Source organism: Osmerus mordax, chromosome 2 (assembly GCF_038355195.1).
Source record: "Osmerus mordax isolate fOsmMor3 chromosome 2, fOsmMor3.pri, whole genome shotgun sequence".
NCBI lineage: Eukaryota > Metazoa > Chordata > Actinopteri > Osmeriformes > Osmeridae > Osmerus > Osmerus mordax.
This window is the reverse complement of record NC_090051.1, coordinates 4,425,285-4,497,373: the sequence shown is the minus strand read 5'-3', so window position 1 is coordinate 4,497,373 and position 72,089 is coordinate 4,425,285. Positions and strand designations below refer to the sequence as shown.

Sequence of the window (72,089 nt, the reverse complement as noted above, 5' to 3'; positions counted from 1 at the left end):
ACCTATAACAGCATCAAAACTCTTCCACCTCACCCCACTTCCACTGAGCAGGGAGGCAACAGCTGAGGCAGCAGATATTCTGAACCAGAGGGGTCTGTATAATGTACATATATAACTAGTGAAGAATAACATGTCAATGACTGGATACTAAATACCTGATGTTCATTATCAATGATATCAGTTATATTATTAATACTCATTACCTTGTCAGTTTAACTATTTTCATGATTATTTAAATGATCCCATTAACATGTTCTTCATCTAAAGATTTACACATAAACCTGGATATACTTCATTCGTACTTCATATATTTTACAATAATTGCTGCAAATTCACCACTGTGTGACTGCTACTGTACTGATCTTTGTTTTGTTTTCAGTTACTGTAGCTCCAACACCACCAATAGGTCACATGGAAAATGACACTTCTCCATTCTATTTCACCCTCACCCTCTTTAAGGACCTAGGATTGTACAGATATCTTTATTTTATTATATGTTTCCTTCTGTATGCTTTAATGTTGTCTCTAAACATCATGATCATAGTAATCGTATTGTTGGAGAGAACACTGCACGAACCCATGTATGTTTTTATTTCATGTTTATCCATCAATTCTCTTTATGGCTCTACTGGTTTATTTCCTAGACTCATGGTGGATCTCCTCTCTGACATGCATCTAATCTCCCGTCCTGCTTGTTTTACACAGATTTATGTCGTTTATACGTATGCATCCTATGAACTCATCATTCTGGGCATCATGGCTTATGACAGATATGTTGCAATATGTAAACCGTTACATTACAACAGCATCATGAATTCAAAGACAGTTGTTCTCTTAGTGGGTCTTGGCTGGGCCTATCCAATTTGTTCCATTGGATCTTTACTGTACCTATCTGTTAGGTTGCCGTTATGTGGTAATGAAATAGCAAGGGTTTTTTGTGTCAACTGGCCTGTAGTCCAGCTTTCATGTGTGGACACCACACAAAACAATGCTGCAGGACTGCTTGTTACTATTACAACAGTATTTTTACCACTGGGCTTTGTTTTGTATACTTACTTTAGAATTATAGTTGTTTGTCAGAAAAGCTCCACTGAATACCGTGGGAAAGCCTTAAAAACCTGTTTACCTCATATTGTTACATGTGTTATCTATTCCATAGCTTTGTTTTGTGAAGTATCTCTAAGTCGATATAAACATAATGAACTGAATCCAGTTGTGACTGTGATTCTGTCACTTGAGTTTTTAATAATTCCACCTATACTAAATCCACTTGTTTATGGTTTAAACCTGCCACAAATTCGAGGCATGATATTGAGATTGTTACAGACACCTAGAATAGTTGCCTGCATGTTACGATAATTACCAATTTCAAGGCAAAAACAGAGCCTTCCTGCACATGGAAGGCAGTAAGAATGTACATGTTTTCTTTTGTCTTTTTCAATGTGATACTTGGTTGGTAAGGAGGAAGAGTTACTTAGCAGCAGAGCAGGGTTTGGCAGACTAAGTTCTAACTCTTATTTTAATACTTTTTTCAAAACACTTTCAAAGATTTATATTCTTATTTTTCATGTAATGCTTTGATTGTACACCATTTGTTTATGGCTTTCATCCAGGACAATGAAAGTAATAAATAAAACGAATTCTCTAGATCTCTGATTTGTACAGTATCTGGATACAACAGGTTTACTCTATGACCTCGTTCAGTAACCCTCCACCCCCCTCATATCCACATCAGTATCAAAGGACCTGACCCATATGTTCATCCACTAGGAATATGATCATAACGTTACCTTTGGACAATAAATAACGATGACATGTTGTGTGAACTGTAAGAAGCTCTCATCTAAAGTTCCTTCCAACCTGAGGAACAGTATCTGCTGACAGTATCTCTCTGTGTCCAACTGCTACGTGGAAGGAGCACAGTGGTAGAATTTAGAATGAAATGTTTTTGCTTCATTGACATGATGAATAATGCATCAGTAGTTAAATTGTTTACTATTTCTGGGTTTTATGAGATAATGGAAAACAGAGTAACACTCATCTCTTACATTACTGTTACTGTGTGTTATACAATTAAATTTGCTCTTATTTTAGTATTTGATTAAAAAAAAACTAAAGAAGCCCATGTATATACTCATGTGTAGCTTGTGCATGAACATGGACTTTTTATGGTTTTAAACTGAAACAGATTAGAAACAGAATTTTGAGTTTCTGTATAACAAGTGAAAGAAAAAAAGAACTCAAATGCCTGCATTTCTGATAAATGGTGAAATCTACCGGTATGTTTGTTCCAATGGAACATTTCAAAGCATACACTGTCTCAAATGTAAGAATGATGTTTCTTTCAAAAGATAATCAACTAATGTAACAAGGCCACATGATGTAAATTAAACATATTGTTGCTGTTAATGTTTAATCATTATTCCTTACATTTTAGCCTTCATTCAACCAAAATCTCACGTAATAAAATACATCAACACTACAGTACCTTGAATAACGAAATCACGCAGTTTAGCTGAATCTACAGTACTGTGCAAATGCCTTAAGCAAAAAAATAATAATAATTAAGTAAATCAAAATTGCTTGAAAACATAATCTAATGAAAAGACTGAAGAAAAAGAATCGCAACATTGCACTTTTATACTACAGAACAAATACCCAAAATATTGGGTGGCTTAGACTTTTGCAAAGTACTGTAATCAATAACAAAGCAGTTCCTGTGCAATCAAAGTTCGTTTTATGACTTAAGCCAATGATGGGCTATACTTTTTCACAATGTATGCTTCATGTTTTGGCTACCCGCAATGTTTTTGGGGCTAGGGCGTTGTTTATGATCATTGACCTTTGCACTTTTGGTAAAGCTCTCTCTTGTAAGTCGCTTTGGATAAAAGCGTCTGCTAAATGACTAAGTGTAAATGATGTAACATACAGAATAGTCACAATATGGTTTTTGGTTTAAGGAGTTTAGCCATAGACTGTCTATTGAAATAGCATATTTTAAACCGACCCATCTTTAGGTGCTGCTCTTTCTCTGATCTCACTAAATAGATAATAACAGATTTAATATGCATAATAAGCCAAATCCTGTAGTCCCCCTATGATTATAGAAATGTGAAGCAATCAAACCAAAACATGTATAAATTACGCAATCAAACAGGATGAAAGACAATAAAATGGAAAAAGAACATAAAAAAACATAAGAAGTCATGTGGTAATGTAGTGTGTATATATTGTAATCATGATAATGACAGTAATAGTATTAAACAATCCCTATGTGGAATAGCGAGATGATTATACTGAAACATCTGGAATTGGACATGATTATGCTAGTGAGCGGGGTCTGTGTAGGGTGAACAGCACCACCTGCTGTTTTCATCAGAATCAGAATCAGAATCAGAAAGGGATTTATTCGCCATGAAAGTTTGCACAGACAAGGAATTTGCTTTGGCAGGAAGGTGCATACAATAAACATATACCTAAAATTTAAATATGTGGACTAACTATACTAAGGGTACATAAACTATCAGTACTAAGTGGGATTAGAATAGAATTAAATATACAATGAAATATAAGTTGCCGTAAATTACAATATAAAAATACAAAAATACAAATATTACAAAAAATACAAATGTACAAGATACCATGTTGTAATGCAGTGCAAAAGGCAGAGTGTTTTAAGCAAGAAGTCATTTGAGTCAGTGTGGTCCCTTGGCCTTGTTGAAGAGGCCAACAGCGGAAGGGAAGAAACTGTTTTTGTGGCGTGAGGTATTGGTCCTGATAGACCGCAGCCTTCTGCCGGAGGGGAGTGACTGAAACAGGGAGTGTCCAGGGTGGGAGGAGTCGGCCACAATCTTCCTCGCTCGCCTCAGGGTCCTCGAGGTGTGCAGGTCCTCGATGGTAGGCAGATTGCAGCCAATCACCTTCTCAGCAGTACGGATGATACGCTGCAGTCTGCTCTTGTCTTTGGCAGTGGCAGCAGCGTACCAGACGGTGATGGAGGAGGTGAGGATGGACTCAATGATGGCTGAGTAGAAGTGCACCATCATTGTCTTTGGCAGGTTGAACTTCTTCAGCTGCCGAAGGAAGTACATCCTCTGTTGTGCTTTCTTGATGAGGGAGCTGATGTTCAGTTCCCACTTGAGGTCCTGGGAGAGGATAGTGCCCAGGAAGCGGAAGGACTCCACAGTGTCGACTGGGGAGTCACACAGGGTGATGGGGGTGAGTGGGGCTGTGTTCCTCCTAAAGTCCACAACCATCTCCACTGTCTTAAGAGCATTGAGCTCTAAGTTGTTCTGGCTGCACCAGGTCACCAGGCTGGCCGCTTCCCACCTATAATCAGACTCGTCTCCACCAGAGATGAGCCCAATAAGGGTGGTGTCGTCCGCAAACTTCAGGAGTTTGACGGACGGATGACTGGAGGTGCAACTGTTGGTGTACAGGGAGAAGAGCAGAGGAGAAAGGACGCAGCCCTGAGGTGATCCGGTGCTGATGGACCGGGAGTCAGAGACTTGTGTTCCCAGCTTAACGCACTGCTTCCTGTCAGACAGGAAGTCTGTGATCCACCTGCAGGTGGAATCAGGCACGTTCAGCTGGGAGAGCTTGTCCTGAAGCAGGGCGGGGATGATGGTATTGAAGGCAGAGCTGAAGTCCACAAACAGGATCCTGGCATAGGATGCTGGGGAGTCCAGGTGCTGTAGGGTGAAGTGGAGGGCCATGTTAACTGCATCGTCCTGTTGGATCTGTAGGCAAACTGCAGGGGTCCAGTAGAGGGTCAGTGATGGATTTAAGGTGTGCCAGCACCAGGCGCTCGAAAGACTTCATTACCACAGAGGTCAGGGCAACGGGTCTGTAGTCATTATGTCCTGTTGGCCTTGGCATTTTGGGCACAGGGATGATGGTGGAGGACTTGAGACAGGCTGGCACATGGCATGTCTCAAGGGAGGTGTTAAAGATGTAGGTAAACACCGGAGACAGCTGGTCAGCGCAGTGCTTGAGGGTGGCTGGAGAGACAGAGTCCGGCCCAGCTGCTTTGCGGGGATTCTGCCTCTTGAAAAGTCTGTTAACTTCACCCTCCTGAATGGAGAGAGTCGTCACTGTAGAGGGGGGAGGTGGGAGGCCTCCTGGGTGGGAAGGGGTAGTTCAAGACTGTCCAATTGTCTTTCAAATCTGCAGTAGAACTCATTCAGGTCGTTGGCCAGGCGGGAGTCGTTAGTGGAGTGGGGGGCTCTGGGCTTGTAGTTGGTAATTTGCCTGAGCCCTCTCCAGACAGAAGCAGAGTCGTTTGCAGAGAATTGGTGTTTTAGCCTCTCTGAGTACAGTCGTTTAGCCTCCCTCACCGCCTTGCTAAACCTATTCTTCGACTCCTTGAAACTGTCTTTGTCCCCACTCCTAAACGCGGCCTCTTTCTCTGACCTCAACCTTCTGAGTTTAGCTGTAAACCAGGGTTTGTCGTTGTTGTAGCTTACCCTGGTGCGTGTTGGTATACAGCAGTCCTCACAGAAGCTGATGTATGATGTCACAGCCTCTGTGAGCTCATCCAGACTATTGGTAGCAGTCGTGAACATATCCCAGTCAGTGCAGTCCAAGCACGCCCGCAGATCCTCCATAGCTTCACTGGTCCACTGTTTTGTCAGGCTTACAGCGCTTTAGCTTCTGCCTGTATGCAGGAATCAGGTGGACCATGGCGTGGTCAGAGTGACCCAGTGCTGCTCGGGGGACCGCATGGTATGCTTTGCTGATTGTAGAGTAGCAGTGATCCAAGGTGTTTCCTTCTCTGGTAGGGCATTTGGTGAATTGTCTATATTTTGGGAGTTCTTGAGTGAGATTGCCTTTGTTAATGTCGCCTAGCACAATAACCAAGGAATCCGGATTTTTATGCTCCACACTCAGTATCTGGCTGGCGAGCACACGTTGTGCCTCGTTGACGCTAGCCTGCGGAGGCATGTAGACGCCAACCAGAATGAATGATGCAAACTCTCGTGGCGAGTAAAAAGATCTACAGTTAATAAAAAATGATTCCAGATCAGGAGAACAGTGCTGCAGAATCACTGTCACATCTTCACACCAGCCACTGTTAATGTAAAAACAAATACCACCACCTTTCGTTTTGCCAGAGAGCACAGGGTCACGATCCGCTCTCAGCAGTTTGAAACCTGCTAGCTGTAGCGCAGAGTCTGGGATCAGTTCACTCAGCCATGTCTCCGTAAAGCACAAAACGGAAGATGAATGAAAGTCTCTGTTTTTCCACACCAGTAGCTGAAGTTCATCCAGTTTGTTGCTCAGTGAACGCACGTTGGAGAGAAATATCCCCGGTAACGCTGTGCGTGCCCCACGCCGACGGAGTCGCACCGGAGCACCGGCTCGTTTGCCTCTCCTACGGCGCTTCGCTGCTAGGACAAAGCCGAGGGTGGCTTTGACTATAATTCCCACTAATTCCGCCGCTGGAAGCAGAAAAGTGGGAAATAAATCCACAGGAGTTGTAGTCCTGATGATATACCTGACTACTCCCAATCTCTAGAAGAACAACTTGGTAACATACAGGAGTTCTGTTCACGTACTGCCATCATCCTCATCATCATGATGTAGGATCCCTTCTCATGGGCATCACTGATGCTGCAGTCAACAATATAGCAGATTAACCTGACTTGTTGCTGCTCCAGTACATCCTATTCAGTCTTCTCAAGTGCTCCACACAACTCTTCAGATTAGCAACACACAGAAAAAGAGAACAGAACTTTCTTCACAGAAATCAAATGACCTTTAGTGACAATGCATCAACAGTGACATGGTTTACTCTTTCTGGCTTTGATGAGATGATGGAACACAGAGCCACGTTCTTCTCTCTTACTTTACTGTGTTACTGTGCGATTAAACTATCTTGCTCTTCAATTACAGCAAACAATATATTAGGGTATATTAACATATTTTTCTATGTTATACATATACAATTAATTATATGTTCATATGCATATCTTATCAGGACATGTTTGACGTCTATTGAGGACAGGGGAAAGTTTATGCAGACCTGCATGCCACATTTACTCTCCTTGATGAATGTAGCAGTTGCTCTGTTGTTTGGTGTTCTGTACAGTAGATATGGTTCTGCAGACACATCACAAAACTTTCAGAATTTCATGGCAGTACAATTTTTAGTTATTGCTCCAATTCTAAACCCGCTTGTTTATGGTCTGAAACTGAAGCAGATTAGAAACCGAATTTTGAGTTTCTGTATGATAAATACAAAAAAGAAAAAGTCTTTAATGTAAAGAGTACGCAATTAGGTTTTGGGGAGAATAGTAATTTTAGTACCACTGTACAAAGTTGATAAAACCTGGTAGAGAAGCAATACCTGACCAATGATAAAATCTTATTCAGCCTTACTATACCCTATGGCAGCATTCGATATATCCCTCCTTCACACTTTTCAAATCTAAACAAGTATCAAAGGACCTAATTTCCCTGCTCATCTTGCCTACATGGCGCAAGATTATTATGCTGTTCATAACAATTTCATCTCATGTTGAATTTATCATTCTTTTAAGTAAATCTCATCTAAATGCAAACATTCAACAGCAGGTCAAGTCTGTGTACACTGGGAACATGGATATGTAACACGCTGTGCAACCTTACTGCACCATTTAGCATAAGCAGCTATACTGTGTTCTTACAGTAACTTTTAGGGAGGTGATTGTTAGTATTTTCTATACTTTTATTTGTTTTACAGACACCACCATGATTGTAATGTTTTTTAAGGATGTTACTTAGAATCTTTCATTGTCTTTCTTTAATAAAGAGTTGAGGATTACATGTTATGGAGAAAGGACTTTATTGATGCAGTTGCCAGCAATGTCAATGATGTTACAAGTCTCAGACTTGTAACATCTCTCTTTCTCTCTCCCTCTCTCTCTCTTTCTCTCTGTCTCTATTCTTTACTCATAACAGACTTATAACTGTGTGAAAACGGTGTTTGGTAAAGAAACAGGGCCCTGTATAAATGGTGCCTTGTGGAAATACGTATCCAAACTGTAATGAATTACTGGCCCTGTGCTTATCAGAAGGCCAGGTGTTCTGTCGATTTATCCTACCATGTCGGATTTTCCTACCGAAGCGTTAAACTAACTGTAACCCTGACCTTGGTGTGCGCATGAGCCATAAATCCTGGTAGGACAATCTGACATGTGGGTTCAAATGTCAGTACACCTGCTCCCTGCTACAGACTCACACACTCTACCTTCTGCAAGCCTCCATGCTGACACATCTGAACGGCTCTTTCTATGAGTTCACTAATCAGATCCTACCAGATTTCAATGACAAAACAAGAACAATTCCACAGTCCCCCCCTATGATTATTGATGTTGAAATATGAAGCAAGTAATCTGAAGCATATATGTAGACAATAAGTATAAAACTGTATACAGAGAGAATGGAATTGAATGTGAGAATGTTAAGGAAAACACAAGAAGTAATGTGGTGATGTAATGTGTATAGATCGTAATCATGAAAGTGACAGTAGTAGTGTAAAACAATCCCTTGGGAGAATAGAGAGATGGTTACTGTTGCAATGATTTCAATCGGTGGCCATGGAAATGCAGACACAACTGAAAAAGGGTAGACTGAGTTTATTGATGCAAGTTTGGATCATTACCGTAAACCATGCAAGGCTCGCACTTGGTGGTCAAAGGAATGACATGGGTTGGTTACAGGGTGATTTAAATACCCTGAAATTAACAAGAACAAGAAAAGTGGCTATATATGAATATATCTATAGATAGATAGAGTACAACAAGTAACCTATTGACTCCAAGAGAGGAGTCTTAATACACACAAAAGCTCATCATTTCTGTTATACAGAAACATCTGGGATTGGCAATGATCTATGCTCATGAGGGGGGTATGTGTAAGGTGAACAGCACCACCTGCTGTTTTCATATACCTGACTACTCCCAATCTCTAGAAGAACAACTTGGTAACATACAGAGGCTTACACATTACACACAGGCCTATACATTTCTTTGAACTTCTCATGAGGGTTCTAAAGGTTTACAGTATGACCACATCTAGCAACACCCCTCCTCCTTTCACTTCTTTCAAATCCAAACTGTGTCAAGGGTCTGAATTCCCTGTCCTTCCACATGGTATGAGGTCATCATGCTAGAGGACATAAAATACTGCTACATGTAGGGTGCATGGGTGAGTCCTAAAATATCCCATTGATGGTGTATCCCAACACAAGGTAATGTACATGTATGTGCTGAATGTATTTCTCATGTACCATTGTTGTCATTGCACTGTTACACTGTATTTTTCTCTACTTTTATTTTACATATTGTGTAACCTTCTTACTTACTTCTACTAGCAGGTATACTATGGTCAGTCTAATGTTTAAGGAGCGCAATGATTGAATTTGAAAATAAATGGCTTTTGTAACCCTTTTATTTTCTCAACAGATATGACCTATAGCGACAATGCATCAACAGTGACATGGTTTACTCTTTCTGGGTTTGATGAGATGATGGGACACAGAGCCACGTTCTTCTCTCTTACTTTACTGTGTTACTGTGCGATTATACTAGTAAATGTTGCTCTCATTTTGACGATAGTCCTGGATGAAAACCTTCATGAGCCCATGTACATCTTCCTGTGTAACTTGTGCATCAGTGGCCTGTTTGGCACAACAGGATTCTACCCCAAATTCCTTTTTGATCTACTGTCTCATCTGCAGGTTATCTCTTATGCAGGATGTTTAATCCAAACTTTTGTCATTTATTCGTCTTCCTGTGCAGATGTTGTTATTCTAGCAGTGATGGCTTATGACAGGTATGTGGCAATCTGTACACCACTGGAGTATCACTCTGTTATGACTAAACAGAGGGTCACTGTGTTAGTCTATTATCCCTGGCTTTCTATATTCTGTTTATTCAGTGTTGGTATAGTAATAACTAGTAGACTCAGGTTGTGTGGATCACATATAGAGAAGCTCTACTGTACTAACTGGTCTTTTGTTAAACTTTCCTGCTCTTCAATTACAGCAAACAATATAATACTGTATATTGGTATTCTGTTCTATGTTGCACATATCATATTAATTGTTTGTTCATATGCATATCTTTCCAGGTCATGTTTGAATTCTATTGAGGACAAGGGAAAGTTTATGCAGACCTGCATGCCACATTTACTGTCCTTAATTAATGTAGCAGTTGCTCTGTTGTTTGATGTTCTGTACAGTAGATATGGTTCTGCAGACACATCACAAAACTTTCAGAATTTTATGGCAGTACAATTTTTTGTTATTCCTCCAATTCTAAACCCGCTTATTTATGGTCTGAAACTGAAGCAGATCAGAAAACGAATTTTGAGTTTCTGTATCAGTAGTACAAGAAAGAAAAAGTCTTTAATGTAAAGAGAACCCAATTAGGTTTTGGGGAGAATAGTAATTTTAGTACCACTGTACAAAGTTGGTAAAAGCCTGGTAGAGAAGCAATACCTGACCAATGATAAAATCGTATTCAGCCTTACTGTACTCTATGGCAGCATTCGATATATCCCTCCTTCACACTTTCCAAATCTAAACAAGTGTCAAAGGACCTAACTTCCCTGCTCATCTTGCCTACATGGCGCAAGATTATTATGCTGTTCATAACTATTTCATCTCATTTTGAATTTATCATTCCTATAAGTAAATCTCATCTAAATGCAAACATTCAACACCAGGTCAAGTCTGTGTTAACTGGGTACATGGATATGTTACACGCTGTGCAAACTTACTGCACCATTTAGCATAAGCAGCTATACTGTGCTCTAACAGTAACTTTTGGGGAGGTGATTGTTAGTATTTTCTATACTTTTATTTGTTTTACAGATACCACCATTACATTTTGTGTGTGAGTGATGTTGGATTGTGATGTTTTTTAATGATGTTACTTAGAATCCTCCATTGTCTTTCCTGAATAAAGAGTTGAGGATGGCATTTAATGGAGAGGACTTTATTGATGTAGTTGCCAGCAATGTCAATGATGTTACAAACCTCTCTCTCTCTCTCTCTCTCTCTCTCTCTCTCTCTCTCTCTCTCTCTCTCTCTCTCTCTCTCTCTCTCTCTCTCTCTCTCTCTCTGTCTCTGTCTCTGTCTCTCTTTCTGTCTCTGTCTCTCTCTGTCTCTATTCTTTCCTCATAACAGACTTATAACTGTATGAAAACGGTGTTTGGTGAAGAAACAGGGCCCTGTATAAACAGTTCCTCGTGGATATACGTATCCAAACTGTAATGAATTACTTGCCTTGTGCTTATCAGAAGGCCAGGTGTTCTGTCGATGTATCCTACCTTGTCAGAATTTCCTACCGTAACACTAAACTTAACGTAACCCTGACCTTGGTGTGCGCATGTGCCATAAGCCCTGGTAGTACAATCTGACAGGTGGGTTCAAATGTCAGGACACCTGCACCCTGCTACAGACTCACACACTCTACCTTCTGCAAGCCTCCATGCTGACACATCTGAACGGTGTCGGGGACACACACAGATTTCTGGAATTATAGATAAATAGTACAGTACACATACTGTCGTTTTTCTCAGTAGCTTTGGTACCTACATTTCTCAGATCATAATTGACATTCTCAAAAGTACTTGTTCAAACTCCACATCATCCAGTCACTAATGCACATCTTTTAATTTTAATAACATTGTCAATTTTCTTGAACATTGATGCAAATTATCAGGTATAAACCTGATCTTGACAAACAGGTTTACATATTGAGACATTTTGAGTATTTCCAAATAAATAATTGATCATATCTAGTTTAGCAGTTCATAATCGTCTATATAAATACATTGTAACTTTTATCTTCCTGTTTCAGTCTCTACATATCTAACAGTTTAGAAATATATATAAAATATATACAGTAGTATATGCAGAAGTCTTTCCCAATCAAGATTTTTTCACATGAATGTTGTCTTTTTTAATTGTGGCTAAGACTTCTGCACAGTACTGTATAGACCTTTTTTGGAAGATCAGTTTCGAACGTAAGGCCCTGAACTACATCCGGCTATCCGAAGTGTAAGGCCTGAATATACTCTTTGTATTGGACAAAAACTCATAGAACTGGTAACTCTTGGAGCTAACAACAATCTCCGTTTATTTCCTTTCTCCACACTTTTCTCTCCGTCGCTCTCTGCATGTCATCAACATGCCACACCGGCCTTAACAACAACATTATAACCATAGATATATATAAAGGCTAGATGTCTCGTCTGCGTTGCCGGACAACGGAGTCGAATGTCCGCACATGGCGGCCATCTTGCTACAGTCAACTCGCTCACCCATGTGCGGACGTTCTAGACTCCGCCATAAGACATCTAGTCTTATGACTGACTAGGGAGTCAGGTGGCTGAGCGGTTAGGGAATCGGGCTAGTAATCTGAAGGTTGCCAGTTCGATTCCCAGCCGTGCAAAATGACGTTGTGTCCTTGGGCAAGGCACTTCACCCTACTTGCCTCGGGGGGAATGTCCCTGTACTTACTGTAAGTCGCTCTGGATAAGAGCGTCTGCTAAATGACTAAATGTAAATGTACCCATAAATATTAGGGAAGCAAACACGCTAGACATTTTAAAACCTATCTTTTTACCAAAGCATTTAACTAATTTGATATCAGAAGGGTTTTATTACTTTTATTAGTTGTATTATTGTTTTTATTGATTTTTGGGATTCCTGCAAAGACTGTGGCTTGTGTTTCGACTTGTATTATGTTTTTATTGATTGTGTTTTGGATTCCCGCAAAGATTGCGACCTGTGTTTTGTTACATTTTATTTATATTCGGAAACCACAATGACTATGGCTCAAGATACCGCAAAGACTGTGGCTCGAGATACCGCAAAGACTGTGGCTCGAGATACCGCAAAGACTGTGGCTCGAGATACCGCAAAGACTTTGGCTCGAGATATCGCAAAGACTGTGGCTCTAGATACCGCAAAGACTGTGGCTCGAGATACCGCAAAGACTGTGGCTCGAGATACCGCAAAGACTGTGGCTCGAGATATCGCAAAGACTGCGGCTTGTAATCAAAAGGCTTGAGCAACATGGCCTTTTGGACTGCTATGCAAAAGGCCTGAGATTGTTCTGGATTACTGTAAAGACTGCGGCCTGTGTTCAGAGGGATTTTATTACTTTCATTACTCATAATATTGTTTTTATTGATTTGATGTAAAGCACTTTGAGCTGCAATTCCTGTATGATATGTGCTATAAAAAAATTAAGTCTTATTGTTATTATTATTATTATTACCCGTACTGTAATTCTTCTCAGTAGCTTTGGTACCTACATTTCTCAGACCACATGACATTCTCAAAAGTACTTGTTCAAACTCCACATCATTAAGTCACTAATGCACATATTATTATTTTAATAATATTGCTAATGTTCTGGAACATTCATACAAATAATTAGGCATAAATATGATCTTGACAATCAGGTTTGCATATTGAGGCATTTTGAGGATTTCCAAATAAGTAATTGATCATATCTAGGTAGTTTAGCAGTTCCAAATCGTCTACAAAAATACATTGTAACTTTTATCTTCCTGCTTCAGTCTCTACATATCTAATAGTTTATAAATATATATAAAACAGTAATATATGCAGAAGTCTTTCCCACCCAAGATTTTTTCACATGAATGTTGTCTTTTTAAATTGTGGCTAAGACTTCTGTACTGTATATAAAAAAATACATATATACCACCTTTATTTGTATGTTGTATAAAAACATAAGCCTAATTATTTTATGATAATTATAAAGGTATATTTATCTGTGACTTACCCCTGTGCTCTATTGTTATAGCTCCCTCTGTTGACCGAGACTGGCCCTTGGTTTGTACACTGCTTTCACCATAATGCTTATCTCTTTCCTTGTGGAATGACACTACAGTATATTGTAGGTTCTAGCAAATCGTTTTCATCTCTTTTTTTAGCATTTTGATTGAAATATGAACACAAGTCGAGGTACCTAATGAAACATGATGAGATTGTGTTTGTTATCATAGTCATCAACTCAGATTTTATCATCTCGTTTTTTTACTTGCACTGCAATGTATAAATAAAAGTAGAAAACTGCAGGTAATCTTCCAGTCATTTCTGTGGTGCATTCCCCACCCTTATGTCTGTGGACTGTGGAGGTGATTTGAAGTCTATTTCTATTTAGTCAGATGAAAAGGTCATCAAGATGGCTGGTTTGACATTAAACCAGTAGGCAACGCCTACTTCATGTCATGTAGCACCTTGGGACAGACCCCTCAATTCCCTGTCAAGAGTCTTTCTGCAACAACACAATGCTAACCTATAACAGCATCAAAACTCTTCCACCTCACCCCACTTCCACTGAGCAGGGAGGCAACAGCTGAGGCAGCAGATATTCTGAACCAGAGGGGTCTGTATAATGTACATATATAACTAGTGAAGAATAACATGTCAATGACTGGATACTAAATACCTGATGTTCATTATCAATGATATCAGTTATATTATTAATACTCATTACCTTGTCAGTTTAACTATTTTCATGATTATTTAAATGATCCCATTAACATGTTCTTCATCTAAAGATTTACACATAAACCTGGATATACTTCATTCGTACTTCATATATTTTACAATAATTGCTGCAAATTCACCACTGTGTGACTGCTACTGTACTGATCTTTGTTTTGTTTTCAGTTACTGTAGCTCCAACACCACCAATAGGTCACATGGAAAATGACACTTCTCCATTCTATTTCACCCTCACCCTCTTTAAGGACCTAGGATTGTACAGATATCTTTATTTTATTATATGTTTCCTTCTGTATGCTTTAATGTTGTCTCTAAACATCATGATCATAGTAATCGTATTGTTGGAGAGAACACTGCACGAACCCATGTATGTTTTTATTTCATGTCTATCCATCAATTCTCTTTATGGCTCTACTGGTTTATTTCCTAGACTCATGGTGGATCTCCTCTCTGACATGCATCTAATCTCCCGTCCTGCTTGTTTTACACAGATTTATGTCGTTTATACGTATGCATCCTATGAACTCATCATTCTGGGCATCATGGCTTATGACAGATATGTTGCAATATGTAAACCGTTACATTACAACAGCATCATGAATTCAAAGACAGTTGTTCTCTTAGTGGGTCTTGGCTGGGCCTATCCAATTTGTTCCATTGGATCTTTACTGTACCTATCTGTTAGGTTGCCGTTATGTGGTAATGAAATAGCAAGGGTTTTTTGTGTCAACTGGCCTGTAGTCCAGCTTTCATGTGTGGACACCACACAAAACAATGCTGCAGGACTGCTTGTTACTATTACAACAGTATTTTTACCACTGGGCTTTGTTTCGTATACTTACTTTAGAATTATAGTTGTTTGTCAGAAAAGCTCCACTGAATACCGTGGGAAAGCCTTAAAAACCTGTTTACCTCATATTGTTACATTTGTTATCTATTCCATAGCTTTGTTTTGTGAAGTATCTCTAAGTCGATATAAACATGATGAACTGAATCCAGTTGTGACTGTGATTCTGTCACTTGAGTTTTTAATAATTCCACCGATACTAAATCCACTTGTTTATGGTTTAAACCTGCCACAAATTCGAGGCATGATATTGAGATTGTTACAGACACCTAGAATAGTTGCCTGCATGTTACGATAATTACCAATTTCAAGGCAAAAACAGAGCCTTCCTGCACATGGAAGGCAGTATGAATGTACATGTTTTCTTTTGTCTTTTTCAATGTGATACTTGGTTGGTAAGGAGGAAGAGTTACTTAGCAGCAGAGCAGGGTTTGGCAGACTAAGTTCTAACTCTTATTTCAATACTTTTTTCAAAACACTTTCAAAGATTTATATTCTTATTTTTCATGTAATGCTTTGATTGTACACCATTTGTTTATGGCTTTCATCCAGGACAATGAAAGTAATAAATAAAACGAATTCTCTAGATCTCTGATTTGTACAGTATCTGGATACAACAGGTTTACTCTATGACCTCGTTCAGTAACCCTCCACCCCCCTCATATCCACATCAGTATCAAAGGACCTGACCCATATGTTCATCCACAAGGAATATGATCATAACGTTACCTTTGGACAATAAATAACGATGACATGTTGTGTGAACTGTAAGAATCTAATCTAAAGTTCCTTCCAACCTGAAGAACAGTATCTGCTGACAGTATCTCTCTGTGTCCAACTGCTACGTGGAAGGAGCACAGTGGTAGAATTTAGAATGAAATGTTTTTGCTTCATTGACATGATGAATAATGCATCAGTAGTTAAATTGTTTACTATTTCTGGGTTTTATGAGATAATGGAAAACAGAGTAACACTCATCTCTTACATTACTGTTACTGTGTGTTATACAATTAAATTTGCTCTTATTTTAGTATTTGATTAAAAAAAAACTAAAGAAGCCCATGTATATACTCATGTGTAGCTTGTGCATGAACATGGACTTTTTATGGTTTTAAACTGAAACAGATTAGAAACAGAATTTTGAGTTTCTGTATAACAAGTGAAAGAAAAAAAGAACTCAAATGCCTGCATTTCTGATAAATGGTGAAATCTACCGGTATGTTTGTTCCAATGGAACATTTCAAAGCATACACTGTCTCAAATGTAAGAATGATGTTTCTTTCAAAAGATAATCAACTAATGTAACAAGGCCACATGATGTAAATTAAACATATTGTTGCTGTTAATGTTTAATCATTATTCCTTACATTTTAGCCTTCATTCAACCAAAATCTCACGTAATAAAATACATCAACACTACAGTACCTTGAATAACGAAATCACGCAGTTTAGCTGAATCTACAGTACTGTGCAAATGCCTTAAGCAAAAAAATAATAATAATTAAGTAAATCAAAATTGCTTGAAAACATAATCTAATGAAAAGACTGAAGAAAAAGAATCGCAACATTGCACTTTTATACTACAGAACAAATACCCAAAATATTGGGTGGCTTAGACTTTTGCAAAGTACTGTAATCAATAACAAAGCAGTTCCTGTGCAATCAAAGTTCGTTTTATGACTTAAGCCAATGATGGGCTATACTTTTTCACAATGTATGCTTCATGTTTTGGCTACCCGCAATGTTTTTGGGGCTAGGGCGTTGTTTATGATCATTGACCTTTGCACTTTTGGTAAAGCTCTCTCTTGTAAGTCGCTTTGGATAAAAGCGTCTGCTAAATGACTAAGTGTAAATGATGTAACATACAGAATAGTCACAATATGGTTTTTGGTTTAAGGAGTTTAGCCATAGACTGTCTATTGAAATAGCATATTTTAAACCGACCCATCTTTAGGTGCTGCTCTTTCTCTGATCTCACTAAATAGATAATAACAGATTTAATATGCATAATAAGCCAAATCCTGTAGTCCCCCTATGATTATAGAAATGTGAAGCAATCAAACCAAAACATGTATAAATTACGCAATCAAACAGGATGAAAGACAATAAAATGGAAAAAGAACATAAAAAAACATAAGAAGTCATGTGGTAATGTAGTGTGTATATATTGTAATCATGATAATGACAGTAATAGTATTAAACAATCCCTATGTGGAATAGCGAGATGATTATACTGAAACATCTGGAATTGGACATGATTATGCTAGTGAGCGGGGTCTGTGTAGGGTGAACAGCACCACCTGCTGTTTTCATCAGAATCAGAATCAGAATCAGAAAGGGATTTATTCGCCATGAAAGTTTGCACAGACAAGGAATTTGCTTTGGCAGGAAGGTGCATACAATAAACATATACCTAAAATTTAAATATGTGGACTAACTATACTAAGGGTACATAAACTATCAGTACTAAGTGGGATTAGAATAGAATTAAATATACAATGAAATATAAGTTGCCGTAAATTACAATATAAAAATACAAAAATACAAATATTACAAAAAATACAAATGTACAAGATACCATGTTGTAATGCAGTGCAAAAGGCAGAGTGTTTTAAGCAAGAAGTCATTTGAGTCAGTGTGGTCCCTTGGCCTTGTTGAAGAGGCCAACAGCGGAAGGGAAGAAACTGTTTTTGTGGCGTGAGGTATTGGTCCTGATAGACCGCAGCCTTCTGCCGGAGGGGAGTGACTGAAACAGGGAGTGTCCAGGGTGGGAGGAGTCGGCCACAATCTTCCTCGCTCGCCTCAGGGTCCTCGAGGTGTGCAGGTCCTCGATGGTAGGCAGATTGCAGCCAATCACCTTCTCAGCAGTACGGATGATACGCTGCAGTCTGCTCTTGTCTTTGGCAGTGGCAGCAGCGTACCAGACGGTGATGGAGGAGGTGAGGATGGACTCAATGATGGCTGAGTAGAAGTGCACCATCATTGTCTTTGGCAGGTTGAACTTCTTCAGCTGCCGAAGGAAGTACATCCTCTGTTGTGCTTTCTTGATGAGGGAGCTGATGTTCAGTTCCCACTTGAGGTCCTGGGAGAGGATAGTGCCCAGGAAGCGGAAGGACTCCACAGTGTCGACTGGGGAGTCACACAGGGTGATGGGGGTGAGTGGGGCTGTGTTCCTCCTAAAGTCCACAACCATCTCCACTGTCTTAAGAGCATTGAGCTCTAAGTTGTTCTGGCTGCACCAGGTCACCAGGCTGGCCGCTTCCCACCTATAATCAGACTCGTCTCCACCAGAGATGAGCCCAATAAGGGTGGTGTCGTCCGCAAACTTCAGGAGTTTGACGGACGGATGACTGGAGGTGCAACTGTTGGTGTACAGGGAGAAGAGCAGAGGAGAAAGGACGCAGCCCTGAGGTGATCCGGTGCTGATGGACCGGGAGTCAGAGACTTGTGTTCCCAGCTTAACGCACTGCTTCCTGTCAGACAGGAAGTCTGTGATCCACCTGCAGGTGGAATCAGGCACGTTCAGCTGGGAGAGCTTGTCCTGAAGCAGGGCGGGGATGATGGTATTGAAGGCAGAGCTGAAGTCCACAAACAGGATCCTGGCATAGGATGCTGGGGAGTCCAGGTGCTGTAGGGTGAAGTGGAGGGCCATGTTAACTGCATCGTCCTGTTGGATCTGTAGGCAAACTGCAGGGGTCCAGTAGAGGGTCAGTGATGGATTTAAGGTGTGCCAGCACCAGGCGCTCGAAAGACTTCATTACCACAGAGGTCAGGGCAACGGGTCTGTAGTCATTATGTCCTGTTGGCCTTGGCATTTTGGGCACAGGGATGATGGTGGAGGACTTGAGACAGGCTGGCACATGGCATGTCTCAAGGGAGGTGTTAAAGATGTAGGTAAACACCGGAGACAGCTGGTCAGCGCAGTGCTTGAGGGTGGCTGGAGAGACAGAGTCCGGCCCAGCTGCTTTGCGGGGATTCTGCCTCTTGAAAAGTCTGTTAACTTCACCCTCCTGAATGGAGAGAGTCGTCACTGTAGAGGGGGGAGGTGGGAGGCCTCCTGGGTGGGAAGGGGTAGTTCAAGACTGTCCAATTGTCTTTCAAATCTGCAGTAGAACTCATTCAGGTCGTTGGCCAGGCGGGAGTCGTTAGTGGAGTGGGGGGCTCTGGGCTTGTAGTTGGTAATTTGCCTGAGCCCTCTCCAGACAGAAGCAGAGTCGTTTGCAGAGAATTGGTGTTTTAGCCTCTCTGAGTACAGTCGTTTAGCCTCCCTCACCGCCTTGCTAAACCTATTCTTCGACTCCTTGAAACTGTCTTTGTCCCCACTCCTAAACGCGGCCTCTTTCTCTGACCTCAACCTTCTGAGTTTAGCTGTAAACCAGGGTTTGTCGTTGTTGTAGCTTACCCTGGTGCGTGTTGGTATACAGCAGTCCTCACAGAAGCTGATGTATGATGTCACAGCCTCTGTGAGCTCATCCAGACTATTGGTAGCAGTCGTGAACATATCCCAGTCAGTGCAGTCCAAGCACGCCCGCAGATCCTCCATAGCTTCACTGGTCCACTGTTTTGATGTCCTCACAGCAGGCTTACAGCGCTTTAGCTTCTGCCTGTATGCAGGAATCAGGTGGACCATGGCGTGGTCAGAGTGACCCAGTACTGCTCGGGGGACCGCATGGTATGCTTTGCTGATTGTAGAGTAGCAGTGATCCAAGGTGTTTCCTTCTCTGGTAGGGCATTTGGTGAATTGTCTATATTTTGGGAGTTCTTGAGTGAGATTGCCTTTGTTAATGTCGCCTAGCACAATAACCAAGGAATCCGGATTTTCATGCTCCACACTCAGTATCTGGCTGGCGAGCACACGTTGAGCCTCGTTGACGCTAGCCTGCGGAGGCATGTAGACGCCAACCAGAATGAATGATGCAAACTCTCGTGGCGAGTAAAAAGATCTACAGTTAATAAAAAATGATTCCAGATCAGGAGAACAGTGCTGCAGAATCACTGTCACATCTTCACACCAGCCACTGTTAATGTAAAAACAAATACCACCACCTTTCGTTTTGCCAGAGAGCACAGGGTCACGATCCGCTCTCAGCAGTTTGAAACCTGCTAGCTGTAGCGCAGAGTCTGGGATCAGTTCACTCAGCCATGTCTCCGTAAAGCACAAAACGGAAGATGAATGAAAGTCTCTGTTTTTCCACACCAGTAGCTGAAGTTCATCCAGTTTGTTGCTCAGTGAACGCACGTTGGAGAGAAATATCCCCGGTAACGCTGTGCGTGCCCCACGCCGACGGAGTCGCACCGGAGCACCGGCTCGTTTGCCTCTCCTACGGCGCTTCGCTGCTAGGACAAAGCCGAGGGTGGCTTTGACTATAATTCCCACTAATTCCGCCGCTGGAAGCAGAAAAGTGGGAAATAAATCCACAGGAGTTGTAGTCCTGATGATATACCTGACTACTCCCAATCTCTAGAAGAACAACTTGGTAACATACAGGAGTTCTGTTCACGTACTGCCATCATCCTCATCATCATGATGTAGGATCCCTTCTCATGGGCATCACTGATGCTGCAGTCAACAATATAGCAGATTAACCTGACTTGTTGCTGCTCCAGTACATCCTATTCAGTCTTCTCAAGTGCTCCACACAACTCTTCAGATTAGCAACACACAGAAAAAGAGAACAGAACTTTCTTCACAGAAATCAAATGACCTTTAGTGACAATGCATCAACAGTGACATGGTTTACTCTTTCTGGCTTTGATGAGATGATGGAACACAGAGCCACGTTCTTCTCTCTTACTTTACTGTGTTACTGTGCGATTAAACTATCTTGCTCTTCAATTACAGCAAACAATATATTAGGGTATATTAACATATTTTTCTATGTTATACATATACAATTAATTATATGTTCATATGCATATCTTATCAGGACATGTTTGACGTCTATTGAGGACAGGGGAAAGTTTATGCAGACCTGCATGCCACATTTACTCTCCTTGATGAATGTAGCAGTTGCTCTGTTGTTTGGTGTTCTGTACAGTAGATATGGTTCTGCAGACACATCACAAAACTTTCAGAATTTCATGGCAGTACAATTTTTAGTTATTGCTCCAATTCTAAACCCGCTTGTTTATGGTCTGAAACTGAAGCAGATTAGAAACCGAATTTTGAGTTTCTGTATGATAAATACAAAAAAGAAAAAGTCTTTAATGTAAAGAGTACGCAATTAGGTTTTGGGGAGAATAGTAATTTTAGTACCACTGTACAAAGTTGATAAAACCTGGTAGAGAAGCAATACCTGACCAATGATAAAATCTTATTCAGCCTTACTATACCCTATGGCAGCATTCGATATATCCCTCCTTCACACTTTTCAAATCTAAACAAGTATCAAAGGACCTAATTTCCCTGCTCATCTTGCCTACATGGCGCAAGATTATTATGCTGTTCATAACAATTTCATCTCATGTTGAATTTATCATTCTTTTAAGTAAATCTCATCTAAATGCAAACATTCAACAGCAGGTCAAGTCTGTGTACACTGGGAACATGGATATGTAACACGCTGTGCAACCTTACTGCACCATTTAGCATAAGCAGCTATACTGTGTTCTTACAGTAACTTTTAGGGAGGTGATTGTTAGTATTTTCTATACTTTTATTTGTTTTACAGACACCACCATGATTGTAATGTTTTTTAAGGATGTTACTTAGAATCTTTCATTGTCTTTCTTTAATGAAGAGTTGAGGATTACATGTTATGGAGAAAGGACTTTATTGATGCAGTTGCCAGCAATGTCAATGATGTTACAAGTCTCAGACTTGTAACATCTCTCTTTCTCTCTCCCTCTCTCTCTCTTTCTCTCTGTCTCTATTCTTTACTCATAACAGACTTATAACTGTGTGAAAATGGTGTTTGGTAAAGAAACAGGGCCCTGTATAAATGGTGCCTTGTGGAAATACGTATCCAAACTGTAATGAATTACTGGCCCTGTGCTTATCAGAAGGCCAGGTGTTCTGTCGATTTATCCTACCATGTCGGATTTTCCTACCGAAGCGTTAAACTAACTGTAACCCTGACCTTGGTGTGCGCATGAGCCATAAATCCTGGTAGGACAATCTGACATGTGGGTTCAAATGTCAGGACACCTGCACCCTGCTACAGACTCACACACTCTACCTTCTGCAAGCCTCCATGCTGACACATCTCAACTGCTCTTTCTATGAGTTCACAAAACAGATTTTAACAGATGTAACAGATTTACAAAACAAGTCAAATCTCACATTCCCCTAATATGAATACTGAAACTTAAAGCAAATTGTCAAATACATACTATATATGTATACACTAAGTAACAAACAGTAGTGGAAAAAAAAAAAAAATTCAGCATGAAAATGCTGCATTAGGAATACATTTCTTCGACCTTCTTAGATAGTTCTAAAGGTTTACGGTATGACCACATTTAGCAACACCCCTCCTCCCTTAAGTCCTTTCTAATCCAAACGGTGTCAAGGGTCTGAATTCCCTGTCCTTCCACATGGTATGAGGTAATCATGCGAGAGGACATAAAATACTGCTACATGTAGGGTGCATGGGTGAGTCCTAAAGTATCCCATCGATGGTGTATCCCAACACAAGGTAATGTACATGTATGTGCTGAATTTATTTCTCATGTAGTCATTGCACTGTTAAACTGTATTTTTCTCGACTTATATTTTACATATTGTGTAACCTTCTTACTTCTACTAACAGGTATACTATGATCAGTCTATCTTTAAGGAGCATAGTGATTGAATTCGAAAATACACTGCTTTTGTAACCCTTTTTTTCTTCTTCACAGATACTATGACATTTAGTGACAATGCATCAACAGTGACATGGTTTACTCTTTCTGGGTTTGATGAGATGATGGGACACAGAGCCACGTTCTTCTCCCTTACTTTACTGTGTTACTGTGTGATTATACTAGTAAATGTTGCTCTCATTTTGACGATAGTCCTGGATGAAAACCTCCATGAGCCCATGTACATCTTCCTGTGTAACTTGTGCATCAGTGGCCTGTTTGGCACAACAGGATTTTACCCCAAGTTTCTTCTGGATCTAATGTCTGATCTGCAGGTTATCTCTCATGCAGGATGTCTAACTCAGTCTTTCATAATATACTGTTCAGCCTGTGCAGATGTTGTTATTCTATCAGTGATGGCTTACGACAGGTATGTGGCAATCTGTAGACCACTGGAGTATCACTCTGTTATGACTAAACAGAGGGTCACTGTGTTAGTATATTATCCATGGCTCTCTATATTCTGTTTATTCAGTGTTGGTATAGTAATAACTAGTAGACTCAGGTTGTGTGGATCACATATAGAGAAGCTCTACTGTGCAAACTGGTCAATTGTTAAACTTTCCTGCTCTTCAATTACAGCAAACAGTATATTAGGGTATATTAACATACTTTTCTATGTTGTACATATACAATTAATTATATGTTCATATGCATATCTTATCAGGACATGTTTGAAGTCTATTGAGAATAGGGGAAAGTTTATGCAGACCTGCATGCCACATTTACTGTCCTTAATTAATGTAGCAGTTGCTCTGTTGTTTGATGTTCTGTACAGTAGATATGGTTCTGCAGACACATCACAAAACTTTCAGAATTTCATGGCAGTACAATTTTTAGTTATTCCTCCAATTCTAAACCCGCTTGTTTATGGTTTGAAACTGAAGCAGATTAGAAACCGAATTTTGAGTTTCTGTATGATAAGTACAAAAAAGAAAAAGTCTTTAATGTAAAGAGTACCCAATTAGGTTTTGGGGAGAATAGTAATTTTAGTACCACTGTACAAATTTGGTAAAACCTGGTAGAGAAGCAGTACCTGACCAATGATAAAATCGTATTCAGCCTTACTGTACTCTATGACAGCATTCGATATATCCCTCCTTCACACTTTTCAAATCTAAACAAGTATCAAATGACCTAATTTCCCTGCTCATCTTGCCTACATGGCGCAAGATTATTATGCTGTTCATAACCATTTCATCTCATGTTGAATTTATCATTATTTTAAGTAAATCTCATCTAAATGCAAACCTTCAACAGCAGGTCAAGTCTGTGTTCTTACAGTAACTTTTAGGGATGTTATTGTTCGTATTTTCTATACTTTTATTTGTTTTACAGATACCACCATTACCTTTTGAGGGTGTGAGCGATGTTAGATTGTGATGTTTTTTAATGATGTTACTTAGAATCTTTCATTGTCTTTCTTTAATAAAGAGTTGAGGATTACATGTTATGAGGAAAGGACTTTATTGATGCAGTTGCCAGCAATGTCAATGATGTTACAAGTCTCAGACTTGTAACATCTCTCTTTCTCTCTCCCTCTCTCTCTTTCTCTCTGTCTCTATTCTTTACTCATAACAGACTTATAACTGTGTGAAAACGGTGTTTGGTAAAGAAACAGGGCCCTGTATAAACAGTTCCTCGTGGATATACGTATCCAAACTGTAATGAATTACTTGCCTTGTGCTTATCAGAAGGCCAGGTGTTCTGTCGATGTATCCTACCTTGTCAGAATTTCCTACCGTAACACTAAACTTAACGTAACCCTGACCTTGGTGTGCGCATGTGCCATAAGCCCTGGTAGGACAATCTGACAGGTGGGTTCAAATGTCAGGACACCTGCACCCTGCTACAGACTCACACACTCTACCTTCTGCAAGCCTCCATGCTGACACATCTGAACTGCTCTTTCTATGAGTTCACTAATCAGATCCTACCAGATTTCAATGACAAAACAAGAACAATTCCACAGTCCCCCTCTATGATTATTGGATGTGCTTTGCCTTCGGCAAGGGCACAACCTTTGTTCTCTCACATATATATTATTATTATTTTTTTTTTTTTTTTTTGCCCCCCTAAAACTCTTTGGCCTACATAGACAACGTAGGTGTCAAAAGTTTCGTCTTGGTAGCGATTGAGTTGCTTCTATTGGAATTTACATTCCGTTGCATGGTTTAGGCTCAAGTTAAGTTTTTGTGGCGAAAAGTGAAGCTAACGGTGGCTAATTTGCTAGCCACAGTCACTGACGTTACTAACGTCACTACGTCACTAACGTCACGAAAACACGCGTTACTACCTTTGGCAGAACATTCGTTTCGCATCTGTTAACTTGGGGGATAGCTAGGCTAACTATAGCTTTACTGCAAGGCAGCTGCAGAAACGCCACAAGCAAAGAGGCCAGGGTGATAACTATTTACTCATTTTACTTTGTGATATGACACACAATTGTGATGTGTAATGTACAGTATAAGCTGATATTATTAAGGAAGTACATCTACTTTCGGAAACAGTAGTCTACTATTTCACTGAAGTATTAGCATCATGACATTAGCCTGTGTTGCCCGGGCAACACATACTACAGTGGTCTATGATGTAGCGTTATCTGTTTTCAATCGTTAAAATAAACATTCCTCACATATACATTTTCGTTGTAGGATTTATTCTGACATTAGTAAACGATTTGTTGGTGAAATTACCATTACCTGTGGTTTCAAACCAGTGTAGCTCACTGCAACGCTGTAGCTTACGCGAGACACACTACAAAAACATCTATACTACACAGCTGTTTAGGAAGTCAAACGGCGACAGAACATGTTCGGCACTCCCCTTACTTAAATCAAAAGTCTATCTAACTACTAACCTGAACTTCATTGCCACAGCCTAAACGTTGTCAATCTGTTCATGAAAATAATTAATTTCAGCCTAAACCGTACAACGGAACGTTAAATCGAATTCAACCAACGCAATCGCTACCAAGACCAACACAGCAGTAGTCTAGTACTGTACTGTAGTACAATTTACCGGGGCAGCTTCTCCACACAGGGCTATATCGCATTTTGCGTTGTTACTGACAATGATCGCTACCAGTGAGCTTTTTATGAATGAGCGATTTTCCACTAAATAAATGTCAAGCTTATTTACGTTTTTGGGGGCATTTTTCAGTTAGCAGATGGTAATGTTTGAATCGCGATTCCATCTTCTACTGCCGGTAACGTCGTAGAATAATCTTCAAAGGGGGTTCTTTATTAATGAATTAATGCAATATGAGTAGGCTAAATGCCTGAAAATATCACAAGAAGGGAAAACTTAAAAGGATGTTTAAGTCATAGAGATTAGGTCAATTTTTACACCGGTCTGCCAAATTTATACGTTGATTCAGCTATGAGGCTCCCTCTTGCAGGGGAAATGAGAAGACGTCATATTTCGTTCTACACTTAACTCGTATTTTGAGTTGTAAATGAGCAGCAAAAAAAAGATGCTTTTAAATCTATGTAATCTTTATAAATATTAAGTAGGCCCTATGCATTTTTATATAAAATATACAGAAATATTAGTTGTAAAAATGTCATAAAAAAACGGACCCCTGTGCAACCGACGCAAGCAAGCACACCCTACAATTTCCCCAGAAATTGTAGCCTCTCTAGTTGATGTTGAAATATGAAACAAGTAATCTAAAGCATATATGTAGACAATAAGTATAAAACTGTATATAAAGAGAAAATGGAATTGAATGTGGGAATGGTAAAGAAAACACATGATGCCACGTGTGATTCCTGCAAAAGCAAAACCTCCAGTAGGTAACATGTTCCCACCAGTGGAAGGGCAGAGTAGATTATGCTCTGTGGTTGCATGTCCAAAGAGTTTTATTCAGTCATCCTTTCCACCCCTGCGTGGCCCCAGGAGTGAAGCTTTGTACTTAGATGAGACAGCACTCTCATTCTTATTAAGGAACCCTCTATTCTTCTAAGAGGAGAAAGTAGGGAATAGTAGGAGGGTCAGGTCATCGATGGATCTGGACTTCCCCCTCTTCCTCTCCACAGTGAAGAGGTCTGTCCTTAAACCACTGATCAGTTCACAACAGTTGAAGATAATGATTGCTTTAATACTTTTACACTGTTTGAAATGTTCTGAATATAATAAACAGTGTTTGATCTGTACCTTGCAATACTAAGCTCATGAGCACATAACCCTTGGTTATGTCCAGGAGAGAAATAGGCCTATCTATTAATTATGTTTCTTGTATCATTGATAAACTGTCTTGATGCTGTTTTCTTATGCCTGCATAGTCATAAGTCAGTTCTTTGTAAGATGCGACAAGGAAAGGGCTGTGTCATTAATGTAAGTCAGAGGTCACAATATTTCCCAAGTGTATAATGCCATGCAACTTTGAATAGGAAAATAGAAGGAGCGACAAGGCCATTTCTTGGAGCCCTATCTAAAGACCTAAACAAAATCTATCTAGCACACATAGTTTTTTTTCTGTGCGTGCAAAGGCTATGCTAATCATCTTGTATCCTCCCATATTGTGATACCATATATCCCTTGATTTCCTGTATTCATTGTTCAGTCATCTGTGATACTCAACTTGAGTGAAACAGACACCTGCACCTCACATACGTATGTGTAATAAATACATTGATCTTGTCTTGAACATTGTCTTAACTATTCCTTTCATTGACTTGGTACTTTCAGAGCAATTGGGTATTATCTAATACGTCTTCAAGAGTCAGGTAGTTCTGTCGCAGAGGAACTCAATTTTCATACTTAATGAATGTAGCTATAATGTATTTTGCATGAAAATGCCTTTTTGGTTACAAGGGTATACATTTCTTTGAACTTCTCATTTACATTTATTCATTTACATTTATTCATTTAGCAGACGCTTTTATCCAAAGCGACTTCCAAGAGAGAGCTTTACAAAGTGCATAGGTCACTGATCATAACAACAAGATAGCCAAAAAACATCGCAAGTGGCCAAAACATGAAGCACACATTGTGAACAACCAAAGTAAGTGCCAAAGGGAAGAACCATAAGAGCATGTAGTTAAACAAGTCACAACCAAACAACATGAACAGCTATAAGTGCAAGTGTACCTGTGGAAAAAAAGCAAGCAACAGTAATAAAACAATATATCACAGCGAGAACCAAAAAATTTAAATCAGTTACCACTAACCACAAGAGGGTTCTAAAGGTTTACAGTATGACCACATCTAGCAACACCCCTCCTCCTTTCACTCCTTTCAAATCCAAACAGTGTCAAGGGCCTGAATTCCCTGTCCTTCCACATGGTATGAGGTAATCGTGCTAGAGGGCATAAAGTACTGCTACATGTAGGGTGCATGGGTTATTCTTAACATATCTCATCGATGGTGTATCCCAACACAAGGTAATGTACATGTATGTGCTGAATTTATTTCTCATGTACCATTGTTGTCAGTGCACTGTTACACTGTATTTTTCTCTACTTATGTTCTGCATATTGTGTAACCTTCTTACTTCTACTAGCAGGTATACTATGGTCAGTCTATGTGTAAGGAGCACAGTGATTGAATTCGAAAATAAAAGGCTTTTGTAACCCTTTTATTTTCTTCACAGATATGACCTTTAGCGACAATGCATCAACAGTGACATGGTTTACTCTTTCTGGGTTTGATGAGATGATGGGACAAAGAGCCACATTCTTCTCTCTTACTTTACTGTGTTACTGTGCGATTATACTAGTAAATGGTGCTCTCATTTTGACCATCATCCTGGATGAAAACCTCCATGAGCCCATGTACATCTTCCTGTGTAACTTGTGCATCAGTGGACTTTTTGGCACAACAGGATTCTACCCCAAGTTCCTTCTAGATCTACTGTCTCATCTGCAGGTCATATCTTATGCAGGATGTTTAATCCAAACTTTTGTCATTTATTCATCTGCCTGTGGAGACTTTGTAATTCTAGCAGTGATGGCATATGACAGGTATGTGGCAATCTGTAGACCACTGGAGTATCACTCTGTTATGACCAGGCAGAGGGTCGCTTGGTTAGTGTCTTATCCTTGGCTCTCTACATTCTGTTTATTCACTGTTTCTTTAGTAATAACTAGTAGACTCAGGTTATGTGGATCACATATAGAGAAGCTCTACTGTGCAAACTGGTCTATTGTTAAACTTTCCTGCTCTTCAATAACAGCGAACAATATAATAGGGTATATTGCTATTCTGTTCTATGTTACACATATCATATTAATTGTTTGTTCATATGCATATATTATAAGGTCATGTTTGAAGTCTATTGAGAATAGAGGAAAGTTTATGCAGACCTGCATGCCACATTTACTGTCCTTAATTAATGTAGCAGTTGCTCTGTTGTTTGATGTTCTGTACAGTAGATATGGTTCTGCAGACACATCACAAAACTTTCAGAATTTTATGGCAGTACAATTTTTAGTTATTCCTCCAATTCTAAACCCGCTTGTTTATGGTTTGAAACTGAAGCAGATTAGAAACCGAATTTTGAGTTTCTGTATGACAAGTACAAAAAAGAAAAAGTCTTTAATGTAAAGAGTACCCAATTAGGTTTTGGGGAGAATAGTAATTTTAGTACCACTGTACAAAGTTGATAAAATCTGGTAGAGAAGCAATACCTGACCAATGATAAAATCTTATTCAGCCTTACTGTACTCTATGACAGCATTCGATATATCCCTCCTTCACACTTTTCAAATCTAAACAAGTATCAAATGACCTAATTTCCCTGCTCATCTTGCCTACATGGCGCAAGATTATTATGCTGTTCATAACCATTTCATCTCATGTTGAATTTATCATTATTTTAAGTAAATCTCATCTAAATGCAAACCTTCAACAGCAGGTCAAGTCTGTGTTCTTACAGTAACTTTAAGGAAAGTTATTGTTCGTATTTTCTATACTTTTATTTGTTTTACAGATACCACCATTACCTTTTGAGGGTGTGAGTGATGTTAGATTGTGATGTTTTTTAATGATGTTACTTAGAATCTTTCATTGTCTTTCTTTAATAAAGAGTTGAGGATTACATGTTATGAAGAAAGGACTTTATTGATGCAGTTGCCAGCAATGTCAATGATGTTACAAGTCTCAGACTTGTAACATCTCTCTTTCTCTCTCCCTCTCTCTCTCTTTCTCTCTGTCTCTATTCTTTACTCATAACAGACTTATAACTGTGTGAAAACGGTGTTTGGTAAAGAAACAGGGCCCTGTATAAACAGTTCCTCGTGGATATACGTATCCAAACTGTAATGAATTACTTGCCTTGTGCTTATCAGAAGGCCAGGTGTTCTGTCAATTTACCCTACTATGTCAGATTTTCCTACCGTAACACTAAACTTACCGTAACCCTGATCTTGGTGTGTGCATGTGCCATAAGCCCTGGTAGGACAATCTGACATGTGTGTTGAAATGTCAGTACACCTGCACCCTGCTACAGACTCACACACTCTACCTTCTGCAAGCCTCCATGCTGACACATCTCAACTGCTCTTTCTATGAGTTCACAAAACAGATTTTAACAGATGTAACATATTTACAAAACAAGTCAAATCTCACATTCCCCTAATATGAATACTGAAACTTAAAGCAAATTGTCAAATACATACTATATATGTATACACTAAGTAACAAACAGTAGTGAAAAAAAATAAAAAATTCAGCATGAAAATTCTGCATTAGGAATACATTTCTTCGACCTTCTTAGATAGTTCTAAAGGTTTACGGTATGACCACATTTAGCAACACCCCTCCTCCCTTAACTCCTTTCTAATCCAAACGGTGTCAAGGGTCTGAATTCCCTGTCCTTCCACATGGTATGAGGTAATCATGCGAGAGGACATAAAATACTGCTACATGTAGGGTGCATGGGTGAGTCCTAAAGTATCCCATCGATGGTGTATCCCAACACAAGGTAATGTACATGTATGTGCTGAATTTATTTCTCATGTAGTCATTGCACTGTTAAACTGTATTTTTCTCGACTTATATTTTACATATTGTGTAACCTTCTTACTTCTACTAACAGGTATACTATGATCAGTCTATCTTTAAGGAGCATAGTGATTGAATTCGAAAATACACTGCTTTTGTAACCCTTTTTTTCTTCTTCACAGATACTATGACATTTAGTGACAATGCATCAACAGTGACATGGTTTACTCTTTCTGGGTTTGATGAGATGATGGGACACAGAGCCACGTTCTTCTCTCTTACTTTACTGTGTTACTGTGCGATTATACTAGTAAATGTTGCTCTCATTTTGACGATAGTCCTGGATGAAAACCTCCATGAGCCCATGTACATCTTCCTGTGTAACTTGTGCATCAGTGGCCTGTTTGGCACAACAGGATTCTACCCCAAATTCCTTTTTGATCTACTGTCTCATCTGCAGGTTATCTCTTATGCAGGATGTTTAATCCAAACTTTTGTCATTTATTCGTCTTCCTGTGCAGATGTTGTTATTCTAGCAGTGATGGCTTATGACAGGTATGTGGCAATCTGTACACCACTGGAGTATCACTCTGTTATGATTAAACAGAGGGTCACTGTGTTAGTCTATTATCCCTGGCTTTCTATATTCTGTTTATTCAGTGTTGGTATAGTAATAACTAGTAGAGTCAGGTTGTGTGGATCACATATAGAGAAGCTCTACTGTACTAACTGGTCTATTGTTAAACTTTCCTGCTCTTCAATTACAGCAAACAATATAATAGGGTATATTGGTATTCTGTTCTATGTTGCACATATAATATTAATTGTTTGTTCATATGCATATCTTACCAGGTCATGTTTGAATTCTATTGAGGACAGGGGAAAGTTTATGCAGACCTGCATGCCACATTTACTGTCCTTAATTAATGTAGCAGTTGCTCTGTTGTTTGATGTTCTGTACAGTAGATATGGTTCTGCAGACACATCACAAAACTTTCAGAATTTCATGGCAGTACAATTTTTAGTTATTCCTCCAATTCTAAACCCGCTTGTTTATGGTTTGAAACTGAAGCAGATTAGAAACCGAATTTTGAGTTTCTGTATGATAAGTACAAAAAAGAAAAAGTCTTTAATGTAAAGAGTACCCATTTAGGTTTTGGGGAGAATAGTAATTTTAGTACCACTGTACAAATTTGGTAAAACCTGGTAGAGAAGCAATACCTGACCAATGATAAAATCGTATTCAGCCTTACTGTACTCTATGACAGCATTCGATATATCCCTCCTTCACACTTTTCAAATCTAAACAAGTATCAAATGACCTAATTTCCCTGCTCATCTTGCCTACATGGCGCAAGATTATTATGCTGTTCATAACCATTTCATCTCATGTTGAATTTATCATTATTTTAAGTAAATCTCATCTAAATGCAAACCTTCAACAGCAGGTCAAGTCTGTGTTCTTACAGTAACTTTTAGGGAAGTTATTGTTCGTATTTTCTATACCTTTATTTGTTTTACAGATACCACCATTACCTTTTGAGGGTGTGAGTGATGTTAGATTGTGATGTTTTTTAATGATGTTACTTAGAATCTTTCATTGTCTTTCTTTAATAAAGAGTTGAGGATTACATGTTATGAAGAAAGGACTTTATTGATGCAGTTGCCAGCAATGTCAATGATGTTACAAGTCTCAGACTTGTAACATCTCTCTTTCTCTCTCCCTCTCTCTCTCTTTCTCTCTGTCTCTATTCTTTACTCATAACAGACTTATAACTGTGTGAAAACGGTGTTTGGTAAAGAAACAGGGCCCTGTATAAACAGTTCCTCGTGGATATACGTATCCAAACTGTAATGAATTACTTGCCTTGTGCTTATCAGAAGGCCAGGTGTTCTGTCAATTTACCCTACTATGTCAGATTTTCCTACCGTAACACTAAACTTACCGTAACCCTGATCTTGGTGTGCGCATGTGCCATAAGCCCTGGTAGGACAATCTGACAGGTGGGTTCAAATGTCAGTACACCTGCACCCTGCTACAGACTCACACACTCTACCTTCTGCAAGCCTCCATGCTGACACATCTGAACTGCTCTTTCTATGAGTTCACTAATCAGATCCTACCAGATTTCAATGACAAAACAAGAACAATTCCACAGTCCCCCCCTTATGATTATTGATGTTGAAATATGAAGCAAGTAATCTAAAGCATATATGTAGACAATAAGAATACAACTGTATAAAGAGAGAATGGAATTGAATGTGAGAATGTTAAGGAAAACACAAGAAGTAATGTGGTGATGTAATGTGTATAGATCGTAATCATGATAGTGACAGTAGTAGTGTTAAACAATCCCTATGGAGAATAGAGAGATGGTTACTGTTGCAATGATTTCAATCGGTGGCCATGGAAATGCAGACACAATTGAAAAGGGTAGACTGAGTTTATTGATGCGAGTTTGGATCATTACCGTAAACCATGCAAGGCTCGCACTTGGTGGTCAAAGGAATGGCATGGGTTGGTTACAGGGTGATTTAAATATCCTGAAATGAACAAGAACTAGAAAAGTGGCTATATATGAATATATATATCTATATATATATAGATATAGATAGATAGAGTACACCAAGTAACCGATTGACTCCAAGAGAGGAGTTTTAATACACACAAAAACTCATCATTTCTGTTATACAGAAACATCTGGGATTGGCGATGATCCATGCTCATGAGGGGGTAAGGTAAGGTATGTGTAAGGTGAACAGCACCACCTGCTGTTTTCATATACCTGCCTACTCCCGATCTGTAGAAGAACAACTTGGTAACATACAGGAGCTTACACATTACACACAGGCCTATACATTTCTTTGAACTTCTCATTAGAGTTCTAAAGGTTTACAGTATGACCACATTTAGCAACACCCCTCCTCCCTTCACTCCTTTCAAATCCAAACAGTGTCAAGGGCCTGAATTCCCTGTCCTTCCACATGGTATGAGGTAATCGTGCTCGAAGGCATAAAATGCCACTATGTGTTAGGTGCCTTTTGAGTTAGGATCTCATCAATAGTCTGTCCCAACACCAGGTAATGTACACGTTTGTACACATTTGTGCTCTATTTTTCTCTCATGTACCATAGTAGATATTGCAAAGTTACGCTGTATGCCTTTATGCGTAAACATTTTGTGATATGAGTTGCTTTATTCAGGTCAGTCTACATTTAAGATGATTGAATTTTTTTATCCTTTGATTTCTTCACAGATATGACCTTTAGCGACAATGCATCAACAGTGACATGGTTTACTCTTTCTGGGTTTGATGAGATGATGGAACACAGAGCCACGTTCTTCTCTCTTACTTTACTGTGTTACTATGCGATTATACTAGTAAATGTTGCTCTCATTTTGACCATCATCCTGGATGAAAACCTCCATGAGCCCATGTACATCTTCCTGTGTAACTTGTGCATCAGTGGACATTTTGGCACAACAGGATTCTACCCCAAGTTCCTTCTGGATCTACTGTCTGATCTGCAGGTTATCTGTCATGCAGGATGTCTAACTCAGTCTTTCGTTATATACTGTTCAGCCTGTGCAGATGTTGTTATTCTATCAGTGATGGCTTATGACATGTATGTGGCAATCTGTAGACCACGGGAGTATCACTCTGTTATGACTAAACAGAAGGTCACTGTGTTAGTCTATTATCCCTGGCTCTCTTTATTCTGTATTTTTATTGTTGCTTTAATAATAACTACTAGACTGAGGTTTTGTGGATCACATATAGAGAAGCTCTACTGTGCAAACTGGCCTATTGTTAAACTATCTTTCTCTTCAATTACGGAGAGCAACATAATAAAGTTTATGCAGACCTGCATGCCACATTTACTGTCCTTAATTAATGTAGCAGTTGCTCTGTTGTTTGTGCTCATGTACAGTAGATTTGGATCATCAGATTTGTCACAAAGCTTTCAGAATTTCATGGCTGTTCAGTTTTTTAATATTCCCTAATTCCCCAATTCTAAATCCTCTTATTTATGGTCTACAACTGACACAAATTCGTAATCGAATACTGAGTTTTCGCATCAAAGTTAGAAGAAAGAAACATGTCATATGAAAGGGAACATGCTGACATACAGTATTTACTCTCTTTTTTTGCTGTTTTGATACTTTGTACAATCATTTATGTTTAAGAGATCCACTGCCAATAATTCATACAGATTACAGTAATACTGTCTATCGTTTTTTACAACATCATGTATGGTTGTATACCATACATTGTTGTATAAACTTCCAGATCAACTTTCTCAGCTTTTAAACTAAATAATGAGTGTATGTAAAGGTAAAGAATGCAAATGGTAAAACCTAATACTAGTGCACAGTGCCCATGATGCAGTCGATAATGAAGATATCGGTGACACAGTTATTCCTAGAATTATACAGATTAGTGCTGGTCTTATCGTGTCCACCTGTGTCTTGTTGGGTTCTGTGTATTTAAGTTCCTGTTTAGTGTCCAGTCTTTGTCTTGTCCTTGCCCTTGTGCTGTGACTATCCTGTCTGTTTCCGAGTTCACGAATAAACCTTTTTTTTGATGCTCTACCTGGCTATTTGGGTCCTACCCTACCACTCACCGTAACAGTAGCCTATATGAAGAGCTGTCATGCCGTTCATCTTTATATACAGTCTATGGTCTCATCATCCAATCAGTACTTAATGCATCCAATCAGTACTTAATGCACAAATAGTGGGGTACCCCACTATCCAAATGTAATAAATGAGACAGCCACCTGCAAGATTATAATTTTGCACAGTGCGGAATCAGCTAATCGTTCCGACAAAAATCCCACTATTGAACTTGAACACACAAACACACACACAGGGATTATATAGTATAGATGTTGTAATGATGCCTTGTTTGTCAATCAAATCATAGACTCCAATTCACAAAGAGGAACTTACCATAGTTTTTGCAGTTAAAGGGTCTACAACACAAAGTCTACAGTACGTCTACATTCATCAGTTGCAAACTTCTAAATCTACAGTAAAATGCCTTTCTTGCTGTTCTTTTCACCATTACTGCTGGGGCATTCTGTCATGAAAAAACATGAATGCACCCTCAAGTGGGAGTTTCGAGATGGAGCATCAATCCAACGCTATAACAAATGTTTTAGACTATAGATGTTTGATCTTATTAAGCCTTGAACTGGATTTCTCTAGAACATTCCCCAGGGTGTTTCTACAGCCTCCTCGTTGTGGCTTTAGCTCTGTGCTTTAGGTCAGTAGGAAGAAGGACAATCTAACATGATCATTCTATCTTGGATCGGCCAAAGGTTTATACTCAGGCTTCTGTTATTTTCTATATTAATTTCCCTTAGGCCTATCCGACGGGTAATCCTGTCCGGGCTAAAGAGAAACATTAACCCCAGCAAATAAAGTTATCTCTTTGTTTCAGACTAAGATATGTGCTGTTGTGTAGAACTTTTGTAAATTATACAAAACTGCATTGCTATACAACTCCAATATTTACCCTCCAATTCTAAATAATTGTATTTATTGTCTTGACATGGCACAGAGAATACATAGAATATTGAATCTGTGTATGAAATGAGATAGAAAGAAAAATAATTTTTGCAAGTTGAAAGTTATTGTGGATCTGTATGCAAATGTACGCTGATTCTTCGATGTCTTTGTTGCTTTAGATGTTTTGATTATGTTCACAAATGATAATGTTCAAGAGTAATCATTCTGGTACTATATTTTTTTTTAACTACTTTTTTGTGCACGGTACAATTACAGAGCCAATGTATGTGCCTTTGCATGTCACCAGATGTAACAAATATACAATGCATGATTGAGTCAATCATAAGCTGAGTAATGATTGATTGAAAAGACTTGCCATTAGATGTCGAGTTGAGTATTGTGAAAGTAGGTAATGTTTGTGAAAAGGAATGACTGGCATTGTGAAGGTCAAAAACGTTGAAATCAAGACAGCAAGAGAGGGCTTGTTCAAGACTTTTCGGCAACCAGTTTTAGAACCGGTCTCACTTTTCTCTCCAGAGACTGAGAAGTAATGATGGGATTCTTACTGATAGACGTGAGCGTTCTGGCCGCTGTAGTTATAATAAAGTTAATTACATTTGGCCACTAGATGGTGCTGCTCTGAATACTATTTGTTGTTTATATTTACCATTCCATCTTGCAAAGAAGTATCTCGTTAGTATGGAAAAGGTGACAGTATTTCTCTGGATATTCAGTATTCTTCACTTTGTAGATGCATTGTCTGGAAATACAAACATTAAAGTTTTTCTCACAGCCTTTTGTCCAATCTATAGTCACATTTTAAAAACTCTAAAGTTTAGGGTCTAGTTGCACGAGTTGCACTACATGCGTCTGTTGTGGACCATACCATCACAATTCATGTTGTTTTCAAAAAATATGCAGTCAGTTAACATAAAATTTACAAAAGCTTGCACACAGCATGCCAGAAATGAAAACCAAATGATTAAATCCTTAAGAACTGCATACAGCCTCTACTTCTGCAACAGCAGTAGCTCAAAAGCTGTATTGAAACAGATGATAAGCATTTTTGAACAAACAGATCATTGAAGGATTGAGAAAAAGCTGATTTAAGTTGTGTAAAGTAGACCATCCATCTGGGATTTTCAACAAACAGGTAAGTATGGGGGTCAGATGGCTGAGCGGTTAAGGAGTCGGGCTAATCAGAAGGTTGTTGGTTCGATTCCGGCTGTGTCAAATGACGTTGTGTCCTTGGGCAAGGCACTTCACCCTACTTCCCTCTGGGAGAATGTCCCTGTACTTACTGTAAGTCACTCTGGATAAGAGCGTCTGCTAAATGACCAAATGTAAAAGTAAGTAATCCATTTCACAAGGGCTTCTTCTGTAGTTACTGTTGCTATCTTCCTGTTTAAAGGAACAGGAACTCCAGCAACAATATATCCAGGTATTGTGAAGGTTAACAGGTCATCCAAGTCACAGACACACGCAGAGATTCCTGCAATTATAGTTAGATGCTGCCACCATGATGCTGTCACAACTACAGACTGCTTCACACAGCTTCACTACCGCTTGCTGTGTGACAGCCTCCTGCCTCCTGCCTCCTGCCACCTGCCTCCTGCCACCTGCCACCTGCCTCCTGCCTCCTGCCTCCTGCCACCTGCCTCCTGCCACCTGCCTCCTGCCACCTGCCTCCTGCCACCTGCCTCCTGCCTCCTGCCACCTGCCTCCTGGCAACAGTTTGTCCCTTCCCCTTTTTGTATTTGTTAAGTTTTTTTAGCTCATAATGTCAGTATGGCATCGATAGTTAACGGTGTACCCCAACAGAGGAACAGTACATGTATAATACTGTTCTGATCAATGGTTGAGACAGATCAACCAAAGATGGAGAGAGAAGTTTATCGATAAATAATGTTTGCAATGAGAGTTACTGATTTCTTATCATTGACCCGTTGGTAAGTATTGTATCAGGCCAGGAGGAATCAGGTTCCAGGGTTTAAGGTCTCTGATTTATCAAACAGAGCAGTAGTGACACAAACTCTATTTCCCCTGAAGCAATGCTTCAGAGGGCCTGTCAGCTCCAGTCTGTCAGGCTCGCTCTGCCATGGGCCTTCAGCTGCCAGGAACAGCCCTAGCCCTGCCGATACTTAATACTTAGATGAGGCCTGTCCTCGTGGTACATTTCAGTCCAGCCCCAGTCCCAGCCTCCAGCTCCAGCCCCAGCCCCAGCCCCCAGCTCCAGCCCCAGCCTCCAGCCCCAGCCTCCAGCTCCAGCCCCAGCCCCAGCCCCAGTCCCAGCCTCCAGCTCCAGCCCCATTCCCAGCCTCCAGCTCCAGCCCCTAGCCTCACAGTCACAGGGCGCTATCTCAGCCAAGTCCCCAGTCAAAGCGTCTCAGCAATAGTCCCCCAACCTCAGCCCTATCCTATAGTCCCAGACACGACTTTGGCCCTATCCTATAGTCCCAGACACGACTTTGGCCCTATCCTATAGTCCCAGATAGAACTTCAACTGTATCCAGTAGTCCCGGATACAACTTCAGGCCTATGCACAGTCCTAGCCCCAGGCCTAGGCCCAGCCCTACCCCTAACCATAGCCCTGCCCAAAATCACAGCCCCAAGTACAGCTTGTGCCCTAGCATCATTCTCTGGCACTTCCAGCCTGCAGCTCCTGCCTCTTCCCCAACCCCAGCCAAGGCTCCACTGGAGAGGAATCGACCAGCGACTAAAAAAAGAACAGACTGAGTTGCAGTTTCTAAGTGGAGCTGATGTTAAATGATTCATACCAAATGAGCAGTGTGCTGTCAAAGGTGTTTCTGAGGGTGGAAAGAAAGAGTCAGTCAGTATTCCCTCTCCTGGACAGGGTGTGATGAATTAGAGAAGAGGGTTGGTTCTCTGCGGAGGCTGAATCTGCCAGAACTCCTGTCGTTGTTCGTCTGGCAGACAGGCGAGAAGAAAGCAACTCTGAATGGCAACAAGCTGATACCCACATGTGTCTAATGAAGAAGACTTCTCAGATGTGCCCATGCTTAATGAGCATCTCGGCTCTGTTGAAGGAGGCCACTGTGGATCAAGTTGGCCTGAGCTATAAATCCTACATCCGCATTTTTAACTGGACACCAGTGAAAAGCATTTATCTGATTGGGTCATTGACTGTCTCTCCCACACAGAAGCACTCCCATGGAGTTTCTGTTTGATAATTGAGCAATTAAGACACTGTGTGACAAAGGGACAAATCAACAGGGGGGTGGCATTCTTGCAGCTAGCATCAGCTATCCTGGGTTGATTTTCTCAAGCTATGCTAATCAAATCATCTGGTCTTGTCTGTGCACTGAGCGTAAATGTACAGTATTAATTAAGGCTGAGCTAAACTCTTTACATAGGCATAATCTGTCTCGTGTGCCCACTAGTCCAATTTACAGAAATTACAGGTCAATGCTATTAGGCAACAGGACAACATGCACTTGTGCCCATTTAACTTAATAATAAGAATGTGTATTTGTCTTATTTATAACTTATTTATTATCACTCATTCACTACCAAGTAGCCATCCAACATATTTTCATGTATAAAAGTACTATCCTGGCCTGTATTCCAACATTTTGTCAGAATTGTGGACTCTTAAGTGAATAGATAGGATTTACTGGACATGTCTGCAGCTTATTCAATTTTGGTCTGCTTTGAGGAATGTGAAATAAATTGTGTGATGTTGAAAACAAAAAAGAGCTGGCTAGATAACAGACCACATAAATGCTTTTCCTGCAGAGATGCAGGGAATTCCAGTAGCATTTGTAAGAGGATAAGCTTATACCAAGTGTGGTTGGTACTTGAGTGTGCAGTGATACTTCAAATATAACGGCGTGGAAGGGTTTAATATACCAGACTTCAACATATCATTCCGTGTCTACCAAACAGGCCTCTTGCTCTGTGTGTGTAGAGAATTAGAGGGTGAGTTTGTGTAAGGTTTTGTGTATATGTGTGCATTGTGTGTCTGTGTGAGAGAGGTTGTGTGCTGCCTCTACTTGCCGATGTAAGGGACTGTTTTGGCAGAGCAGGGCAACATTTCAGTGCTAGCATCGCTAATTCCTGGTGAAAATTAGAGTTGATTAAATACAGGGTTTTAGTTCTGAGTGACTGGATTTAATGCCCCATAAAAGGAGCTTATGAAAGCTCAGGATAGCCTCTCACTGACTCTAGAACAACCACAGAGAAGATCAAGAAAGTTTTAGAAGTGTTTAAAGAATACCATTAGGTTCGTCCCTCTCTGCCCTTCTGCATCTACTTTTTAGAAGAAATTCCACGTGAAATGGACCGGAGTTTACACTCCGATGACCTTCATACAACCCATTAAAATGACTTGTAACATTAACGCACAATATCAAACCTGACACAATGGTAAATGGACTGCATTTATATAGCGCTTTTCTATCTTAGCGGCACTCTAAAGCACTTTAACATTTTTGCCTCTCGTTCGCCCATTCAAACACTGACAGAGGCGGAGCTGCAGTGACGGCCTGCCCGTCAGGAGCAGCTTTGGGTTCAGTGTCTTGCTCAAGTATATCTGGACACATGACCAGGAAGAGTCAGGGATCGAGCCACCAACCTTGCGATTGGTGTTTGACCTGCTTTACTCTCTGAGCTACGACCAACTCTTAAGTGAAGAGATAGGATAGGACACACAACTAGTACATTATGACAAAGGTAACCAACACCACTCCTGAAAGCCGTGAAAATGTCTTTGCATCAAGATGGAAAGCCCTTCTGGTCCATCCGTTGGAGACAGAGAGACAAAGGGAGACACCACAACTCACCACAACTCACCTCAACTCATCTCACCTTGCATCCACAGCTACAAATCTAGGCTGGATACTTAATTTGGCAAGAAACTATAAACTAATTCCAGGTGAATTTTGTCCCATTACCATATGAAACGCTGCAGTACAGTATGACTCACGTTGCAAAACATTCAGTTTCGCATATATTTAATTGTGCCTCCCACTCTCAATCTGGGGAGAGGCTGCAGGCCTGTCTGAGTCTAAAAGCCACCAGATGGGGAGCGTGTGAGACTGTATAGGGGATGTTCACCTACAGAGCCCATCTCATTCACTCTCAGTCATCTCAGGTTCAGTCAAGCGCTTTTGCGGTGCTGCGTGGGTGGGCAGTACACAAACATGGGCAAAGTCTATTTGGACTGACACATCATTTTCCTAACACATTTTTCGGCTTGTTCAAGGAAGGCCTGACTCAACAAAACAACACAGCTTTTGGATTTCAATTAACTGATATGACACGTTCAGTATGTTGGAGGGAATAAAAAAAGTTTGAAATATAACCACAAACTTGCCAGATTGAACTTCCAGCTAACAGACAATAAGAAATGCCTGCCTTGTTTTGTCACAGTTTTCTGTTTGTCCAGGGGAGGGCAGTATGTGACCAACGACAGCTTCTCTTGCCCAGTCCTCTTTTTACAGCCTCCTCTCCTCTTGTCCCGCCTTTCTGAAGAAAACCTCTTGGAGACACCAAATGCACTGACGGTGAACTGTTGTTATGCAGTTAGAGCATTTGTTATAAAATCATGAATCAATTTAAAAGGTTGACTGACATTCTTATTTCACTTCAGTTTATTTTTAACTGTTAACTGAGATGACGTTTTACTTCATGAAAATCATTTTTCTGTGATATCAAGAACTTTTTGTTCACAACAAAATGACCTAATATCTACAGGAAACTGTGATCAAACACATAACACATACAGTTTTAATACAGATGTATTTTCATAAGAGAATGTAGATGCAATCAAACACTAAATCAAAGGTCTTGTTTTTTTTGCAAGCCCTTAAATACAAGACAATCATACTTTTTCAATACAATAACCAATTTGGATGTTCAGGTGACCCCGCTCTGGTGTTGATTTGTGCGTGTGTGTCCGTGTGTGTGGTATGTGTGTGTGAGAGAGCGTGTGTGTGCACAAAGGGTACAGGAAGTCTTTCCCCTGTGGAGGCTGCATCTCCGTGGCTGACATTCCAGCACTGTTGGAGGTGAATGTGGATGTGGGATTTCATGAGGAGAGGGAAATTGCTGTTTCTGCTCAGTAATCTGTGGCTGGCTGATCAATTTGGGGAACCCTCTGTGATGTGTCCTGACAGCCGCGGCTCCAAAGCTGCTTGGACGCGCTGTGAAGGCAAAGCCTGTTAGAGTCAGCCTGCATATCAAATGCTGCAGCATTCAGGGAAGTCTTATCTTCTGGGAGGCTCAGACTACCGTTTCCTCATCTGAAAGTGGCAGTAGTGAGGGTGCCTGTGTGTGTGTGTGTGTGTGTGTGTGCGTGTGTGTGTGTGCGTGTGGGCTGTTCAGTGGTTTTGAGCACTCTGGCCCCATCGACTAGGCTGTGATGAACTACGAACTGTTACCCGTAACGCAGCATCACTGTGGAAGGTACTTGAGCTGATCTGTACATCATCAGTAGGAGAGATGAGAGATTTGCTGTGTTCACACACCACATAATTCCTGTAAAAAAAAACCAGATAGATTTAGGATATTCTTACTGTAGTTGTTGCGAACTATTATGTATTTTTGTTCAATTATTAATTTATAATATATACAGTACACATTGTATTAGTATATTAATATTGTTCATAGGAATAGTAGCTCATGTAGGATTAGGCCTTATTTAAAATGTATTATAGGATTAGATAGGATGCTAAATAACTGTCAAGAGGACCTAGACCATAGACTCCTGTACCAGTACTTGTTGCAAAGAGCAAATACACTTGAATTCATACATTTCTCCCACAGATTGCATAACAATCAAATCAATAGCCACATGGTTATCATCACTTCATGTGTTCAGGTCCAATGTGTTTGCACAGACTGTACTGTAGTTTGTAGCTTTGCCTATCAGAGGAATTGCCCTTGAGACAGCAGGACCTTGATTGGTCACTTTGTACAAGCCTTCCACACTCTCCCCTTCCTTATTTTGACTCCCTTTTCATCTCTCAGCTATTCCCATCTCACATATCCCACTGTACGCATCTCCTGTTGGGGCAGGCTGGGTAGTGAACGTGTCATATCCTGTTCCTCCCTTCCCCGTCACAGCGGAAATCTGTAATCTTCGTGTCGGACCAGAAGGCTCAACCAAATTCACCATGACAACGTGTCACCATGCCAAGAAACAAACACATATTCCCTCAGACCACTCCTCTGTTGCCAGCAGAAATTGACGGCAGGAAAAAGCGATGGCGCATGTGCTAGTGTGTGTGTTTCTGATGTGGAGGGGAAGCTGCTGTTCAGCGGCCGACCTTACAGCTCAGGTGGATGTTTGATGGAAATTGTGCGTGCGTGTGTGCATGTGTGTACGTCTGTGTGCGGGTGCGCGTGTGTTTGCGCATGCGTGCGTCTGAGGTGTATCGTCTGCAACAATATGCTGAGGGTGCAGGGCCCTCTTCACATGGAGAGAGGAGGCAGGCAGGAGACAAGAACATCTGATTGGCTGTGTGTCTGCTGTGGCAGGACTGTGGCAACACATGGAGAGGCTGAACTGCAGGTTGATTGCCTCGCTAACAAACTGAGTCCCTGTGTGCAGATTAGGGGGGGGGGGGGAGGTGGGTGGCGCCGAAGAGACTGAAATTACTTTATGAATTTAAGAGTATTCCAACAAGACACTGGCATCCAGACGTTATTAAACAGACTTCTGCTCCTTTAACAGACTTTTCCCTTGTGGTGGTAGTAGTGCCTACATTTTATATCACAGAGATAGAATGGTTGGATATAAATGAGAATGAATCACTCTTAGGGCATTACATTGTAGTATATGAGTGGATTGTAATTATAATACAATACACAGTACAATATGGTACAGTCCGAATATATGCTAGGTCAGTGGCAAGTGGGCCTTCATCACAGATTTAAAAAATGTTACAGAACAGGTCTTGGAAGCTGTAGTATAGGCCCTGACAGCTAGAGGATACAGGATAGGTCCTGACAGCTACAGTACACAGTATAGGTCCTGAGAGCTGCAATATACAAAATAGGTCCTGTTAGCTATAGTATACAATACAGGTCCTGACAGTATAGGTCCTGACAGCTACAGTACACAGTGTTGTTCCTGACACCAATAATATACAGGATAGGTCCTGCTAGCTATAGTATACAGTACAAGTCCTGACAATATAGGTCCTGACAGCTGCAGCAAACAGAATAGGTCCTGACAGCTACAGTAAACAGGATATTACTTGGTTCTTTCCTATCTCACCAAGCAGTGGCCACACAAGAAAGTATGAAGGTCTCGGCCAAGGTCACACATCATTTGAGAATGCGGGTGTGGGGAAGTGTGGGTTGCGGAGCAGCTGGACATTCATCTTGCTGTCGTGGATTAGGTAAGAGGGCTCTGGGGTTGTTTGTTTAAAGACTGCAGACAGAGCAATATGAAGATGGCTTTGAGGGCAGAACCATCAGAGGGGTGTTTCCATACCAGGCTGTGGGTCAGTTACAGAACAAGTCTTGCTGTAGTCGCTACAGCACTAGAGAGGCAGAGGTCATGGTGAGAGGTAGAGGGGTAGAGAGTTAAAGGTAGAGGGTGAGAGGTAGAGAGGTAGAAGGGGAGATGTTGAGGGATAGAAGGTTAGAGGTAGAGGGGCAGAGAGTTAAAGGTAGAGGGTGAGAGGTAGAAGGGGAGATGTTGAGGGGATAGAAGGTTAGAGGTAGAGGGGCAAAGAGACAGAGGGTGAGAGGTAGAGTGGTAGAGAGACAGAGGGTGAGAGGTAGAGTGGTAGAGAGACAGAGGGTGACAGGTAGAGTGGTAGAGAGACAGAGGGTGAGAGGTAAAGAGGTAGAGAGGTTCAGTAGAGACAGATGTTGAGGTAGAAAGGAAGAAGGTTGTTTTCGTTTCATTTTTTAGATATTAAAGAATGTGTGTGACTATTTACAATCAGTTTGGAGCAAGTGGGGGGGCTGGTGACGTCATCGCCCATAATTAAATGTCTAATATAAAAAATACCGCTGCAGCACAAACAAAAATTGTAAAGGCACAAACCAGTACAAACGAAGCACAAACGATTGAGACTATTTTGGGTTCATTCGGAATATGTGGGGGGCTGAATGACCTCAGGATGACATACAAAACATTCTAAAAAATGAAAGCAGCACAAACTAAAATAATTGCATCACAAACCAGCACAAATGGAGCACAAATGATTGAGACTATTTTGAGGATGTTTTGCATTGGGTGGGGGGGCCAACTTCACTCAAGTTTCTTAGAACTCTGGAAATTCACAACCATCTCCTGCGTCTTGGAGATGTTGAGCAGCATGTAGTTCTTCTTGCATCACCAAACAAAGACATCAACCAAGCCCCCGTACTCCCTCTCCTGACCCTCCCTGAAAAACACCACAATAGCAGTGGAATAACAGAGAACTCCTGCAGACTCTGAGTTGTATCATAAGTCAGAGGTGTACAGAGTGAACAACAAGGGTAACAGTAGAATCTCTTGGGGAGCCTCTGTGTTGCTCACCACATGCCCAGACACATACGCTGTGCAGCCTCACAAATTGTGGTCTACCATGCAGATAGTGGAGCACCCAGGAGACCGAGGGTGAGTCCACCTGTATATGCTTCATATTCTCCCCCGGCAGCTGAAGCTGTATATGGATGTAGGTACTGGAGAAGTCAAAAACATAACATTCACCATCCACCCAGCCCAATAGGGTTAGGAGGAGGCCCCTCTTAGAGGTAGAGCGCAGGGGTAGAGGGGTAGAGGGCAGGGGTAGAGAGGTAGAGGGCAGGGGTAGAGAGGTAGAGGGCAGGAGTAGAGAGGTAGAGGGCAGGGGTAGAGAGGTAGAGGGTAGGGGTAGAGAGGTAGAGGGCAGGGGTAGAGAGGTAGAGGGCAGGGGTAGAGAGGTAGAGCGCAGGGGTAGAGAGGTAGAGGGCAGGGGTAGAGAGGTAGAGGGGCAGGGGTAGAAAGGTAGAGAGGCAGGAGTACAGAGGTAGAGAGGCAGGGGTAGAGAGGTAGAGGGTCGGGTAGAGAGGTAGAGGGCAGGGGTAGAGAGGTAGAGGGCAGGACTAGAGAGGTAGAGGGCAGGGGTAGAGAGGTAGAGGGCAGGGGTAGAGAGGTAGAGGGCAGGGGTAGAGAGGTAGAGGGCAGGGGTAGAGAGGTAGAGCGCAGGGGTAGAGAGGTAGAGGGCAGGGGTAGAGAGGTAGAGGGGCAGGGGTAGAAAGGTAGAGAGGCAGGAGTACAGAGGTAGAGAGGCAGGACTAGAGAGGTAGAGGGGCAGGGGTAGAAAGGTAGAGAGGCAGGAGTAGAGAGGTAGAGAGGCAGGAGTAGAGAGGTAGAGAGGCAGGAGTAGAGAGGTAGAGGGTAGGGGTAGAGAGGTAGAGAGGCAGGAGTAGAGAGGTAGAGGGTAGGGGTACAGAGGTAGAGGGTAGGGGTAGAGAAGTAGAGGGCAGGGGTAGAGAAGTAGAGGGCAGGGGTAGAGAGGTACAGGGCAGGGGTAGAGAGGTAGAGAAGCAGGAGTAGAGAGGTAGAGAGGCAAGAGAAGAGAGGTAGAGAGGTAGAGAAGCAGGAGTAGAGAGGCAGGAGTAGAGAGGTAGAGTGGCAAGAGAAGAGAGGTAGAGAGGCAGGAGTAAAGAGGCAGGAGTAGAGAGGTAGAGTGGCAAGAGAAGAGAGGTAGAGGATAGAGAGGCAGGAGTAAAGAGGTAGAGGCAGAGATAGACCCTGAGGCAGAGGCAGGGCAGGGCTGTCTCTGTCCAGCAGATTGGCCCACCTGGTGCTCTGGAGACCTCGTCGCTGACACGGCATTTTAATATTTCACCACACGCAGAGTCAACCATATGTCCCTGCCCCCCGCCACCACCTCCACACTCATGAATAATGAATACAAATGCACTTCCAATATTTGAAGGAGAAATAATATGCCCATGGTACTCATTCTAGACATCTATTTTTACCAGCTTTGGTATGTTTTCACACCTATCATAAGATATTGGCAGTGTGGAGCGAGAAGAGTTGGAAATTAGATCATGTTTAGTTTCCCTCTCCATCCGGACAATCTATCTGAGTCCTGTTAACTCTCTAATCTAGCCTGGTGGCTTAAGGGAAAATGGCTGATCAGGGAGTCAGTTGGCTGAGCGGTGAGGGAGTCGGGCTAGTAATCCGAAGGTTGCCAGTTCGATTCCCGGTCATGCCAACTGACGTTGTGTCCTTGGGCAAGGCACTTCACCCTACTTGCCTCGGGGGAATGTCCCTGTACTTACTGTAAGTCGCTCTGGATAAGAGCGTCTGCTAAATGACTAAATGTAACCTATGCTAGCGGTTAATGCTACGCTACGCTAACGGGAACAGTGTATGATCTGGTCTAATACGGCCCTGAGCTGAACAGGCACTCCAGTTGTATAGTCATTCCCCTACACAACTGAAGTTCAGAACCTTAGCCTTGGCCCTCACACAAGTGAAATGTTTGTAATGGAAGAATTGTAGATATTCTCATACAGCACAACAGAGTGGAGACACACGTCTTCCCAGTTTGGTGCGATTAATATGCAAGGAGTGTCCTCAATCATACATCTTCTATCAGGATTACTCAACCATCCCAGATTCAGCTTCTGAAGAGATACAGTGTTTTCTTCTTCATGCTGTGCAGACTGTGGAAGATTAGAAGTCTACCGTATTGAATTGCTGTTAATAATTCATGACATAATTTTGCTTTATCTCGGGAAAGTGATCCATGAAGCCCAGGGTGTCATCCATCAGTCTGCCACAGCCTTTTATGAGCAGAACTAACTGCATTCAGAGGCCCTGTGATGTCACACGTATCGGGGAGCCAGAACGGTGCTCAGATGAATGCATTCTGCACCAGAACGCTTTAACTTGACATTTAGGTCACTGGGAGAGATTTTTTTTTTTTAAGTACTGCGTTGCTAAATTCTTAATAAAATCCTCCATTTGAAGATTCAAGTAAAGTGAATTGCAAGTTTTGACTAATGAAACCAAGTTGAGTTTTGACTGATGAAATGTGTCTTGAAGTTTCTTGTGAACCTGAAGGAGTCGTGAGGATTAGGCCCCGATTCAGCTTGCGTATATTCTCTGTCCATTCAGGCGTCGTCTAGAGAACATGAGTAGATTATCTCCTACTGCTTTTTCTCACCAAAATGTGTTTGGAATTGTCAGAACAGAGTCTGCAGTTGCACTGTGATGCTGGCGACAGGATATTGTGACACCCAAGCACAGAACGTGTCAAACACGAGGACTCGTTAATATTTCACCATCTAGTAACTGAGCCCTCTGCCTTGTATGGAAGAGCCATGAATTGTTTATGCCATTTGATTTTTTCCAATTCCATTGCCTTTAACAAGGGTAGAGCGGAGCTCTCAAAAAAAAAGAAAATTAGCATGAAAGAATTAGGTCTGTTACTCCCTCTCCTTTGAATGACTATCCCTTTGTAGATTGTTTTTTCTCACTGATCTGCACAATTGCATTTGCCATTGATATTGTGAGGTACTATATCCTGGGTATTTATATGCCAATCTAGTCCTGAGGAAACAGTACACTTTGACGCGCAGCATGTACATACGCTATGTAATAACAGTGAGTCGCAGAGAGGAAAGGGCAGTGGCCCAATATGAATTGGAGGCTGATCTCTACAATAAAAATGTGCCTTAGGTTTCAAAGGCATTTATACTGCGCCACCGAAACAGCCAGTTTCACCCTGGAACCTGGAAGAAATGATTGTTTCTTTGCAGCAGAATAATGATCATGTCTGGAATCGCAGGAGGGTTTCCTCCCCGCGTTTAATAACCTGCCCAGGGTGCAATTGATTTACTCTGTACACGCCTGGGCCTTTCTCAAATAAATCCTAAAGTTGCACCTGAACTACAGAAAGTGTTGACTTTGTAAACCACACGCTTGTTTTGAAGCATTACGAACAAGTCTACTCCGACATGGCCATGGATCGATACAGTGTCCTCTGGTAGGAGCCCAGAACAGAGAGCAGAGAAACAGACCCACAGGATGGGTAACTAAGACAGAGCTTGCTGTTGGTGCCAGTGAAAGGGGGACTGGCTTCTCATCTCCTGGACAGACCTGGAGCCTTAGGACTGGTGTTCTGCCAGCTCTGTGTAGGCTATATGTCGTCCTTGGTTGTTGTCCTTGCAGCAGTATTGACCTGCACCCTCCCTCCCTCCTACCACTACCACCGCACTGTAGTAATCCTCCACCACACTGCCACCCCCAGTGGAGCAATCAGGGTGGTGTGGCTGTACAGAGTAGAGCAGTCAGGGTGGAGTGGCTGTACACAGTAGAGCAGTCAGGGTGGAGTGGCTGTACAGAGTAGAGCAGTCAGGGTGGAGTGGCTGTACACAGTAGAGGAGTCAGTTTAGTGGCCACAGCTGGAGCCAGGGTGGTATGGCTGGAGCTGTACACAGATGTTTGCCACTGGGGGGGCATGTGTCCCAGCAGAGAGAGAGCCTCTCAGATGATTGGCTCATTTTGCCTGCAGTGGAGGGGATTTAGCTGTCTGAGTGCTGAGGATGATTGTCTTTGGCAGGAGCATCATTCTGTGATGCCACGCAGCCTGGCGCCAGCAAAACAGCTGCTCTACACTGTCACTGTCACTGATGTCCAACAGCATTCCTCTGTGTTGGGTTGGATCAGGCTCTAGCATCCTCTGTGTTGTGTTAGCCTGTAGCATTGTTTGTGTTGGGTTAACATGTAGCATCATATGTGTTGGGTTAGCCTGTAGCATGCTGTGTGTTGCATTATCCTGTATCACCCTATGTCTTGTGTTAGCCTGTAGCATTCTCTGTGTTCGGTTAGCATGTAGTATCATCTGTGTTCGGTTATCTTGCTATGCACGCTGTTATGTTTGGGTTTTGTTGCAGAACCTGTGTGTTGGGTTCTCTTGTAGCATGTGGCTTAGCCTGTAGTATCTTCTCTATTGTATTAGCCTTTAGCATCCTGTGTGTTGTGCTAGCCTGTAGCGTCCTGTGTGTTGTGTTAGCCTGTGGTATCCTGTGTGTTGTGTTAGCCTGTAGCGTCTTGTGTTGTGTTAGCCTGTAGCGTCCTGTGTGTTGTGTTAGCCTGTAGCGTCTTGTGTTGTGTTAGCCTGTAGCGTCCTGTATGTTGTGTTAGCCTGTAGCATCTTGTGTTGTGTTAGCCTGTAGCGTCCTGTGTGTTGTGTTAGCCTGTAGCGTCTTGTGTTGTGTTAGCCTGTAGCGTCCTGTGTGTTGTGTTAGCCTGTAGCATCTTGTGTTGTGTTAGCCTGTAGCATCCTGTGTGTCTGTCCCTAGGGTCAGGGACGCTGGGATGTAAGAATGTGCTGTTGGTGGGAACAGAGCTCTCACCCAGGGCCTCCCCTTGATTAAAACTCACAGAGGCAGAGAGATTCATCCTGCTTCGTGCCTCTCTTCTCGTTCAGAAGCAGCAGTGGCCTAATTGCCGAAGCTATATTAGGCTTAATCAACATTCTGATTGCAAAACTCAAATTAGACTGCAAACCAATTCTAATTCCACGCAGCAAGGAATCCTGGGATATAATTAGCTGTAATTACAGGTTACCACGGCAGCAGATCAGTGGCACTCAGACACCCTTTTTGGTTTGTTTCTCATTCCATCCTCCCCTCTTTTCATTCCTCTTCCATTCCTCCGTTCTGTCTCTTATGGTTAGCTTTCCTCTGACATCTCTTGACTGACTAGCCATATTCATGCCTGACTAGTCTGGAAAGCAAGAAAATTGAGTAATGAATTGAGCTGCTGTTCAGACTAATACTGCTTTAATATTAATTAACTGATTTTAAATGATTGTGACAATCTGTGAAAGACTGATTAAGTTAAATGTAGGTATCAAAGACACGGGAATAATATTATCAACTTGACAGCACCGAAGCAGTGATGCAGGAACGAAGATTATCTCAGCAATTAAACATTAATACTAATGATAATCGTCATGGTGTTTTCTCGAGGGGGTTCCTCCGTTAGAGAGAGTAATTGAAAGTGGTTCTGTAAAGATGTTGGTGGGCAAAAGTTTCCTTTACAGACCTGTCATGCTAATCACATACCTCTAATCGAGCTTCTGAAATTCAGAGGAGCGTATTACCCAGTGTGATCTTCGGTGTAAGACTCACCAGGGAATCCCTGTCTGGTACTCTATTTAGAGGCTGCCTGGGGTTTAGAGGCTGCCTGAGGTTTGGGGGAAGGGGGTTGGAGGCTCCACATTGAAAACTTGAAGAAATCTCAAAAAGAATTATAAAGTAACCTTCCTGCATGGCCTTGTTTTGTGTTGAAAACAGTTTACATCCTGACATTTCACCCTGGGTTTAACTGGATGGTCAGGAGACAGGTTAGCACGATTTGGAGCTGTTAAATTCTGTTGTGTGACTGGCATAGTAACGGGGTTTAGCCAATATATATATATATTTTTTTTTATAGAAATGGTCCCCTATTTCAGCTATATTAACTGTAAAAAACTAAGTATTATAAACAATAAATCTAATGTACGGCTTATTTATTATGACTAATTTGAGCGGCAAACAAGAAGCATAACAGCTCTCCCTAGAGCACAACATCAATGACTGCAATCTTAAAACGATGTGCACCTGTGTGTGTGTGTGTGTCTGTGTGTGGGAATGTGTGTGAGTGCACGTGAGTGTGTGTGCGCGTGTGTGTGTGTGCGGAAGTATCCAGTGGCAGCCACACAGTAGCCGCTGTAGTTGTAATAAAAGCTATTCCCTAACAACAGGTTGGTGACATCACCGGAGTACTGGAGGGAGCTGGGCCGCATTGATAAGACGGTGATTTACACGCTACAATGGAGCCTCGGCGCAAGACAGAGAAATACTCATTGTTAACTGGAGGCCTAAGCCTTGTTAATCTTCCTTCCCTGTGTCTCCCGCACCCCCTCATATACCCTCCTCAACAACTCCTTCCAGAAGGGGATCATTCACGATAAAACTCTCTCTCGGAACACCAACACCCAGCGTATCCTCAACATATTTGCGGGCCCTGCCCGTGTGTGTTGTGAAAGCGATTAGAGGATAAAGTCAGGTTCTGCTCGCAGCAGATGTGAGCCACTCACAGGGTGTTATGAACAGGAGCAGTCTGCTGCGCGGTGTCGGCTGCAGTACGCGCACATCACATCACACATAATGGTTACTTTCCATAGTATCTCCTCGCACCACAGCAACGGTTACAATCTGAACTGTAGCTTGTTGTATTCCACGTCAGGACTTCAGTCAATACCGCACTGATTTTCTAGTGCGCTAACCTCCCAGCCCAACGAGATTGCTGATAGCCCCAATCCTTCACTTTGATGGCATCTAAATGTACCTTGGTGTTGTAACTGCCCACATAAGACTGGGCCTCCAGTCTGATTCACGTTAAAGTAACCACCGCGTCCACTTCCATGAAAGCAATGTGAGGTTGAAGGATGAAGTGCTTCGACACAACAAGTGCTTGTTATTAGGTTGGTGTGCGCAGTGGTCCAGAACCTGTGTAGTGCAGTCTCAGCTGCAGTCAGAGTGCTTCCCTGTTCAGACCCAGGCGGATCTGCTGTTCTCAACCGCCAGTATAACAAAGCCATTAGAGAAGGCAGCCATGTAAACAGTATTATTGCTGCCCAATCCATTCTGCTGATTACGAAAGCCTTCATTAGGACATTTCATTCGGTTCAGATGCAATTTTGCAAATGTTAATGGATGTTATTACGCTATTATGTTAATGTACATCAATCTCTCACACAAACACAGTAGGACATTACAGTACTTGCGGCATTCATCCCAACTACTAACGAGGCTGGGACTAATGATGGGCAGCCAGCCACATGGTAATGACCAGCAACATACTGTAATACACCAGATAATCATGTCGTTGATGTTCTAGACCACAAAACAGTGGAGTTCTCTTAGGTGTTCTAGAATACAACATTGTAAAAATGTGAGAACCTTGGTTGCACACAATTGTGTGAAGGGCTTTAGCAATAGCGTGCTACTGTCCTTGTTATGGTTGCGTACATTGTATAAACAAAGCCGACTGTTAAATGATTCATGCCCATTGCGCATTACTTGCATCTGGCAGTCGTTAGGGTTGTACACTGTCCACAAACAATGGCACGCGACACTGCTGTAAACCAACCTTTGTTCTTTTCACATCTCAGCGCCTTGTAGAATGACCCCCACGGAGTTGCACAACAGAACGATGTTCTGAGTTGAAGCTGTGAAGCAGCGAGGGGAGGTAGGATTGGGGCTGTGGGCGAGGCCTGTGTATCTAATGGACCAGGGTCTACGTCTCCACTGTCCTTTGGCCAGATGGATCCAGACCAAGTCTTCCACCAGCTCTAATGCAGCACATTGATGTGTAATGGTCTCTGGGGTGGTTTTAATAGTGATGGATGACTGTGCGTATGGGCTTCCAGTAAATATGATATTAGCATACAGGGCTAACGTCAGCTGTGCTGAGATAAATCCACTCTCTGTCCCAGCTAGCACTCGCGCTGCATTCATTAGCGCAACCAGGCTAAAAGCCCACTGCAGGCTTGGAACGCCGTTTCATTCTAACGACCAAATGTTAGTGCTCTGAGTCTGGGGAGTAGGCACACACTGGTTCTTATTGGCTCAAACACTCCTTAGATCAGAGCTTGTTCAAACTGGGCAGACAAATGCTGCAGTGTGATGGGCTTTGTAGCACTGTACTGTACCCAGAGGAAGCCGGTTAACTCTCTCCTCACCAGGCCCAGAACGACTGTAACCGCGCACATAGGCGCACACCCTCACAACACACTCAACATACACTCGCACGCACACTCCAATCACACTTGCGATATGCTACAATATCGTTTACATGTCATTCATTTAGCCAATGCTTTGATCCTAGGAGGCGTACAAATAGTGCATATCGAAAGTACAGCAGAAGATCAAGGATCTGAATAGGAACAGTCTGCATTTACTACATATCACACATCACCCCGACACGCACTCAGAACACGCTCTCACACACAAGCACACGTGAAGCAGAGCTAGGCTAAACTGACGATTGTTTGCCTGGAACATGCTGCCCTAACACCAGCCGAAGCTCTTGTTACGTTCAGCAGCCAGCCAGATCTCCAGCCTCTAATGAAACACTGCAGTGATTTGCCGCCTGTCTGAAGGAGCAGATATGCCACGGACACAGACAGATGGTTGAAATAATAAAGCCAATTTACGGTTTGATAGGAAGGCAGCGTGAACATGGCTAGAGAGGAAATGACTGGCACAGGGAGTGAGAGAGGGAGGGGAGAGTGGGAGAGAGAGAGAGGGAGGGAAGGGAGAGTGGGTGAGAGAGAGAGGGAGAGTGGGAGAGAGGGAAGGAGGGCTCTTTCAAGGAAATTACCAATTCATTTTCTTTCTCTTTGAACTAAAAGACCACCCCCCTCATTCCAGACCCAGACCCCCCTGCCAGACATAAAGACCAGGCCTGTGCCACTCCAGGTCCCTTATATTGGGAGTCAGATGGCTGAGCGGTTAGGGAACCGGGCTAGTAATCTCAAGGTTGCCAGTTTGATTCCCGTCCGTGCCAAATGACGTTGTGTCCTTGGGCAAGGCACTTCACCCTACTTGCCTCGGGGGAATGTCCCTGTACTTACTGTAAGTCGCTCTGGATAAGAGCGTCTGCTAAATGACTAAATGTAAATGTATATTGTCCCTTACACCACATACAATGAGAGAGGGATAGAGTTATGTCGGAGTATACGCACAGAAACAGCTGCTGAGATGTGCTTAGGAGGAGATTGTGTATTTGTCTTTGAGTGTACCTATGCCCGTGTGGGTGTGTTTGTCTCATGATGTGGGACACCAGGACAGTGTGTGGCCTCAGGCATGGTTCTAATTGAAGGAGATGAAGCTGCTTCTGGCTACACCATGACAACCCCATCAATAAGAACCTTGTACACGTCCCCAGACCCATGTCCCCTTTGTCTCACACAGAGATACTGTAGGCTCTTCACACATTCACACACACACACGCACACACACACACACGCACACACACACACATTCACACACACGCACACACACACATACAGTATTAGGTGTGGAAATCTTCATGTTTATGAACACACCTTACCAGTCTTATTTACAGGCCTTACCATTTCCTACCCACGGATATAAAATAATAAAGCACTATGCTGCAGCGACATAAACAAGACTAAACAAAATGTTGGATGATTGTGATTGCATTTATCCAATGATAAACGTTAGAATTAGAATGTCACAGGCAGCTCAATGTGAGTAAAACTTGGAAAGTTCATTCACATATAATTGCTAGATAAAACTTTTAATTGTTTCCTTGAACAGTTGTCAGTACGTAGTAGTTTTTTTCGTAAAAAAAGAAAAGATGCATTCATACTTTAGCCGCATATGATTCTCTTCAGTCACCAGAAAACCAATATGTCCAGGGTTAGCTTGATTACACATATTGATCCCAATTTCCCTGATGGATATTTTTATATCATGCTTAATTAAAATTTGTAGGCAATAGCGTAATCTCTTGGCAGTGATTCTATTGAACAACACTGATTGTTTTTTTTTTCTTACTCATGCACCAGGCCCATTGTCAGCATTGTAAATTATTATAACTTTGTGCAAGAAAGCAACACATTATAAACTCATTGATTGGTACAATTGCCATCTCATTAATATAATAAAGCTCCTGAAGGCTTCCAGACGCACCCCGGAGTGAGTCAGCTGTCGAGGAGAGATAACGGGAGTTCTCTCTGATAGGTCTGACGGCCAGGACACACACTCTCTCTCTCTCAGACACACACAAACTCTCTCTCTCTCTCTCTCTCTCTCTCTCTCTCTCTCTCTCTCACACACACAAACACACACACACACTCTCTCTCACACACGCAAACAATATCACACACACACACACTCTTACAAAATACTCAAAGTTCCCAAATGTCTACCTGAAGCAGGCGTGCTGCCACGGGAGCAGCTATTTGTCCTCTAGCAGGCTGGCCTGCAGCAGAGGGGGTATGCTAATGCTGCTGTCAGGCTGGGGGTGCTGCTTAGTGTCCCACAGAGACCTGCTGCTGGGCAATGTTGCAGATGACAGCCCCTCTCTGCCCTCTGTGACCAGCTGACAACCTCCTCACCAAAGTATGTGCGTGAGTAGGTGGGTGCAAGTAAGTGTGTTTCCGTGTGGGAGCAGGTGTGTTTGTGATGTGCCCGCGTGTGGGAGTACATTTACATTTACATTTAGTCATTTAGCAGACGCATCTTATCCAGAGCGACTTACAGTAAGTACAGGGACATTCTCCCCTGAGGCAAGTAGGGTGAAGTGCCTTGCCCAAGGACACAACGTCAGTTGGCATGACCGGGAATCGAACTGGCGACCTTCAGATTACTAGCCCGATTCCCTCACCGCTCAGCCACCTGACTCCCTACGAGTAGGTGTAGGTGTGTTTGTGATGTGCCCGCGTGTGGGAGCAGGTGTGTTTGTGATGTGCCCGCGTGTGGGAGCAGGTGTGTTTGCGTGTGCTTGTGTGCGATTGTGTGTAGGAGTTGATGCGTTTGAGTGTGTGGGCGTGCGTGAAGGCGATGTGTTTGTGTGGCGTTGTGTGTGTGCGTGTTAGAGGGCAGGAAGCTGTCAGTGACGGCCACCTGTAGTGAACATGTGCAGCTGTTCATCCTGTCCCTCTGCTGAGAGTTGTCCTGTCCTCCCGGGCGACCAACACACACACACACACAGATTGCGAATGTTAAACCTCTCAGACCAGTGTAGGGTGTGCCAGCCGGGGGCTGTGCTGGGTGAGTGGATGGGGGACTGTGTCTGCCATGGCAGGCAGCACACGCTCTGCATCAATCTTTCCCTCAATCAATCCCTTTAATGAAGAACAGGCTGGAATTAAATCAGAAGCACTAATAACAGTAATGGCTGCCTCTGAGCTCTGCCTGCCCCCCTGGGAAACAGACTTCTAATGGGCTATAATCAATGATCAGACCCTCATCACTGATTGGCTGGCTGACGTGTGGTCCTGGGCAGGGTCCGGGGAAACTGCCGACCAGATAGTGTTCCCACTCCGCTCTCCTCTTTTCTCTCCTCTGTGCTGTCATTTAATACATCCTCTCCTCTGAGGCTGGGCACAGGCACAGTGGCAACCCTTCAGGCAGCAGCGTGGGCTGGTGAGATCACGTCTCCCGCTAATGGAACCGGACCTGAGTTATACCTTCCCAGATCGGAGGGAGACCACCGTGAGCTCAGAATGAGGAAGAACTCCCGCTCCCTGTCCCGCCGTCGCCCTGTCATTCACCATCCTCCTTCCCTTCCTCCTCTTCGAGGAGTTGCCGAACGTGCGCGTGCGAATGTGTGTGCGGCAAGCGGTCATTAACGCAGTTGATGGAGAGGCCTAAGGCTGAACATCAATCCTCCGAAACGGCTCCATCTTTCCCTGCTTCCAGCGACGCTCCTGTGCAGCGCCCCATCCCCCTGCTCCATCCAGGTCCCAGTAAAAGACACGACATGGAGGCCGTGATGAGATAGATCTCTTGGCAGCCATAGCCCCACAGCATGCACTGGTATAGTATATATTGTATACATGTTGCTGATCCACGATCTCTCAATCACCCTGGGATCTGCGACGGTGACCCCTTCATCCTCTGCCAGGAACCTTGGGGTTACCATGGACGACGAGCTCTCACGGTCCACATTGCTGCGGTCTCCCGGTCGTGTAGATTCACCCTCTACAACATCCGGAAGATCAGGAGATACCTGTCTGAGCACTCCACCCAGCTGCTAGTCCAAGCACTTGTCCTCTCCAAGTTGGACAATCGCAACTCGCTGCTCGCTGGTCTCCTAGCATGTGCAACCCGCCCTCTTCAGAGGATTCAGAACGCAGCGGCCCGCCTGGTCCACAATCTACCCAGACGCTCCCATGTTACCCCGCTCCTCATCTCTCTCCACTGGCTACCTATCATGGCCCGTATCAGATTCAAGACCCTGGTACTGACCTTCCGAGCAGTGAACGGGACTGCACCCATCTACATCAAGTCTCTCCTGCAGCCTTACACCCCCACCCGTCACCTACAGTCTTCTTCAGACAACCGCCTGGTGGTCCCACCGCTAAAGACCGCCCGGTCCCAACACAAGCTCTTCTCCTGTCTGGCCCCCCAGTGGTGGAATCAACTCCCCACCTCCATCAGAGACACTGACTGTCTCTCCACCTTCAAGAAAAGGCTCAAGACGCACTTGTTCCGGGAGTACGGTTTCCTCAAGGATCACAATGACTCTTGCTTAGAGACTTGTTGCTCTTGTGGTTAGTGGTAACTGATTTAAATTTTTGTACTCGCTGTGATATATTGTTTTTATTATTGTTGCTTGCTTTTTCCACAGGTACACTTGCACTTATAGAGGTTCATGTTGTTTAATTGTAACTTGTTTAACTACATGCTCTTATGGTTCTTCCCTTTGGCACTTACTTTGGTTGTTCACAATGTGTGCTTCATGTTTTGGTTACTCGCAATGTTTTTGTGGCTATCTTGTTGTTATGATCAGTGACCTATGCACTTTGTAAAGCTCTCTCTTGGAAGTCGCTTTGGATAAAAGCGTCTGCTAAATGAATACATGTACATGTAAATTATGTCTAGTGTATACATATAGCTGGTATCTAGTGTATACCCATAGCATGCACTGATATTATGTGTATACATGTAGCTGGTATGTAGTGTACAGGTAAACAGGATCTATCTGGATTTACCTCCATTCTCTTACGTAGGAGTGGACTACTTCAGACCTGTAGAGGTTGAGAGAATTTGAAGTTCTGCGAAAAGATATTGTGTTATATTTACATGTCACACTTGCCGAGCAGTACATCTGGAGATGGAACATCCTGTGGGATCCATCTGTGTTCATCTGTGGACGAGGACAAGTGACAGAAGATGGAACACACACACAATGGAACACATTTTACAACCGAGATTTGAAAGAGGCTTCAAAAGAGCTTAATCAGGACAAGATTCCGTAATCCTTGTTGCAGGCTGCCATGGAGTGAAGACTCAGCCCTCCTCATGGTGCACACCCTGTCATTGTTTGGAAGCGTCTCATTCTCCTATCTGTCATGAGACAACAAACTCTTGATGATGATGCCTTGCTGACACACCTTAGTTGATGTGGAGGCAATTCTCAACGACCGACCAATCACCTCCATCTCAGACGATCCAAATGACTTGGAGACTTGCACACAACCACCTCTTTCAAATGAATGAAAGCTGTTTACGCCCCCAGATCTGTTCAGAAAGCAGGACCTGCAGGCTCAGAGGAGATGGAAACAAGTCGAGTGAATACTTTCCATTGATGCAGGAGCGTCAAAAGTAGAACAGCACTGAGCGGAATTACACCATTGATGTCTTGGTACTTATAGTTGATGGAACAGCACCATGTAACTCATAGATGATGGGGCACGTACTGACACAATGCCAGATTCCAAAGGCTTGGTAAGGGGTGTTTGTGTCGAGACAAAGATCAGCAAGCTGGGGAGGCCGATCAGTAAAATATGTCTGATGCTGGAGGCAGCAAGTCCTTGATGAATGTTTTCTTTCGTGACACGTTCAGATGTGTACCTACCAGATGTGAATGCAGACCTTTTTTGGCAGAAGAAGGAAATATATATATTTTTTTTTAACTCTTTTTATTCTTACATTTTTCCTAGTTCCCTTTATGCTTTTTTAAATAGAGGTTTAGCCAAATGACTCCCTCTACGGCCTGATTTGAAGAGTGACAGGAGGAACATGTAGGGAAAGAAGAAGTAGTATGGCATGGCGCATGTTTAGAATTGGCATCCAGCTTATGAATCTCAGTATCACTGTACAATTGGGCACAAAGCAGAGTACACTGCAACACATACATTATTCATTAAACTGATACTTTATTTTGAACTTTTGAAAATGTGTGGGCTTTGACGTTAGGGTTAGGCTCCGATCAACAGTATTGCTGTTGATCGGAGCCTTCAATCAATGGATAAGGTGCGTGCGTTTCAAAACGTTCCTGCCTGGTGTACCACGGCTTGTTTGAAAACAGAAAGGCTGCTGTCTAGCTGCTATCTAGTGTACACACATAGCTGCTATCTAGTGTACACACATAGCTGGTATCTAGTGTACACACATAGCTGGAAGCAGGTGTACACACATAGCTGGTATCTAGCGTACACACATAGCTGGTATCTACTGTGTACACACATAGCTAGTATCTAGTGTACACACATAGCTGGTATCTAGTGTACACACATAGCTGGAAGCAGGTGTACACACATAGCTGGTATCTACTGTGTACACACAGCAAACACTGGCATCTGTAGGACCAGAAACATGGCTTCTGGACCTACGGTTCCTTGTTCTATCAACAAGGAACTCCTGATCAGTGCCCCCGCCCCGCATTCCAACCAGGCTCCCCCTCGAGTCGAATCCCCAGGACTTTGTCTCAAGCTTTCAAAGACTCTCTCAAGGGTTTGATGTTTCAAACTTAGCGGAGCTTTCATGTCGTGGGGCTGAGCTGAGAAGTTTGTGGTGTTGGAAGTGTCAAACAGCCACCCACCCTTAATTAAAAAGAGATGAGCGTCTCTGAGGTAGGCTATGTTGCATTTCATCTTAGCCCTTATCTAGACTAATATAGAGATACATTAGGCAGGGTTCTCCTATCATCTCTGAAGTGATGTCAGAATGGGAGATGTGGCCTCTTCTGCAGCTGTAGGATGAAATCAAAACCATACTGAGATCAAAGACTAGGGAGGGGTCCACATTACTGTGATATAATCTTTTGGAGTCTTTTAACAAATATATGACTTGAGGTTGCAGAGAGAGCATGAGTTTTCAGACTTTTATCATGCACTGTGCAACCTTTAGATACAAGACATTGTTTTACATCAATCACATGAGATGTAGAAACACAATACCGACACACATCTCAGACCCCACCCACTTGTGTACTACAGAAATAATATTATCCAAGCTGTTTTATAACTTTATTAGCATGTCACACAACTCATTCACATGACAAGAAGCCTGCCGGCCAATTGTCTGCCCAGATCTGAATTCTGACGTACGCGCAGAATATCAACGGCCAATTACCTTCAGCCTCATGGTTCTCTATGAATAATAAGAAGTTAACACAGGGAATAGCAAATGATGCGAGAAGAACTGGAGCAGATAGTAAAACGCTGATTGATGAAGATGGAGAGGGGTGTGTATGAGTGTGTGAGTGTGTGTGGCATGTGTGTGTGTGTGCGCGGGTGTGTGGAGAGAGTGGGAGGTTCCAAACCTGACATAAGACTGATAGTGAAGAGCTATCTTCATCTGCATGAGCACAGTGGAGTGCATGGAAGAATTACCTGTTTGAATCCTAGTGAAGTATAACTGTTCCTGCTGTGTTTTTAGTTGGCGTAAACCCAGAAACCTGTGACCAAGCAAATGAATGATTAACTCCCAAATCCCAACCACATGCGTGTATTAAAACCCCCTTGATTATCTTTAATAGCAGAAACACATTTCTTAAGTGGTCAACCATGCAGCTGTAACAGTGGACAATGATAGGAAAATGTGTTTTCGAACAGTTTCTTATTGGTCTTCGACGACAAAGCGGTGGAATGACCCAGTTTGATACTGAGGGCCAATTGAAATGTCACAGTCACCACATCAGATTCTCCAGACAGCAAACAGAATCAGGAAGTAAATCAGTCTGGGGAGAAAGGTCATCCCACAAACGGGTCTGTATCTAAATTAACTGGCACTGCTAGCAGCTCACACACAGATCTGATAACAGTGTTCCAGCTAGCTTGTTTACATGGACTGACAACAAAGAAATTGTGATTTCTCCTTTGGTAGACAGAACAAGTGCATTAAAAGTGTGTTTGCTGTTGTAGTGATGTGTGTACATGTTCCAGGGTGACTGTGAGTGTATGCTGTTTATTATTTATCTAGGTTGGAGATTCATTACAGATATCTGCAATGTCATTTTTCCTTTTCAAAACTCTTATTCTAGACCACCTGTAATTTACATTTTTGACTTGTAATATTTAAACAACTTTTGATATTTATGTGTATGGGTTTTCTAAATTATAGAGATCTACAATTCCGTTGCAGAGATCGTAAATGTGAATTGTGGATATCAGCAGCTGAAATATGAAGTTGTAACGCTAGTTTCAGATGTCAACAATTTAACTCTGACTAGTCACAATTACAGTTCAAGGTTTCTTTAATTTCCCTCAATTTAAGACATGGACATTGTCCATGTTAGATATCTTCAATCAAGATAAGTTAATAATCAAGTTTTAACTACTCAGAGAGAATTTGGAATTAACTAGAATCATGACTAGTCAATATTTAGTTGTCGATGTCTCAAACTTTCATTCTGCCTGGTCAGAATGTATACAGATATCTTGAATTCTAGTTTTGGGTCATGTACAACAATTCAGACGAGTCATAATGACCTTTGAGATGGCTCTAACCATTATGTGGACTGGTCAAAACTGAATAACGGATATCAGAATGACGTTGTAGATATCTAAAAGGAAAATGCTGTCACAATGTAATTGAGACTAGTCAAAAGAATGTATCAGACATCTATGATGTTAATTTAGTAAAGTCAGATGTAGCTAATGATAATGGTTGGCCAGTGCGATTGTTTCTTTGTATGTGTGTATGTATGTGAATTATCTATAACTGTAGAATTTGTATATTCAGTCCGTCTCATGACTCACCATCCAGTATACTGCCTGGGAGGGGAGACCTGTCCCGCTTCCTCCTATAATTGTGACAAATGGAATCTTTTTTTAACAACTCAATTCAAATTCATTTGTTAAAGGGCCAGATTGGCGTCTAACTCAATTTGATCAAGCTATGTAAAAGCCACATTAGATTTTCTCTGCAACAAATGATGTTGTTTCTTCTGCCCCAGGGCCAACACAGATATCTGGGTCTGCTGCCTATGTTATAATAGGAACCAACTCCAGCTTTGACAATTCAATTCCATGAATTCGTTTTTCCATAACTGTCGTCAGAGAAAGCTGGGCCATGACCCGGTGTAATAATGTGTTTATCTAAAGAATACAGAACGTAAGGGGGTCAAAACACACAAACACAAAAATATATCTGCTTTTTTCAAGTGGTTAGTAGTCGGTCTTTGCATGTCATTCACAACTGACTTCTACCCTCCTCTAGGGCCTGCTGGCTGGTTTTCAGGCCTGTTCTGGAATGTTGCCGGCTGCTCTGCTGCCTGTTGATCTAAAATGACAGCAGATATCATCTCGAGGGAATAGCCATTTTGCTTTTATCATCGGTCAACCAAAAATAACCGCCGTCCTATCTTTGAGCTTCACTGAGGATAGTGGGGGGGGGGGGGGGAGGGGGGGAGAATGCAGCTGACTTCTGTCAACTGTAATCTCCAAACGTTTCCCAGAAATACATGAAGAATAAGCCTGTTGGATATGGCCCTCTGATATCCAGACCGGGGATGGTCTGTGAAATGAAAGGGACGTGACAGGGTAGGCGAATCTGGCTCTCTGTTGGCTTCCATTCAATCAGCGACAAGTGTGAGGAGAAGAGTCCAAGAGACAAACATATGGCCTGCTATCTCCCTCAGCCACACGGACAAAACTTCACATCAGCACACTGTAAATAGAATATATGGCCAACAATACATAACTGCTATCAGTCCACAGTAAATATGTACGTGAGAGCACATATAACACCCGTCAAATACAACCTCTGTTATGTTCAGTAATAAACAACCAGGATCGTCTGACAGGAATCGAAATCGGGCCGAGACGCGAACAAAAACATCGGGCATCTTCAAAGACAGAACCCGACGTTAACGAGCGTGGCACGGCACATCCTCTCGTCTTATCTGACGATCGGAGCGGCTTCATCAGGGGCTGAGGAGCAGTGGTGCATGAGAGGGTCCTTCAGCGAGTCAACTCTTCAGAGCCTCATCTGAGCTGAGCAGCTGTCTGTTCAGAGCTCTGAAGTGGGAGTGAATATCTGATCACCGCAACAGAACTTTGGCGCACCGGGGCCCCCCTCCACAGCCAGGACACCACGACTCGGCGGCGGTGCAGTTTGACAGCGAGGTATCAGGGACATGCCATCCACGTCTGTACTCACAAAGATGTTGAGCGCGTCTAAGGAGCAACGCGCACGTGTGACAAAGCAGGTTAGTCGTGTTCGTGTTCCGTCGACGTTCTGCATCAGACGTGGCTGCGAGGTCTAGAGAGAGTCATGTTTTGAAATGTATTTATAGGAGAATTCCGTTTTTTATATATAGGCACAGTGACATATTTTTAAACCACACAAATAAAATAAAAAATATGGATTAACATTCCTCTTTCAGCAGATCATAGTTAACGTGACATGAGTCTGTCTCACCCAGTCTGCCCTCTCCCGGCTCGCCACGAAGACGCCCAGAGCAGCAGACAGTTGAACACCGAGCAGGATCCTTCTTTTCACAAACAATCTGGTAAAAGTGGCACGATGTGCGAGGATGTTGTATAGAAAACCCCCGAATAGAAAAACAAATGGAAGAGTCGTATCCGACAGGCTGATGATGTGAGGTCTAACGTGAGATAGGCCCCCGGGCCTCGGCACCTGCAGGCGGACGCTGCTCTCTTCTCGGTGCGCCGCGGCAGACCACATCAGACTCACATCAAAGGGGCTCGGGGCCTCTGTATGTCAGAATGTTTAAATTAAAGTCGCTCTCAGTAACTGAGGGTGAGATCTCTCTGGGGGGAAACAGTGTGTGTGTCTGTCTGTGTCTTGGTCTGCGCGTGTTTGTGTGTGTGTGTGTATGTGTCTGTGTGTATGTCTGTGTGTGTGTGTGTGCGGGTGTGGGTCTGTGATAAAGCCACAGCCTGCTGTCTATGTGTGTGCATGCTAGCTTGTTATCTGGCCTAACAAACCCAGCCTTATTCCAAAGTGAAGCTGTCTCTTTGATCCCAAGACTGCTGCTGCGTGCATTTCTCTGCTACTTCCTGTCTGCAGTCTGCTTTGTGTTCCGTATCTTCCCTCTTTGTGATAGCTTTCCCTCCATAAGTCCACATGGCAACTTCTCTCTCTGTTTCCTTCTCTCTTTGTATCTCGCTCCAACCCCTATCTCTACTCTCTCTTCTCACGTTTGTCTCCCTCCCTCGCTCTCCCTCTTTCCCTTCCTATCTAATTTGTTTCTCTATCTCTCCCTCCCTCTCTCTCTCTCTCTCTCTCCCTCCCCTCTTTGTTTCTCTCCTTCCCTTCCTCCCTCTCTGTCCCTCTGACTGTCTCTCTATATGTCTCTCTGTAACCGTCTTCCTCCTTGCTCCAGTGAATGTTTCCCTCCATTGCCTGGGAGCAAACGATTACTGTACCTATTGAGCTGCATTAGAGTAGCAGAGTGTACCCAATGCAATTACTATTTCTAATAAGCTGCCTGTGTTGGAGTTGAGGCAGGCAAGGGACTGAAGCCAGGGGCAAGGGAATAGGTTCCGCATGATCAAGGAATTTAGACCTGGAAAGGAAATGGACCACTCAAACATAATAGGTATTAAGGTAGAGTTGTACATCTTAATGTAGGGTCATTTAGTGAATCATTAAAATTGGTAAAATCTGCTTGTTTTGCAGGGTATTTGACAAATTCAAAAACATACGAAGATTGTCCAGGCTACTTGCAGGTATACTGTACAAATGAAGTGGATTCACTTCCCTTTTAAGACCTATACAAGTTACAAGGTTATTTCAGTCAAGACACTCACGTGATTGATTTCACAATTTATTCATACACATGACAAATGGTTTAACATTGGCGGAATGTATGTACATGGGGAAGCGCTCCCTGCCTTCACTGCAGCATGCATGACATGAGGCAGGGAGCAACAAGTTAAATCCCCAAAACACCGACACTCCGCCAGTCTATACTATGTGTAGAGCGGAGCGTCGCTCCTCCTGAGCCTCAGGAGGACCACATGACATCCCACTGTTACTAGCAACAAAACTATGTGTGAGACGAATCAGCGGTGAATCCGCAGTTCCCAGGGCATCTGGGAATGCCCTGGGAATTCCCAGATGCCTGCTCCGCTGCTTCTCGAGCGCCTGCTCCGCTGCTCGGCCTAGAGTAGATAGTCGCAGAGCGTTATCCAATGCAAGCCTCTATTGTGTACCGGCTGCAAGCATCGCCCGACACAGTCCCGGTCTCTGTTCTCAAGCGCTCATGAGTTCTGCGCTTCCACGACGTCCAGCGCGGACGTGGACACCAGAAGCAGCCGCCCTGATCCGGAAGGAATACACCGTATACGGCTCCGGGGACAGGCCATAGCACTCGCACAGAACTTCGTTCAGCATTGTCAGTACACATTGGTATATCTACAGGTGTAACCGGGCCAGGGTATTCTTCTCTGCCTTGAGAAAACGTAGCTCAATGCTCCAATTGAACATGTTCCTCTTATGATGTCGCAAGACAACATGCAGATAGGCTACAATATTAGCGGACCGCTACGGCCTGTATAAAGCATCCAAAACAGCATGTCATGGGACTTTATATGTGTCTCTAATAAGTAAGAGACACAACTAGTAGTATATGGAATTGCAGCAGGATTAGCATCGTGTATTCATTCCTTTACAGGACGCATCCTAGTTAACCATTACTGCTATTAACCGACAACGCTTGCCGTCTCCATTGTTAAGCTACTTAAAATGTCACTAGGACGATGTACTCCAGTGCTTCCGCTGTATTCATAATACCGCTGCACGGAATTGAAAGAACGTCATCAAACGCGAGCGAGTAGATTTTATCTGCTCCACGATTCTAACAATCAATTTAAACGGCGCGAATACAGCAAACACTTCTGTTCGGCTCGGTCAAGTAGTGAAAAACAGGGCGGCTTAGTAACAGTAACACTACCAATGGCTAGCAGCTACCTAGCGAACTCTGGCTGCTTCTTCGAATGCGGGTTTGTGCAGCAAAGCATTAATGCCCCCATTATTGTAGACTGAGAAGCGTGCACATTGCATTGTCCTTCCACGATACGTCCAACCCTACACCCCGCACTCGATCAGACGACTGTCCAACAGGTCAGTGCACCGAGAAAACCTGAACGTGATTCACGATGGTACCTGCAAATGTCGCTCCTCGGATATGCCAGATAGCGAGTGCTAGTGGTCGGCTCCTGAACGCGAGCCCCCTTTTGGACAGCACAACAGCAGCACGGGAAACGGAGCCGCCCTTCACCGGAGCCTTCCCCGGGCAGCATGCAAGGGAGCGGATGGAACGGCCTCGCCTCACTCGAGGAACAAACAGCTCCTAGACTTTATAGCGCCGCCTATCAAGCTAAGCCTATGGGCTGGGAACACGGCGATGGGTGATATGGCGCGCGCTGCCCGAGTTCCATGCCTGAACTAGCTCCGCCCATTCACTGAATATAAAGAATGAAGTGTCTAAAATGTTACCTTGATTAGTCAGCAGCTCTGCCTTGACCTGACAAAAACTCTCCTCCTTCTCCCCCCCCCCTACTCCTCCTCCCCCTCTTACTTCTCCTCCTACCCTCCTCTGCTGCTATTGAGGAGGAAGAGGTGAAATTGTAATTGAGGTGAAATTTTCTTTTCTTAAACACACAAAGACTTTACATTGGCATTTTGGTCTCCATGGAGACATGCTGCACAATGTGGCCATATTGTAAAAGTTGCGAAATACAGAAGTGCAATAAAAAACCACTTTGATAAAAGAAAGTGACAGGACATGACATCTTGCCACCTGAGTGGTTCCAGACTTCACAGCGTAGTCTAACATTCCCTCTAATCTCCCAATTTCCTGTTTAAAGTACTTGTTTTTCCATCATTGATTGGTGGATAATTGGGAGCAGCTAATTGGTTGGCTGGGAGTGGTGGTGCAGGCAGGCTAGTCTCAACCCCTGTCTCCAGAGAGGGGGAGAGAGTGCCTGGCTTTTTCCACTTTTAATTAAACTGCATTAAACACTGCTGTGCTGACGGGCCTGGAGTTGGTTCTAGGACCACATGACACAGGCAGGATCATGCATGCAACACAAACAGATACATACACACACACACACATTGTTGTTAAAACGATCGTCGGTCGGTCCCACACTGTGAACAGACAGCCAATCTGAGCTGACAGGATGTTTGTCCTCTCAGAGGGAGTTAGAACATTGGCTTGTTTCAGCACACTGATAAGAACACACAGACACAGGCCTGTCAGTCCAGCACCACAGCTCCATTACACCATGATTGGCTCTATTAGAGACATTAAGCATTAATTTACATAATGCCTTAATCCCTCTCTCTCTCTCTCTCTCTCTCTCTCTCTCTCTCTCTCTCTCTCTCTCTCTCTCTCTCTCTCTCTCTCTCACAAACACAACACAATTTTTCTCACTCTCTTTCTTACACACAGACCACACACAAACAAACACGCATTAACACTTGCTCTCTGTCTCGTTGACTCTCTGTCTCTCTCTCTCTCTCCCACTGTCAGTGGCTCTGTTTGTCGGGGGGTCAGGAGATACCAGCCAATCCCAGGTTAATAGCTACCTCTTGGCCCGCACCGTGTCGCACACTGCTTAACAAAGGCTGATCCTCAGCCAATCTAGGAGCACAATGACCGAGCAGACAGCGGCGGGAAATTCCTCTATCTCATCCTGAGCCACCGCTCGGTGCTAAAGGTTAATAGAATAATGAATTTCTCTGAAACCAATTGGCTCCTGTTCTTTGCCGTGTTTGTCAGCTAAGGGAAGGGCATTAGCATGCAGACGGCAGCTGGTGGGAAGACGGCATCCACGCCCTGGCAGCGGGGTAGATGAACCCGGAGGCACTCAGCACCCAGACCAGAACTCGGAGAGCACACAAGTCCTCCAGACTGTTTACAGTACAGCTGTGTATACTGTTCTCAGCCTGTCACTGTGGGAGAGCCCTCTGAGCAATCTGCCGAGAATGGGGTTCCTGATAGAACCCTTTTTGCTCAAAGGAATTGGAATACATAAGCATTCCAGTGTTCTGGCAGGTCCCAAAGGGGCCAACGGAAGCTGTGTCTCTCTGGGAGAGTACAGCCGCTCCTGCATCTCCCGCCCGCTGTAGGAAGGAGCTCATCACAGATGAAGTCTGGGTTTAGGATGTCCACATCTCTCTGACAGTCTGGCTGATTCATTCTCCGTCTAACAGGAATGTATTACAAGATCGGGGAAACGGGGCACACTTACAAATCCAGCCTTTTTTTCCATATCAAAATCTCCCAGGTTTTCCTTCCACTCTGCCTGTTCTGATATTTCATAAATGATTTCATCCAATTATCTCTCTGAAATGCTAAGATTTGCTCTGACAAATGTTCCTCACCCCAGTAGACCCATGCTCCTCAAGACTCAGGCAGACTGGAGGCTTTACTATTTCTACTCTCTGCTTTATTTGGCTACTAATTAAACATAGCCTTCGGTGCTGCCTCCAGGGAGCCTCCAGTGCTGTGATCTGAGAACGCCTGGGACTAATAATACCTCTAACAGCCACTCGCTAACTCACAGGATCTGACAGCCCTGCTGCATCCCTACAGTACAGACCTGCTGGAAAACACCAGCCAAAGCATCAGGCTGGATGGTGATCTTAAAGCAGGCTGGATTGTGTTTAAATCAGGCTGGATTGTGTTTAAATCAGGCTGGATGGTGAGTTTAAATCAGGCTGGATGGTGATTTCAGATCAGGCTGGATGGTGAGTTCATATCAGGCTGGATGGGGAATTAACAGTCTCTAAATAACAGAATGAGCACTGCAAGGTAATGTTTGCCAGACAGAACCTTGACAGTTTCAAAAGGCATTCCAATTGTTCAGCCTTTTTCTCCATTCTCTAACGATCATCTGAAAAGATCTGTGTAATTTATAAAAGCATTAACTCTGCAAACACAATTGTAGACCGGGAAGACAACCTGCAACGCTAGCTCTAAAATATCTAGGTATGTGGAATGTCTGTGCTTGCTGGTGGCATAATGCATCATTTAGATTTGCTTAGAAATACCACAATAGTGTGGTAGTTAGACTGGTTTTATGTACAGACAAACGAATACAAATGAATACACGAATGCAGCTAAAACACCTTTTTGAAGTCCCAATGTTTCATGATTAAACATTGTTGCACACATATTCAGTAATACATACATAATACAGTGTTGAATAATTAAACCGCAAAGAAACTGTGTTTTTATGCCAGACAGACTAGCCTGTTATGCAGACGGGGTTTCCAGGGTTTCCAGTGAAACCCTTTGGCTCCATCCGTTCCTCTGGATCTGAACCCTGACCAGCTGTAAGAGGAGCATGACCTCCACTCCAGAGAGGGAGGATCCAGCCTTTTAACCTCCTCTCACACAAACAGTCCCAATCAATTACTCTGGAGTGGCAAACATCGACATCACTTCAAAGCTATCTGAGTGGACCATTATAAACTCTCCATTAGAGGAACACAGATTATGGTTTTTAATGGCAATTACATTTTCAACATTTCCATTTAGATTAACACCTTTGATCCCACTCTCCAATTATCCTGTCCTAGCCCTCCCCAAACGATATGATATGATATGACAGCAAGTATATCAATTATGATGGCTAAGCAGCTATGGGGAAAGGAAAACAATAATATTCTCTTTAGGAAATGATTAATTACCCAACTTCCAGCGTGATTGTGAGAAGCGTAAAACCAATTATGAGAAAATTAACCATTATTTACACATGGTTACAGAGAGATAACATAGAGTTATCTCTCACTGAGGACAAGAGATGGTGAGATCCGTTTTTTACGAGAAAGAAAGTAGAACGAAAGTAGTTTGAAAGCGTTCATTTTAAATGTTCACCTGAGAGCCTAATTATCCCCAGCGAAATTATTGGTTACAGTTAACACCTGTGAGGTGAGCACATACCAAAGCTCCTCCCCTCAGGTCACCTAGATTACCTGCACAGGTGCTGCACCAACTAAAGCGCTCCCCCTGCTCAGACTTCTAAAAGAGAAAATGTCATTTGAAAAATGTAGCTCCCTGTGCTTCTATATTCCTGCCAGATGTCAGTATGGGGACATAAATAGTACGAGGGTGTCTCCCTCACAAGTGAGCATGAGGTACATCCACTCTCTCTGTCTCTCAATAGGGAGCATAGGAGTTAGAGTGAAACCGTGTATCTGTGAGGACTGAGGAGGGGGGGGGGGGGGGATCCTATATCTGTGAGGACTGAGGAGGGGGGGATCCTGTATCTGTGAGGAGGGGGGTGATCCTGTATCTGTGAGGAGGGGGGTGATCCTGTATCTGTGAGGAGGGGGGTGATCCTGTATCTGTGAGGAGGGGGGTGATCCTGTATCTGTGAGGAGGGGGGTGATCCTGTATCTGTGAGGAGGGGGTTATCCTGTATCTGTGAGGAGGGGGGTGATCCTGTATCTGTGAGGAGGGGGTGATCCTGTATCTGTGAGGA

The 72,089-nt window shown here is 42.6% G+C and overlaps 7 protein-coding genes across 7 annotated transcripts; all 7 read left to right on the top strand.

Moving 5' to 3' along the window:
- Positions 1-411: 411 nt before the first annotated feature.
- On the top strand, positions 412-1,359 carry LOC136959903 (olfactory receptor 10J4-like). The gene has a single exon (XM_067254134.1). It carries the CDS (start codon positions 412-414, stop codon positions 1,357-1,359), a length of 948 nt encoding a protein of 315 aa, XP_067110235.1.
- Positions 1,360-9,448: 8,089 nt separating this feature from the next.
- LOC136964967 (olfactory receptor 1500-like) lies at positions 9,449-10,399 on the top strand. The gene has a single exon (XM_067258949.1). It carries the CDS (start codon positions 9,449-9,451, stop codon positions 10,397-10,399), a length of 951 nt encoding a protein of 316 aa, XP_067115050.1.
- A 4,331-nt stretch (positions 10,400-14,730) lies between these two features.
- On the top strand, positions 14,731-15,678 carry LOC136959897 (olfactory receptor 10J4-like). Its single transcript, XM_067254123.1, has one exon. The coding sequence runs from the start codon at positions 14,731-14,733 to the stop codon at positions 15,676-15,678; it is 948 nt and encodes a 315-aa protein (XP_067110224.1).
- Positions 15,679-23,224: 7,546 nt separating this feature from the next.
- LOC136964103 (olfactory receptor 1D2-like) lies at positions 23,225-24,175 on the top strand. Its single transcript, XM_067258042.1, has one exon. The coding sequence runs from the start codon at positions 23,225-23,227 to the stop codon at positions 24,173-24,175; it is 951 nt and encodes a 316-aa protein (XP_067114143.1).
- Positions 24,176-28,820: 4,645 nt separating this feature from the next.
- On the top strand, positions 28,821-29,771 carry LOC136963539 (olfactory receptor 2K2-like). Its single transcript, XM_067257691.1, has one exon. The coding sequence runs from the start codon at positions 28,821-28,823 to the stop codon at positions 29,769-29,771; it is 951 nt and encodes a 316-aa protein (XP_067113792.1).
- Positions 29,772-31,356: 1,585 nt separating this feature from the next.
- LOC136964935 (olfactory receptor 1D2-like) lies at positions 31,357-32,307 on the top strand. Its single transcript, XM_067258916.1, has one exon. It carries the CDS (start codon positions 31,357-31,359, stop codon positions 32,305-32,307), a length of 951 nt encoding a protein of 316 aa, XP_067115017.1.
- A 2,121-nt stretch (positions 32,308-34,428) lies between these two features.
- Positions 34,429-35,175, top strand: LOC136956697 (olfactory receptor 1D2-like). The gene has a single exon (XM_067250647.1). It carries the CDS (start codon positions 34,429-34,431, stop codon positions 35,173-35,175), a length of 747 nt encoding a protein of 248 aa, XP_067106748.1.
- The last annotated feature ends 36,914 nt before the right edge of the window (positions 35,176-72,089 follow it).

Coding starts and splice junctions, on each gene's coding strand:
- LOC136963539 (XM_067257691.1), top strand. CDS start 28,821: ATGACCTTTAGCGACAATGCATCAACAGTGACATGGTTTACTCTTTCT.
- LOC136964967 (XM_067258949.1), top strand. CDS start 9,449: ATGACCTATAGCGACAATGCATCAACAGTGACATGGTTTACTCTTTCT.
- LOC136956697 (XM_067250647.1), top strand. CDS start 34,429: ATGACCTTTAGCGACAATGCATCAACAGTGACATGGTTTACTCTTTCT.
- LOC136964103 (XM_067258042.1), top strand. CDS start 23,225: ATGACATTTAGTGACAATGCATCAACAGTGACATGGTTTACTCTTTCT.
- LOC136959897 (XM_067254123.1), top strand. CDS start 14,731: ATGGAAAATGACACTTCTCCATTCTATTTCACCCTCACCCTCTTTAAG.
- LOC136959903 (XM_067254134.1), top strand. CDS start 412: ATGGAAAATGACACTTCTCCATTCTATTTCACCCTCACCCTCTTTAAG.
- LOC136964935 (XM_067258916.1), top strand. CDS start 31,357: ATGACATTTAGTGACAATGCATCAACAGTGACATGGTTTACTCTTTCT.